The sequence below is a fragment of the Perognathus longimembris genome, chromosome 14 (genome assembly GCF_023159225.1).
Source record: "Perognathus longimembris pacificus isolate PPM17 chromosome 14, ASM2315922v1, whole genome shotgun sequence".
NCBI lineage: Eukaryota > Metazoa > Chordata > Mammalia > Rodentia > Heteromyidae > Perognathus > Perognathus longimembris.
The window spans coordinates 48,724,639-48,796,727 of NC_063174.1; positions in this window are offsets into that span (position 1 = coordinate 48,724,639).

Genomic DNA, 72,089 nt, shown 5'->3' on the forward strand with positions numbered 1-72,089 from the left:
CTGGTGTTAATCATGGATATATCTGAGAAGTATACTTGAATATGCTCTACATTTCTGAACATACCAGAGTTATTAAAAATAAGCTTAGGGGTTGGGGATATAGCCTAGTGGCAAGAGTGCTTGCCTTGTACACATGAGGCCCTGGGTTCGATTCCCCAGCACCACATATACAGAAAACGGCCAGAAGTGGCGCTGTGGCTCAAGTGGCAGAGTGCTAGCCTTGAGCAAGAAGAAGCCAGGGACAGTGCTCAGGCCCTGAGTCCGAGGCCCAGGACTGGCCAAAAAACAAATTAAATAAAAAAAAATAAAAAATAAGCTTAATTGCTACCATCACTAATGTTTAGTGACTAAAATCATAAAAGTTCCACTCTTCCCATCCTTTCCAGACTTTCACTCTCAGCAAAGTCAGTAACTAATTAACATCCTTCCATGTAACATTCTGTAATACGTTTTTTCATGTTCAATACTCAAAAGTCTCACTGAGTTCCAAAATAATACTCTGCTTATATCACCCTTCTTTTTAACTCAGTGACTGCAGCACCCCTGCTCTTACAATTCTTTCATGTAATCTAGGTAAGGTAGCAGCCAATATTTTTCTTTAAAGGTCACATTAAAAATGCTTTAATCATTATAGCTATGTAATTTCTGTCACAATTATTAAACATCATTGTACTATGAAACCTGTGCATGTGTTTAGAACAAAAATGTGATACATTAGTGAACCATTCTGATTTCCAAGGGAAACTTTCAGCTCTTAATTTCCCGGAGACAAGGGAACATATCTGCCTTGTTTGCAAATCCATTCAGTTTAACATTGGCTATATGCAAGGATGATATTGAGTCAGGGCTATAAGAGTTGAGAATATTGGTTAATTAAAAAAATAGTCATGATACACAAAATCTACTAATTGGCTAAATTTTATTGTAACAGAACTTGTATCTTTGGATAAAAAAAACCTGTTATTTTTCTTAATTTTTTTCTGAATCATTTTATTTATGAAGTAATGATAAAAGGTTATGAATGAAAATGTGTGGGAATGAGTATATTTAAAATAACTTACCTGAAATCATTAGGACAAATTATATTTCATAATCAAGTTGTCTTTTTTTACAAAACAGAAATATAATATTGTATGTTGAATATTACAATATAATAAGGCTAGAATAGCTCTGACAATTAAATATACTCCTATTTCTGCAGCAAGGTACATGAGTATCCATAAATGGTGACATGAACATACATCTCATATAGGCTTATCAATCCCATATCATTTTAGGCTACTTTTGGAGAAAACATGTAATATGTGCAGATCTGGTAGATTATTTTTAATCTATGATTTTTTTCAAATCTTTATTTTAAGAGCTATTCTGATTTTTAAATTAGAAATTAGATTATAGTTTTGGTTCTAAAGATTCAACAGAAAATAGGTAATGTGTTCAAATCGGGAGTAACAGAGGAAAATAAATGTAAAGAACTCATTAATTATTTTACAAAGTATTCTCTCTCTCTCTCTCTCTCTCTCTCTCTCTCTCAAACACACACACACAAACACACCAAACATTGTTAATAACCATAAACATTTGGTGGCCTTTTTGCACTACAACCAATATAAAAAATTTCATCTTCTAGGTTGTCACATGCCAAAACACAAAATATAATAGTAAAGTAAAGCAAAGTTGTCTCAAGCTCTTTTTTATCCTACATCAGAAAATTATCAAATGCATCCAATTTTTCATTGCTGCAGGAAGTGTGTCACAGAATCCTAAAACCAGTCTAGACCTGCCTTTCTCTTGTCACACTTTGGTATATACAGTCACATTTTTAGAGTGAATTATTTGTGAACATAATGCCTGACATATAATAATGACTTATGCTACAGCTTTCTCATACGTTTCTTGCAAAATGCATAGTATAGAGGCCCTAAAATTCAAAGCTTTTTTTAAAAACTAAACTCTCTAAACTATAAAATCTACTCAGTAACTCTATGTACCAAATTAATAGAGTAATAACATTAACTTTGCATAATTAGAAAAGTAACTTTATTTTACTCCCCATCAAAAGCATCACTGTGCCACATATTTTAGGATTTAGATGTTTTCTTACATTAAAGATAATAAATCAGCACAATTGTCATTTACTTGCTGAATTATACCCAGCTTCTATTAATTAGATCCTTGATGATGTACACACTGAAACTAAAAAACTAAAAAAGTAAAATAAAGTCTATAGTTTCATGCCATAGTAAGTAAATATAGTTAAAGGAAAACATTATTATCACAGTAATTTGCCACATAATTACATTTTAGTCTGTTATAGATTGCATGTAACACTGTTTTTGCTTAAGCATTCTTAGTCACTGAATGATATAGCTGTCTTAGTGTGGGTAGATACAATTTATGTTACTTACTACAATTTTAATATTACTTAAGAAGACATTTCTCAAATCAACTTCTATTATTAATTAATGAATAGGCATTTTGTATATAATTTAATTAAAGTCCTCTTCATAAATATGATAACTCAGAAAATAGTGGAAAAAAAATCAACTCAATTTCTTCAACTCAAAAACAAAATATATTCTCAGGCAAGGGTCAATAGAAAATTATGTAGTGAAATGGAGCTGGGAATGTGGCCTAGTGGTCGAGTGCTTTCCTCAAATACATGAAGCCCTAGGCTTGATTTCCTAGTATCACATATATAGAAAAAGCCAGAAGTAGTGCTGTGGCTTAAGAGCTAGAGTGCTAGCCTTGAGCAAAAAGAAGCCAGGGACAGTGCTCAGGCCCTGAGTCCCAAACCCCAACAAACAAACAAAAACAAAGAAACCAAAAACAAGATAATTATATGGTGACAATTTATTTTAATTACATGATTATTTTCTATCTACTCATTTATTGAACATATATGCATAACAGTTCTCTTGTTGGCATATTACATTTTGAATCCATTTCTTTTCAAATTCTCTTTGTACTGGTCTACAATATAATCATGCTAAACCATCTTCATCAATGCCTAAAAAGCTCCTATGAACTGCTTCACATATCCAAGAATTTGTGTGTGTATGTGTTAATTTATGATTTATTAATTTCAGCCTCAACTATCTATGTTTTTTAGCAGTCTACTTTCTCAAAGGAATTTTTTTTTATAACTAGCTTTAAAGAATTTAAATGACAGAAAGGATCTCTATACGACCAATAAAATTTGTGTTTTATAATTACTTTGATGAACTGAATATTAAATCAGTTCTATATGACCTTTCTAAGTGACAAATACTGACAATGGGTAACATCATTGCTACCTGGGATAGTCATTGATTGTTTTTCAAGTGCTCCATTATGCTAATGTGGTGTGTTCCTTGCACTCTCAAGTTATTCCAAGCATCACTTGAAACAGTGATGAGAAATATCAGGCTTCTATCAAATATTCTGTATTGGAATTTAGAGAAAGGTAGCGAAGGCAAAAAGATTGGTGATTTTATGATTAAAAAAAAAAGCCATAGTCTCCATCAAAATTGAGAGAAATTCATTATTGAAACTTAATGATAATGAAATCTTGCACTGAAAATCTGTGAGTTAAAAAGGCAATTAGCTTGTCTATCTTACTCACCTACAAGGGCAGAAACAATTCAGTTCTCACAGTTAAAAATGATTGCAGTCATATTGTATTTTAAAATCTAACTTCTTAAATATTTATGAATATCTACATTGCAAAAGAGAAAAGAAGAGGGCACATTTCATTTAGAAAACATTCATTCAGCTAAATGACTCAATGTACAATTTTTGTTTCATTTGATACACAGATTGAAATATAGTGTTTACAACCTCTGTGATGGAAAATCAAAATTAAATACTTGAAATGAAAATGTTACAGTGTGTCATTGTTTTTGAAAATGGAATACCAGAAATTTTCTTCAAATACGCTTTTTGTCAGAAAATTCAAATTTAGAGGAAATAATTTAGATGGTGCATTCTTAAGCCCACCCTGACTAAATTTGGGTAGTGGAGAAGTTAGCTTTTATATGAGCTCAAAATCAACCACTGGGGAAATGTGATTTGATTAATGTCAATAAAATATTAAAATATTTAAGCATATTGATAACATGCCAAAATACATTTAAAAATAATTGTAAATGCACACTTGCAAAACTTGATTATTTAGAGGCGAATTATGTGACCATTAATGTTTGGCCTAACAATGACCAATCTCATGTCTTTATTAACTAGTAGAATTATTTTATATAGTTAATATTGTATCATCTTTTGAAAATAATGTTGCTAATTTTAAATAGGATTTACACAAGGTGTCAGCAAACTGTCCCTAGTGCCAGATGCATAAATAAATTTTGCTTTTTAGAACATGAGGTCTCTATGGTAGCTGATAGATTCCTCTAGTAAAGACCACAGGCAACATACAAGCAAATGAGAGGTTTTAATTCAACTTTAGATTCAAATTTTTTGTGAATTTATCCTGTTCAGGATACCAGCACTACTTATTTTTAAAACATACTTATTTTTGTAAGAATTGCAAAAAATATATAGAAAATTTTATAATCAGCTATCAACGTAAGTTGGCTCTTATTTCTAGGTAGAAGAAGAAAACAGAGTTATGAAAAGATAAAACTCATGTTTTTAAAGGAGTGTCAGAGTCAGTTGACTGATTATGCCTTTCAAAACTTGATTTTGAGACTCTGTTCTTGAAGATAATAATCTCAGTTTGGTGTGAATATCTCAAACAGTGGAGAACATAGTGCCTAGTGAGGCCTGTAGAAACTGTAAAAGTTTTGAAGAGTTTTAATTATCAATAATTATATAAGTGATAAAAGCTAATAATAGTTACATTAATAATGATTAACTACTTAACATTGTTCATTTTTTTTAAAGTTTTTATTATCAAACTGAATTACAGAGAGGTTACAGTTTCATAAGTTAGGCATTGGATACATTTCTTGTACCATTTGTTACCTCGTCTCTCATTTCCCCTCCCCCCTCCCCATTCCCCTTCCCCTTCCCCATGTGTTGTTCAGTTCATTCACACCAAACAGTTTTTCAAGTATTGCTTACGTAGTTGTTTGTCTTTTTTTACCCTGTGTCTCTTGATTTTGGTATTCTCTTTCAATTTCCTAGTTCTAATACCAGTATAAGTGGTTTCCAATATACTCAGATAAGATACAGAAATAGGGTAGGAACAACCACAGGAAGGTGATACAAGAAGATCATCAATAATAGAAGCTACAGTTACACATGGCACGTTGAAAGTAGTTACAACTGTGATATAACAATCATTTCCATAACATGGAGTTCATTTTACTTAGCATCATCTTATGTGGTCATAAGGGTATAGCTACTGGGCTGTTGTGATCCTCTTCTGTGACTTACCTAAACCAGTGCTAATTATTCCCTATAATGGAGACCATAAAGTCCATGTTTCTTTGGGTCTGGCTCACTTCACTTAGTATAACTTTTTTCAAGTCCTTCCGTTTCCTTACAAATGGGGCAATGTCATTCTTTCTGATAGAGGCTTTTATGCCTCTATCAGAAAGAATAACATTCGTTTTTATAATTTATTTATTTTTTCTTTGGCAGTAATTTACAGCAGTTGAAAAGTGTTTCAATATGAACTTGCATAGGATATTAACCTTGTTTTATGGATAAAATAAATTTATTTTGTGTCCTTAAACTAATGAGTATTTTTTAGTGTATAAAGAATTTTAGACATATGTTTGAATTGGAATGTCTGTTATTTGTGTAGTAATATGTTATTACATGTCAGACGCTGTTCTAGACGTCATATAAAAACTCATGAGTAGATAGAAATAACTCCTTGTGCCATCATCAGTTCAATTTAAGACCCCAAACCATATAACTTCTACAGGAAAGGGTAGAGGAAACCCTATGAAAGTTTCTAGAAAGGTCCAGAAACACAAAAAATGTAATAAATACTTAATAATTTGAATTGCATTAAACTTGAAAGTTTCTGCATAGCAAAGACATAGTTAACAAGCTAAAAGGAAAGCCTACAGAATAGAAGATTGATTTTTGCCAGCTGTACATCTAACAAGGGCCTCATGTCCAAAATACACTTAAAGCTTAAAAAATTAAATCCTCAAAAATTAAATGCTCAATAAACAACAATCTGAATAACAAAAGGACTAATTAGTTAAAGAAAGACTTCTCAGAGAATGAAAGTAAAGTAGCCCATAAAAACAGGAAGAAATGTTCAACACCATTGGCCATAAACTATGCAAATCAGAACAGCATTGAGATTCCACATCACCCCTGTTAGAAAGGCCATTATCAAGAAACTAACAATAACAAATGCCAGTGAGGATGTAGCCAAAGGGGAATACTACAAACACTGTTGGTGAGAATGAAATTGGCCAACCACATTGAAAAGTTCTACGCAGGTTGCTAAAAAAACTAAACATAAAACTATCTTATGACTCAAGAATTCTACTCCTCCACTCCTGAGTATTTATCCCAGACTGCAAATGAGATTACAATAAAGCAACTAGCATAATCACATTCATTGCAGCACTATTTACCACAGTCAAGATACAAAATCAGTCCCAATGCCCCTCAATGACAAAAGGATGAAAAATGTGACACACACATACAGACACACACAGACACACACACATCACTTATATATGCATGCATATGTATGTAATGGAATTTTACACACACATATATATATGCATATGTATCTATTTAATGGAATTGTACATAATCATCAGAGAAAATGATATTGTGATATTGTAACATTCCTAAGGAAACGGAAAGAATCTTAAAAAAGTGTGTTAAGTGAAATAAGCCAGACCCAGAGAAATACAGTTTGCATGGTTTCCCTCATTTGTGGTAGCTAAAGTGGCTATAAATTTATAAATAAACAAACTGGGTAGTCAGCATGGTGGTACAAATTAATTAACTAAAGTACAATAGACTCTGTGGAGATATAAAATAGTATAATTCTTTAGGAAATATAAATCAAAGCCAACAAAATAAACACCAGAAAATGTGTACTTGCAAGGGGGTAGAGTGAGAGAGAGAGAGATGAATGAAAGGTGAAAGGGAGAAGAATGCAGTTGAGATTTTTCTTATATAAACCATATTTTTTAAAGGAAGGGTTAAGTCTAAGGAAGATGAAAATGTTGAAGGAATGCCACAGACCAAGATGCATTATGTGCATACATTGCTTTATTAAATGGCAAAAGAAATCAGAACATAACCTAAAATTAAGAAAAGTGAGAGAGGGGTTGATTTAGAAGGGGTGGGGATAGTATTGAAAGGGACGATATTGACCAAGGTACATTGTATTCATAAAGTGATTTATTGAGTGACATTTCCTTTGTACAACTCCCCAAAGATATTAAACTATTTATAAAGCTAAGATGTCCCTAGATGCTAACTTTCTAAGATAATTTTCCAACTTACTGCCAAGTCTTCTAAGTTTTAACATCAGCTAAGTTTTTGTAACTGCTATCCTCAGTGAAGATGTTTAATTGCTTCATAGTGATGAGCACAGATTTTTTTACACAGATGAATTCACAAAGATAGCTCGCTCATTTCTTTACCACTGTTTCTCTAGCTCCATCTTGTCATAAAAATATTTACCCCGCCATTATCACTTTCAGCTACTACAGAAACTGGACTCCTTACTTGAGATAGGCCTTTTACTGCCTTGTTCACATTGCATGAGATTCATTTTCAGTAAATTCAGCAGAATAAAATATGTTGGAGAAATATCCTGCTCCTTTCTCAATTAATTTTGAAACTTCTTAACTTCTGCCAGCATCAAAAGGGTACAGGGTTGGAAATGAATTAAAGATTGATATTGGTTGGGTAGATATTTTTCCTTTCTCCTTTTAGTGACTTTCTAGGTATCTTTTCAACACAGGAAGCTGTCCAATACAACTCATATTTTTTATATTTCACTGATTCATTTTTTTAAATCTCATTTTTCGAATGATACCATTTGATTAATTTACCATGATTTTCAGTTATCTGTCCAGTTACCACACAGTGTCTTGTTAGTGGCCAAGTTGAAGCTTGATATATTATGGAAACGATTGTTATATCACAGTTGTAAGTACTCTCAACGTGCCATATGTAACTGTAGCCTCTATTATTGATATTCCTGTATCACCTTCCTGTGGTTGTACCTACACTATCTCTTTATCTTATCTGAGAATATTGGAAACCATGTATACTGGTATTAGAACCAGGAAATTGGAAGGGAATACCAAAATCGAGAGACACAGGGTTAAAAAAAGACAAACAACTACAAAAACAATACTCACAAACTGTTTGATGAAAATTAACTGAACAACTGAACAACTCGTGAGGGGGGAGGGGGAAGGGGGAAGGGAAAGAGGGAGGGGGAGGGGGAAATGAGGGAAGAGGAAATGTATCCAATGCCTAATGTATGAAACTGTAACCTACCTGTAATCCAGATTGATTATATATATATATATATATATATATATATATATATATATATATATATAATTTAACCAGTTCGAACTTGAGGAGGATATTCTTTGTCTATGTATTTCTAAATGGGATAGCAATGATCCTTAGATTACAAATCAGAAGTTAGAAGGCAATACATGGGCAAGTATAAGCTACTGTGGAAGGAAATTTGATATTTATCTTAATGCTCAGTCAGTATTTACTCATCAGTGAAAGTATATTCATCTTCAGAGATGTGGAAGATTGGGTAAAATTTACATACCTAACTAGATTGTTTCTTTTATCAGAAGAAATAGATCAGCCAACCACTTTTAGTTATGTAATTTGTTGTTACCACTAGAGTCTCATTGTCCCCCTCAGCTTGGTAAATGTGCATAGAGTAAAATTATTTTCCTGTAATCAAGTGTACTTTTTTCTATCTTGTTACTCTCAGTCCTTAGTATGTAAAAGGTTTTATGTTTCTCCTAAAAGCAGTACAAAGATCAAGTATTTAAGCAAGGATAACACCTATTACTTTGTTTTCACTTTCTAAGATGACTATGGGGTGTTAAATTCATACTGGAGAAAGAATTTTTTTTTATAAAATTTGTATTTAAAAGAAACAATCACTCCCATCTTGCATTTGCTTGCCCTTTTATCTACTCATTTGCATTTTATTGTTTAATTTATTTTTATTTTATTGTAAAGTTGATGTACAAAGGGGTTACTGGTACATAAGTAAGGTGATGAACACATTTCTTGTCAAACAAATGACCTTTCTTAACCTCAACCCAAACTTAGTGTTGACACTTAAGACAGGAACTTCATTTGCAAAGCAGTAGCATTGTAAACACTCCATTCTCTTGTCTGAAGGTAACCAAAAAATTATATACATCAATTATGGTTCTGACAGTTAATAATCAGAAGACAAAATCTGTGCTGTGAGTATGTGTGTGTATGTGTATATATGTGTGTGTCTCACAAATTCAAAGCGAAAACATGATCTTTCTCTGAAATTGTCACTGCTACGCAGATGAACAAATTTTGGTTAATTTCTACTCTGCAGACACTGTTTTCTTTTTCTGTTTTAAGGGAATCTACAGCAAGTCATCATTAGAGTAAACAGTAAGGAATGAGAGAGGAGCTTAGTGAAAGGGATAATGGGAGACAGATAAGGCTGTGGGATCAGTGGTAAAAGTACCCTGTTAGCAGAAGAAAGTAAGTTGCAACTTCTACATTAAGACTAAACAATTTTACTATTATTGTAGTTATTAGTAGCAGTTTGATCCTTAAAGTAGTTTCATAAAGGATCTTCTACACAACATGTCAGTTTGCCAGCGGATATCTAGTCTTCAAAGATGGCCCTGTAATGAACAGTAACTCTCAGTACCCCCATGTGTAAGAACTACCTTTCCCTTCTGTTGCCAATAAAGATCATCAGTGTGTAATGTAACCCACTGAAGTTTTTGTGCGGACTTGGTGAGTTATGCTAACTCTCAAATTATTTTCTGTTAATACATTTTCACATGACTTTCCCTTTCTCATTAAATGCAAGTTGCCCATTAGTTGTTCAATCCCAGCTTGTTCTGTATTTCTCTTCCATATGTTGAGAAAAGTACAAAGACATCAACAAACAATACAAGAAATGTACCCAATGGCTAAGGTATGAAACTGCAACCTCTCTGTACATCACTTTGACAATGAATAAGAAAAAAAGAAATAATAAAAAAAGAATAGTACGCAGACATCAAGAGAAAGTGGTGCAGGAGCTACAAAGATTGTGCCCACAAGAACTGTGTGGGCTAGAGTCTCAACAGTTTTCAGAGAAGATACAGTTATTCAACTCCATTTCAAACTCAAAAGAACTAGAATTGTAATTACAGACAAAGTTAAGATGTTTTCATAAATTCCTGGAGGATTGCAACAATTTTCATGGAATCCTTAGAAACACAACACTACAGAAACATTTCAGTCTTTCAAGTTTCTTGATCTTATTTTCGGTTGTTTTACTTTAATTTGACCAATTTATATTTAATGACTCAAAATGCATTATGACTGGAGGTATAGCTCAGTAATAGAGTCCTGAGTTCAAACGCTGATACGGGAAATAAAAATAATCTTGCAGTTGGGAATAAGGTGAGATATTTGTGTGATTTTATGTTTCAACTCAAATAAGGTGGACTAATAGGGATTGTTATTTGATCACAATACATGCTGAGATAGTTTCAACAAATCCAGTTTGTGGAATATCTCTCTGTGGTGCTGCCTTTTATGTAACTATTTCTCATTGTCAAATGCACTTAGTGTAAAATAGCTTACCTGAAAATGGAGAGATCTTACACCACAGATAGTATAGCAAATGAGGGGATTGGTGTTACGTATTTGTTCTAGAGGCCTTGTTGGGGATTACCACAAAAACTAGAAAAGAAAAGAAAAGAAAATCAGGTTGTATGATCTATCTATGGTGTTTTGTATATTAATAGTATTTTAACAAACTGGTTTTAGAAAGAAATTTTTAAGTTGGTAATTGTTACAGAAAGAGGAAAGAGGTAACTCAGACAATGCTAGAAAAAAATGAGATAACATGTATCCTGATTCAAAGGCATGAAATATTTATGGTGGAGATCTCTTAGGATGATAGGATGGAGAAAGTGAACTTCTTACCCAGACTCTGCTCTGAGAAATCAAGAAGCCACTTCTTATGGAAACACCCTTACACTGAGCTCTTGTGATAATCTACAATGTCTGTAAATAAACTACAAAATTAAATAACTCGCATGTACAAAAGTTTTTTTAATTGTAAGTTACCAAATGGTGTTTGAGTTGTTAAGAGGCTGCTGGGAATCGATATTGCTCAGTGCTCTGCAGTTTCTAAGCTGTTGCTAATTAGAACTAAGCGAAGTGGAAATTACTAAGCAGTGAATGAGATCCTTGGAGGTATCAGAGAATGAGTAGGATATTCTAAGACAGAAAACAAGTGTGTTTATGATCAAACTTAAATAGTAGGTGAGAGATACAGGGCTTGAAAGCAGATTTGGAGGGTCTGACATTTTCTTTAGTAGAAGAGTCTGGTATTTTCTTCCACAATAAAGACTGTAATTACGTATAGAGTAGGGGATTCCACTTTTCATTGTTAGTGTTAACATTAAATTACCTTGCACCTTGGTTGTTCACCAGATGTTGAAAATCAGAAGACATACAAAAACTTTTGAACCTGTCAAAACACTCAGCAAGACAACACATAGTGGAAAACAACAGCTCGATCTTGTGCATGTACTTGACTTCTCAAAATAGATCAGAGACCCACATACAAATCTAAGGAAAAGCACATCAAATTACAACACAGAACCTGCTCGTCAACTTGTCATGGGCTACTTTAATAGACTCATCATGTCCTTTGCCTGGGAGATCGCATCAACCTGTAGCAGATTGTCCTTGGACTCACCTCAGCACAATACTCACCTGAAAACATTGGTAATAATTTCTTTAACAGAATTATTTGTGATTGCTTTGCAAAGCAAACTATCTGACTGACTACTTCAACTGTTGATTCACTTCACAAACATAAATTTTTAGGGGATTTAAATTAAGATACTATACAATGGATTTGGAAAATAAACATTGTTCATGGAGGCAGACCTTAAATCTGCTAAACACCCAGTTTCAGAATGAGTAGTATGTTTCATTGTTTTGTGGTTTTACAGTATTGTCAATGGAAGATTAGTGCTTGCAGTAATTACAGCATAACAAATGAACCTACATTTCTCTTTTGACAATAAAAATCACAAATGTAGCCTTTGTAAAGGCTTTGACGAGAGTATGAATGTAGGGAAATGTGTGTGTGTTTGTGTGTGAAAAATTATCTTCATGTTTTCAATTTTTTTATAAAGGTGATATACAGAAGGGTTATAGTTACATAAGTCAGGTAATGAGGACACTTCTTTTTGAACTATGTCAGTCCTCCCTCATCTTCTCCATTTTTTCCCTCCAAATCCCCTCTGCTCAAGCTGAATAGTTCATTTCAAATATAGTGTCCAGTGAGTGTCACTGCCAAATTAGTGCACCCTTTGTCCCCCCATTTCTGTGCTTTCCCTTCCCCTCCCCAAACCAGGTAAAATTACATACAAGAAAAAGTGTGAAGAAATCAAAAAGTGTACAAAATGGAGGGAGGAGGAAAAAAAGAACCACAAATATTACAAAAAGCCCTCTTGTTTTCATTTTTTGGAGTTCATTTAAATAAGAATAATTTTATATGATCACATGCATGTGGCTATTAAGCCCTCTCTTCTCGTCTCCCTAGTAAACGTTCAGAGTCCCATTTAAATTATCGTGTCTTTTAATATCCACTGGGCATAATTGTAGATCTATCAGCACACTATAATCATTACAGATGTCTCCTTTTTTTAACAGAAATTTGGACAAATATAACATATAATACATATTGTGTTAAAATATTTGAATAAATTTTTCTCCACTTTTCTTTTATGGAGCAAATCAATACAATTAAGGTAATTGAAACATTAATCCAAAATATTTCCGTAAGCTGATGACCAAATGTCTGAATTCTTTTTTTTTTTTTTTTTTTTTGGCCAGTACTAGGCCTTGGACTCAGGGCCTGGGCACTGTCCCTGGCTTCCTTTTGCTCAAGGCTAGCACTCTACCACTTGAGCCACAGCGCCCCTTCTGGCCGTTTTCTGTATATGTGGTGCTGGGGAATTGAACCCAGGGCCTCATGTACACGAGGCAAGCTCTCTTGCCACTAGGCCATATCCCCAGCCCCAAATGTCTGAATTCTGAGAAACATTTGATGAAGTAAAAATTATTTTCAGACTTGTCAAGAAGAAAGAAGGAAGGAAGGAAGGAAGGAAGGAGAAAAGAAAAGAAAGAAAGAAAGAAAGAAAGAAAGAAAGAAAGAAAGAAAGAAAGAAAGAAAGAAAGAAAGAAAGAAAGAAAGAAAGAAAGAAAGAAAGGTAAAAGAAACATTTCACTTCCAAACTAATTTAATGAGGACCCTAGTATTCCAATATCAAGACCATACAAGAATACAAGCAAAGAAAATTAAATGCCAATATCTTTCATAGATATGAGTGCAAAAATATCTGAAAAATAAATCTAACAGCAAGGTAAAATGACCATAGAGCTGAATGTGAACTTTTCATGTCTAAGATACAACAATGTTTCAACAGATGCAAATCAGTAAATGTGCTGTACCATGTTGACAGAACGATGAAAACAATAATATGACAATCTCAAACAAATCAAAAAGTACCTGACTCCATATACATTCATAAGAAAAGCTCTTAGCAAATTGGCTTCAGAAAGAAAGCACTTCAGTGCTACAAAGCTCACCTTTGAGAAGCCCAAAGCAATTATCATCCTAGTGTTGAAAAGTTGAGAGCTCTTCCTTTAAAACCAGCATGAAAACATTATGTTCACTTCCGTTGTTTATATTTGTTCTCTTCATCATTACATGCATTCTCTTCATCATGGAATCTTCTAATAATTAGGCAAAATAAAGTAACATAAATAGCATCCATGATTCTAATGGTGTTGATGGTTCTGTGGAATAATGCCATAATGCCAAATCTTTATGCATGACATAAGAATAGGTTTGTACAGGTCATCAACACCTTCATAAAGGGATTTAATTTTTTCCCCGAATAATTATTTATTTATTGTCAAAGTGAGGTACAGAGGGGTTACAGTTTCAGAAGTAAGTAGATTTCTTGTACAATTTGTTAGCTCCTCCCTCATTTCGCCCTCCCCCATCCCCTCCCCCTTTCCTTGTCCCCACCCCGGTGAGTTGTTCAGTTGGTTTACACCAAATGGTTTTGTATATCCTTTGTCTCTTGAATTTGATATTCCCTTTCACTTCCCTAGTTTCTTTTTTTTTTCTTATTTATTGTCAAAGTGATTTACAGAGAAGTTAGAGTTTTATACTTTAGGCCTTGGGTACATTTCTTATAATGTTTGTTACCTCCTCCTTCATTCCCCCCTCCCCTTTCCCTCTTTCCCTCTCCCCCCATGAGTTGTTCACTTGGTTTACACCAAATGGTTTTGCAAGTATGGCTTTTGGAGTCATTTGTCTTTTTATCCTTTGTCTCTCGATTTTGATATTCCCTTTCACTTTTCTACTTCTAATACCGCTATATACAGTATCCAGTGTACTCAGATGAGATACAGTGATAGTGCAGTACAGCCACAGGAGGGGATACAAGAGGAACATCAACACGAGAAGCTACGGTTTCACATGGCATGTTGAAAGTGATTACAACAGTGATATAACAGTCGTTTTCATAACATGGAGTTCATTTCACTTACCATCATCTTTTCCGTTCATAGAGGCATAGCTATTAGGCTCTTGTGATCTTCTGCTGGGACTAGCCTAAACCTGTGCTAATTACTCCCTAAGAGGAAGACCATAAAGTCCATATTTCTTTAGGTCTGGCTCACTTCACTTAGTATAATTTTTTCCATATTTTTTAACATTCTAAAACTCAATGTCAGCTTCAAAAACACATAGCCACAGCTTGATGCTGGTGGCTCACATCTGTAATACTAGCTAATCAGGAACCTGAGTTCTGAGAATCATGGTTCAAAGACAGCCCAGGAAGCAAAAGTCTGTAAGACTCTTATCTCAAATTAACCACCAGAAAGCCAGACATGGCACTGTGGCTCAAGTGGTAGAGCTCTAGCCTTGAGGTGAAGCATTTAGGGACAGCTCCCAGGTACAGAGTTCATGCACCATGACTGAAAAGCAAACAAACACACAAAATCATAGCCACAATAGCATCAGCACCATTAGGCAAAAATAATCCTGGATGTCTTGTGCTCCAGCATGAGGGTTTGGAGTGTTATCTAATTTAAGAGTTTAATATTTTGTTAGTTGTACAGGAAGTTTGGTTCTATCATATCTGTTGGGGCATTAAGCTTTTCACTGCTTTAAATTCTTGCATGGTACTTGTTAACTTATTCATTTATTAAAAGCTCTTTATATGTTCTATGTATTAATGTGCAGTTCTATATTTTTACATATTTTAAAATATATTTTGTTATGTTTAAGTAATTTTACAAAGGAGTTACCATTCAACATAGCAGCTTAAAAATATAATGTATTTTCTTCAGGGTGACCTTTATCATATTTTTCTCCATTCTTTACAAAACTAGCACTTCTCTCAATTTTCTTAATATTGTAGGATATGCATTGAATTTTATGAGTTGTATAGCTTAAACATGTAGTAACAAACTTTTGCTATTTACTCCAATTTATCAGTGTTACTATATTCATATATCAGTAGCATAAAATATCCCTTTATTAATTTCATAAAGACCTTACTCTAGTCTATCTTTACTTGTGACATATTCAAATACTTGCCTTCTAAATATATATATATATATATATATTTGTATGTATATATATTTAATTTCTCCTTAAGACAACTTGCCTCAACATTTGGCTAAATATTTACTTACCTATTTTCTCATAACTTGTAACATCAAACATTAAATGTTGCCAATTTGTGTGTGACTTCGTTTCTTTATCTTTTTCAAATTATGCATTTAACCACTGGCCAGATTGTATAAAAGGAAGAATCAAAATCACAAAGAAAAGAGGAGAAATTCCAACTGAAACAGCACAAAAAGTATCATAAGCAGTGCAAATGACTGTATATGACTATACATATGACTATATATTTGATCACCTGGAAAGAAGAAATGCATTTCTAACATAAGCTACCAAATGAGGTTGGAGGAAGCACAAAGTGTGAGCAAATCATAAATAATAATATACTTGATACAGTAATTTATTTTTTTCATTTCTATTGTCAAAGTGAAGTCTAGAGAGCAGTCAGAGTTTCATACATAAGACATTGATTACATTTCTGATCCAACTCATTACCTCCTCCCTCATTTCCCTCTGACTCCCCCCTTCCCAGTTCCCTCTTCCCAATAGTTTTCTAAGTATTGCTCTTGCATTCATCTCTTTATCCTTTGTTGATTTTGATATTCACTTTCACTTTCTTGTTCTCATACAGGTACATACAATATCCAGGGTACTAAAATCAGTTATAGTGATATCAGGAGTAGAACCACAGGAAGGGAATATGGATAAAAAAGAAAAAAGAAGGGCAAGGTTTCATATGGCATGTTGAAAATAACAACAACAGTAATATGCCACTTGTCTTCCTAACTTGAAGTTCATTTCACTTAGGGTTATCTTATGTGTTCATAAGGGCATAGCTCTTGAGCTATTGTGATCTTCTGCTAGGACTATCCTAGACATGTATTAATTATTCCTTATGAGGGGAACCATAGTTTCAAAAGAAAATTTCTGACTGAAGAAGAGATAAGGATCTGCTGATTTCTCTTCTAAGTTTTACCAAATAGTAATAGTTGAATTAAAAAAAAATCCTTCTTAAATTCTTCTTAAATTGAATAGGAGAAAATATTACCAAACTTAATGTCATGAACATTATTCTGATACTAAAATCAAATAAAGACACTGTAAGAGAAGAGAAATGTGTAACACTATTTCTGTTAAGCACAAACGTAGACCTCTCAAAGAAATACTAGCAAACTGAATTAAACATCAGAGCAAAAAGTATTTTCACCCTAATTAGGGAGGATTTATCCCACAGATGTAAGGAAGTCATAACACATATAGATCAATAAACATAATATTCCATATTAGCAAAATGATAGGAATAATCCTAAAATCTTTATTGCTTGTTCTGTCCCATTTAATCATATTCATTGTAAATTATCATCACCTTATTTTCTGCCTTTTCCATACATATCTCGTTTTTAGTTTTAAATTAGTTTTGTTTTCAATGGGTCAATGAAATTACAAAAGGAATTATTATGACAGAATTTTCTACTTCAAAGGGAATACTTTAAATATTTTATCAATAATGTATGAATGTTTCAGTTTTTTATACATGTCATGCATTCTGATATTAGCTTGCTCCAAACCTTGGTTATGAAAGATTAGCATTGAACTTAACAACTACCTTTTGATTCATACATTTATATCTTCTTTTATGTTTCTAAAGTATAGGATTTGGCTATTAAATATCATTATGTTAAGCTATATTCATACATTGTATTCTTAGGATCAGCCTACTTTTACAGAATGCATAATTATTTTAAAATCCTACTGGATTATGTTCAGTCATTTAGGCTAGATTTGTCTGCACATTCATTTTTATTGGAAATTTTTAAAATATTTTTATTAAATTTATTTTGTCAAACTGAGGTACAGAGAGGATATACTTTCATACATTAGGCATTGGACACATTTCTTGTACTGTTTGGTACCTCCTCCCTCATTCTCCCCTCCCCCCATTCCTTTCCCCCCCCCCCCCCCATGAGTTGTTCAGTTCATTTACACCAAACAGTTTTGCAAGTATTGCTTTTTTAGTCATTTGTCTTTTTTTACCCTGTGTCTCTCGATTTTGGTATTCCCTTTCTATTTCCTAGTTCTAATACCAGTATACACGGTTTCCGATGTACTCAGCTAAGATACAGAGATTGTGCAGGTACAACCATAGGAAGGGGATACAAGAGGATCATCAATAAAAGAAGCTACGGTTTCACGAGTCCATGTTTCTTTGGGTCTGGCTCACTTCACTTAGTATAATTTTTTCCAAGTCCTTCCATGCACATTCATTTTTGACTAACGTGATTACCCTGTTTTGGAATTGATGTTCACCAAGTTTTTTCAGTTTAGTGGTTTCCCCTTTTTCTATTCTATTTAACATGTTTTTATACATTTGCAGTATCATTTACTGTAAGTTGAAAATTATCCATACCTTGTTCCCAGCCCTTCTTAGGCTGTAGTTAATTTTTGAATAGTATTCTAGTTTCGGATGGGGACAACCTTTCGCCACAATCCTCCTGCCTATGCCTCTTGTGTAGGTGGAATAATAGGTGTCTACCACAACATCTGTCTTGTTAATTGAGGTGGGGTTCTTCAAATTTTCTCATAGCCTACCCTGAAAACATAATCTTTTTCTTCCCAAGCAGGTGAGATTATAAGCATGTATCAGCATTATGTTTAGTTTTGATTTTCAAATAGAGTATAAAATAAAGTCAAATCTCTTTTTTATTATATATATTATATATAATGTGTATATATACATATATATACTTATATACACATTATATATATATATATATATATATAGAATGATAGATTGGTAAATCTTTCACTTTTTCTTTGTCATGACATTTACTATGCAATAGGATTTTTCATGTGTTTTCTTTTACAATTAGACTAATCTTATGACTTTTAGTAAGAATATCATGAAAGGAAAGCTCATTTCTGTAGATACATGATGATAACTGACCAATGATTTTAAACTTGACCAACTCAGTAAGGTACATTTCAGCTATTTTAATAAACATTTTTTTTCTCTATTGTTGGAAAGTGTGTCAATAAGTCCAGCTCAGACTCACAGAGTGTGGAATTGTGCTATCCTGATTGAGAGGAGGTAACTTGTCTATAAAAATTTTGAATTCTTTCACATAGAGGATTTGTTGCTTCACCTTCAATTACTGATGCAATCAATGATTCATGTATATCACTGTGACTCACAGATGTAAATTTCATAACACAATTCTATTTTCATTCCTTTTGATGTTACATTTTACAGGTCATTATCAATATTTTGGAATACTCCTTGAAAAATGCACAGCAAGTATTTCCCTGTGCAAAGAAATGGTGAAAATGGAATTTGAAATTCTCCTGGAGGCATTTCAAAATGAACCAATGCAATTATCTTGACATTTGTAATTTGTAGAATATTTTTAATGTGGTCAGTTTCTTTGCTTTATCTCTAACTTTCAATTTGCTTCATTTCTCTCTGGTCAGGAAGGCATATTGCACTAACACATTGGAACAATTTGGCTGTGTTAGTATTTGCGAAAACGAGAGTTTTAATATGAGGATATGTAGGTAGGGTAATAGTTGTAGTCCCATTGCTAAACAAGGTATCTGATCCTCAAGTTAGTTGACTTCCTGAATTTGTATTCACACACTGTCTCTAAGAAGATATCATATCAAAGTGTTTTATTCTGCTTTAATATCACCTGCCAGACACAATTGTCTTCCCTTGAAAGTAATTTCTCTTTGGGTATTTTAATGTTTCCTACTTTAGTATTCTTTTCACCTGTCATGATACCCATATTTTTTCTTTGATTAGATTTTTTTTCAAGTTTGAACAATATTGTGAATTATTTCTCACTGAAGTATTCAAATTATCCTCCCCACTCCTCATTCTTTTCCTATACATTCCTACTAGACTTCTCAAAACTAAGTAGATGATTTCAAGTTGCTTTCTTCATCCTCAGTGAAATTTATATGGATCTGTACCATGGGGAATTAGAATATTCACTGTGATTCACTATAACAGGGTTCTTTTGTGAGACCTTTCCTTGCTTGTCCCTCTTTGTAAGTTCAATAAAAAACGTGTACATATCTTCTGATAGATAAATATGTTATAAACAGCCAGTAAAATTTCAATTGTGTAAAGTTCTAGCAGATGAAATCCTAGTTACTCAGGAGGCTGAGATCTGAGCACATGGTTTGAAGCTAGCTGGGCAGGAAAGTCTTTGATACTCTTATCTCCAGTTAATGAACAAAATGCTGGGGTTCAGATGTGTCTCAAGCAGTAGTATGCTAGTCTTGAGTGAAAAATTTAAGCAAGACCAAAAGACCCTGAGCTCAAGCATAGTATCAGAACACACACACACACACACACACACACACACACACACACACACACACACACACACACTTTAAAGAAAAATAAGACAACCTTGTTTCAAAAGTTAAAGGAAGATAGAGATGATGATCCTTCTTATGTTTAGAGATATAGCCATCCAGGTAAGACATGCTAATACACTTCATCACTAGGACTTACATATTCAATCAAAAGTATATGTTAAAGTGTGATTTTTCTCAGCAGTTTAATAAGTACATAAACAAATATTATGATGAAATTTTATTCTCACATGGTTGGTTGTTGAAAATTGCATTTATAGACATTTTTGAATGGTTGTAGAGTTTACAGATACAGATCAGTTTACAGCTGATCATCTTTCAAATTTTGTCAGATAGGAATGTAATTATGTAGTTTACATCATTTGTAAGCATTTTTGCAAGATAAACCAAATTACGTGATGCTATATCTGATATTGCACATTGAAAATCTAATGTCAAATATGAGAAGAAGGCGTGTATTTACTAATCTAGTTTTCCATGATGATTAAAAAATTTAAGTTTACATACAAGAAGAGAAAAAGTGGTAAAGACTCTCCAGGTAATTTTTGGAGCATGGAGATGAGATATACTGGTTATAAGTTATTTATGGCCAGATAATAAATCAAACACACAGGAAAAGTTCTTCTGAGAGACATATTTCTCTAGATATATAGACATGAAAACTGGATGAAGTTTGTGAGGTGCTTTCCATAAAGGAACACTTTGATCAGTCCACCTAAAGCAAGGTGGATCGTGGTGGTTGTCCCCATTGTGATATTTGTTCTTTGTCCTCATGGTAGTGTCTCTAAAGTGCAGTGCTCACTTTGACCCTGTGAGAACTACCAAGGCTGAAAGCCGTCTTACAGAAGCCTTGACAAGCATCACTTGTTTGCATTATTCCAGTGAAGCTCTGCACAGCCCTTGTAGACTAGTACTTCTGTTGTATAGCTGTGGCAGTTTCTTGGTCCCCAAATGCAGCAAAGTGATTTTAATGGTACCTAGTGTCACATTGTACACTATGTAATATTTCCAGAGCTCTGGCACTACACCAGTCCTTGTAAGGAAAAGGCACTACTCTAACAATACTCACTTCCTGGTCCTACAAGAAGAGCTCAGTTCTCACAAAGGACTTTCCCTTGCCAGTTATAAATAGAAATGTTAGTATACCTTTGGAATGTTAAAAATAAATATAATGGAGAGGAAAGATAATTTACTATGAGAACAAACCAAGAGCAAACTAAAATTATAATAGCTTCCAGAAGCCAAAGGGAGTCGAATATTGAGGAAGAGACTTAACAATGACATAATAAAATCAGCACACCTACTACCAAGTGGAAAGCTATAATCAGATTCATCAGTGATTTCCAACCATGTTTCCTGCAGTAATGTTTCTATAATAAAGCTGTTCATTCAACCAATGCCAGCAGAGTTTAATTTTTAGCTTCTATAATAATATCAGAAATCTTTAAGGGCGCTGATGATAATACCAAATTACATTTGCTCTACAGAATATACCATTACTCTCATGGCAGAGACAAAGTAAACTTAATTCAGTTCATGGGGGAAGTAATGAATTAATGAATGTATTGTATCATAATATGTGTAATTAAATTTTGCCAAATACAAAAAATATTGAGACTTTGCTCCAGTTATTCAAAGAAGATAATTTTATTATGTCTTTCTAAATTAGTCCTTGGAACACAAAGCTTTATGAAAATGAATGTAGGTATAAAATTTAAATATTTTCAATGGAAAAGAGTTGCTTCTGTCAAGTGTAAAGTGTGCTTTCAGCATACATAGAGGAAATCAATCCTCATGGCTCCTATTGTTGACAAAAAGAGATGCTTAAAAAAAGTTTTAATTAAACACATAAGCAAAGACAAATTTGCAGAAAAGTCCTTAGGCCACTGATGGAAAGTAATGACATGTTTAGCAGAAGGGCTGAATTGAGGAGGGCACAAATGAAGGAAAACATAATTAGAAACGGAAGTGTGGGTAAAAGATGTAAAAAAAAATAAGCAGTTTAAAAACACTTTGTAAGAGACATTATCATATTAATATCAGAACATTATGCACTGCCGAAATGTGTATAAAATTACAATTATAACCATGTGACTCAATTATGCCATAATTCTATGATAATCATCATTTGATGTGGTTTCAGACATTCCTTACTAATATGCACTTATGTGTATCATTCTACAAAACCGTTACAATTGTATGAGATCAAAGGGTGGCTCTCATTTGACAATTATAGATAATAGTTTACTGCCAGTAGGCAGTAGCTAGGAACCACTGGAAGTAATACTTAGTTACCTCCTGAGGCTCATTTCTGATGGTTCTTTCTACATAGTCTGTCGTATGCCCTATTTGGAGAATTTGAATTCCACTATAGAGATATAGTCAGAATATCAAGAAAATACCTTACTGCTAGATAGAACCATATGCTATAAGCTCTGGCTCAGAGTTTAATAAATTGTGTATGGAACAGCTGGTACTTTTCTAAGTGTACCTTATGCCACATTTCCTCTATATATGAATATTATTTATTTCTGGAAAACGTTGTACAAGTCAGCAGTATTATTATCCCCTTTATGTGGTGGTAAATTATGAGAAAATATTGCTTAACTGAATTGCCTGAGAACACAAGGAAAGTGTCAAACACATATCATTCACTGCATGTATAAAGGTATGGCACACTTGTGTCCTATAACTCACTTCCTTTCATTTACTTTATTCCATAACATGGACATTAATTAATGTAGAAATTTTTTTACACATGCGCCATAATCACAATGTTTTATCATTGTTGTTACTTTCAACATTCTGTGAGAAATAATGCCCTTTTTTTCCCCCGTGGTTTTACCCCTGATATCACTGTAACTGATTTTGGTACCTGGATATTTTATATATGTGTATTGGAACTAGGGAAGGGAAATCAAGAGAAAAATGATAAAAAACATCAACTGAAGATATTAAAGTATGTTATTCATAGTACAGTAAACAATGAAAAATAGACTGTACCCAGTAGAGTTAAGAAAAGAATAGGCCAAAGTGTTCATTTTTTACGTTATGTATTCCTAGGAATCAAATCAAACGAAATAAAATTTCAGAATACATTAAGATAATTTTTGGTCTTTGGTTCATCTTAACAAGAACATGATTTATTGCCTAGGAAATGATTTACTTATTCCAAAGGTATGGGGTTTGGGGCTCAGAAGAGCTCATTTTGCTTCATGTATTTAGGGAAGTAAACTTCATTACTGTTCAGCAGCCCAAACCCCTCTCAATTTGTGTACTAAGGCTGCAAACGATTCTGTTGCCTTTTAGTTTAGGCTCTTCAGATTAGGCAACACAACACAGGATCAACATTTATTTATGCACTTTAGAGAATGAATTTTTTCTTTAGTTAAGCATGTATCACATGATATTTTAAATATGTACATGTAATTAAAAATCTTTAATTTAGAAGCATTACACTAAATTCACATTTAACTAGGCATCCATAATTAACCAAAGCAATCAAATAACCCATAACATTTTTGAAGAATGGTATGTCAAAAGTGAATCTTGTTAAGTGGTGAAAATCAGCTTTTGATTAAATTAAAATAAGAGGGGTAAACCTTTGTACTCTTTGGTAGTCAATTTCATATGCAGTTTAATTGGCTCAACTGTTTCATAAGGACCTCTTTTTTAATGCTTATCTTTAAAAATCACTTTTTTCTCCTTTTGGATTTCCATGCTAAATGTGGACAGAGTGGGACATTTTACTTCATATTTCTGAAGGGAAGTTGTTAAACAAAAGGCATGGAACATTTTTAGAACAACATTATCTCTACTATGACTTATTCCAGACTTGGTTTTCAAATAGACAGCTGATGTCCTTCTCAAATTCTGAGTAGATAATTTAAAGCAAAGACCAATCAAACATCTCTATGTTGTTCACTACAGAAAATTCTTCTTTCAGAAACATCAAATTCTGTCTTTATTTTTCTTTCTTAGCCTAAGAAATAGATCAAATTAAAAAATCCTGTCTGAGACATAGGGCAAGTGACAAGAATGGAGGCAGGTTTTACCCTCTGCGTATCTAACAACACAGTCCTATGCAATGTTCTGAAATGTTAAGTTGATAGCAATTCAACAACTAGAATCAAAGAAATAAAAAAATCACATTTTATATCTCTCTCAACATGCAAAATGCCCAGCTTTGGGTTATGTAGATAATAAAGTTTATTTATTGTGTTTTTATTTTATATCAATCTTTTCAGTGTTCATTACTTCATAAGATTATTTTCTTAAAATTACTGGTCCTAGGAAGAATTTTACGGATTAAAATATTTGCTTGAAATTCTATAGAAAATAAGTGGGAGCACTATTACAAGCTATGACTCCAAAGGGGCAGAACTATCTGATGGTACAATTGATAGGAGACAGCTTCACTAAGCTGGCATATCTCTTTCATATTATTTTCATTGATTAGGACTCATCTTAATAAATATAAAAATAAAATACCTTCTCAAATTTCAATTCAAGAAATTGCTCCTTGGAAATAAAAAAAAAAGATCATGGAAGTTTTATGTTTCCAACCAGATATTCTGCTTTGTTTATAATTGATGGAATATCATTAAATCACTCTACTGCTGTCCTCAACTGTTTTTGGAAACTGCTGAACAGAGTCTGCAGACCAAGATTTTAAACCCTTTTAAAGGTTGAAAAACAAGAGATCTGTCTATGTGTGGATTGTTTTAGTGATGTATCTTAATACATTCATTTGTACTCACTTTTGAATTGATCCCTGCAGCATTTCTCACTAGTATGTATGAGCTAATTCCTAAAACTCCAGTACTTTTAATAGACATGTAACTCACCTTCTCATCTGAATACAGAAGGTCTTCTATTTTCCCAGAGGAGGGTCACAGGAAGAAATGGAATTGTAAAATATATGAAGGTGCATAGAGACTGGTTATGCCCACAACGTTGACAATAATGAACTGGGAAGGCATATATCAAAAGCTAACATTTCATCAGAATGGGTTCTCCATTTCTGAGGGCAGAATGTGGTAATCCTAGTCCCTGGCCTCTAATTCCCTAGGTTCAGCTTCTCAAAGCAATTTTCTTTCTTCTGAGAAAAGCAAACACACTCGCACATAAGGGCTTTGGCCTATTGAGGGTCAAACAAAGCATATAAATCAACCTTTCAGATTAGAAATTAAAAATAAAGGAAAGTGGGGATAATGTGACTTTCAGAGGGAGCTGGGGTAGATTGTTGATGATTTAAGAATGTGTAAGTAGCTTTTGGCAAGGGGGTTAGACTGTGAGCTTTGAGTCCCTCTGGGACTGTAGACTGTGGGAGTTCTAATTATGAACATAATAGACAAACCTATCCTGGCCACAAGCTATTTAATGGGGTCCCGCTAGTAACAGCCAATTAAGTTTGCATTACGACATGATTTCTTGAATTGGAAGTAGGTGGACTCTTAATTAAGGATGTTTGAAAACATTAAAGATTTTGAATAAAGGGCCTGAAACATTATCTATGATATGTAGTAATAACCCTGATATCTTCAAAATTGTAGTAAGCAGAGACCAATTGTAGTATAATTTGGATACATTAGTTTTCTCTATGGTTTCTTTATGATTTCTATTATGATTTCTCTAGACAATTCCATTATATCTGTTTAACTTTGAGACAGTAAATGCCTCATTATTTTATTTGATTTTATCACTGGTTATGACTGCCTTATACTCACTTGAACTGGGATCCAATAAATTTCTTCTTAATATAACTGAAGATAAAATTTAAACTAGTCCTTTGGTAAAAAAGAGATTTGAAGTTAAACAAAGTTTCACTGTTTGTATTGTATTAGCAGAGTCCAAAGGTAACCATAATACTTTGATTTCATACAAGTGCCACTGGAATTCTACAATGAACAAATATTAAATGATTTAAATCTTCTGAGTTCCTGATGAAGGATTTATAATTTAGCCACAGGCCTTGAACTTTAAAGAATTATTACTGCCAAACATACAGTTTTAATCCCTTTCTTTAGTTCCGTCTATTTGTTTGCATCATGAGGTTTGCTCTATGTTTCCATCTTTTGAACGATGTGGAGAAGCATGCTCATGGTTCAATAGGAAGTTTCTAGTAATTTTTATCTGTGAAGTGGATGTAGGCAGACATCTTGGTGTTAATTTACAGGCCTGAACCTCAAAACTCTCAAAAAAAAAAAAAAAAAACAGTCCTGGAGGGTTTATGTAAATATAAGTAGCCTGGACCCTTCTACACTTTCTGATTCACTTGCTCTATCATGACTTATGTCTCTCACAGATTGTCAGGTGACCCACCTGTTATTTTATCATGGATAACTTTCTACAGCTGATTATCACTAATAGGAGAATAACAATAGTAATAAAATCCAACGACTATAGTGTCTGAGAGTACATTTCCATATAAGTATTCTCAGTAGAGATGTCAGATTTAGAAACTTTCTCGTCAACAGACCCATCAAATTCACATATATTTTGTAATCAACCCAATCTCAATCATTCTGTCTGAATTTTAGTGACTATACATATATATGGCTATATATGTATGTACATATACTCATACATTATTATTAACATTAGTGTTGTTATTACTGCTATATAACCATGAGAAACAACTAAGGCAACGTTGTTTTACTAGAATCTAGAAAATCAAACAATATTCTTTTCCACAACCACTTCCAACATATATAAATCCAAGCCTACTAAATCATCTTAAATGTCTCTAAACCTGAAAAACTTCCATAAAACCTGGCATACCAATTTTTTTTCAAAAATCATAGTCACATTTTGGAAGAAATTCTAAGTTATTGATCAAAGGTATTTCTTTTAATGAAAGAAGATATATAAGTGGTTAGAAATGCCATGGCCTGATCTGAATCTTAAGCAGAAATCCAGTGTCATAAATTTTTATATTTCCAACAGTGGCTGGATCATCAAGGAAGCTAGAACTGAACTATCAAACCAAACAATAAACTATGATTTAAAATAGTGGATATGTAATTCCATTACATTTGGTAGATGGGTAACAGGGCTTCTATTGCGTACTTCACTCACTTCAGTGAATCAATGAAATCTTTTTTTCAAATACATAGGTGATTTTTTTTCTACCTCTTTCTTTTTTTTTATTGTCAAAGTGAAGTAGAGAGGGTTTACAGTTTCATATGTAAGGCAGTGAGTACATTTCTTTTCCAACTTGTTACCTTCTCCTTCACTCCCCCCCTGCCCCCCATGAGTTGTACAACTGTTAACACCAAATGATTTTGTAAGTATTGCTGTTGCAATGGTTTGTATTTTTATCCTTTGTCTCTCAATTTTGGTACTCCCTTTCCCTTCCCTAGTTCTACTACATGTATATAAAGTATCCAGGGCACTAAGATCAGATACAGTGATAGCAGGGGTAAAACTAAGGGAAGAGAATATAAGAGAAAAAAAAAGAAAAAAAAAGGTACTGTTTCCCATGGCATGTTGAAAATAAAAATAACAATGATATACCACTTGTTTCCATAACGTGGAGTTAATTCACTTAGCATCACCTTATGTGTTCACATGAGTATAGCTATTGCACTATTGTGAGCTTCTGCTATGACGAACCTAAACATGTACTAATTATTCCCTATGAAGGATACCATAGCGTCCATGTTTCTTTGTGTCTGGCTCACTTCATTTAGTATGAATTTTTCCAAGTCCTTCCATTTCCTTATGAATGGGGCAATGTCATTCCTTCTGATAGAAGCATAGCATTCCATTGTGTATATGTACCACATTTTATTGATCCACTCATCTACTGAGGGGCATCTGGGTTGGTTCATATTTAGCAATGTCAAATTGTGCTGCCATGAACATTGTTTTGCTGGTGGCTTTAGTGTGTCTTGCTTGTAATCTTTTGGGTACATGCCCAAAAGTGGGGCTGCTGGATCATAGGGGAGCTCTATGTTTAGCCTTCTGAGGAACCTCCATACCACTTTCCAGAGTGGTTGAACACGTTTACATTCCCACGAACAATGTAGTAGGGTTCCCTTTTGGCCACATCCCTTCCAGCATTTGTTATTATTAGTTTTCCTGATAATGGACATTCTTACTGGGTTGTGATGGAATCGCAGTCTTGGTTTGATTGGCATTTCTTTTATGGCCAGTGATATAGAGCACTTCTTCATGTGTCTCTTGGCCATTCTTATTTCCTCTTCAGAGAAGTCTCTTTTTACTTCTTTAGCCCATTTTTTGATGGGGCAGTTGGTTCTTTGAGAATTTGTTTTAGAGGAATTTAATTTTTTTAGTTCTATGTATATTTTAGATATGAGGTATTTGTCCATTTTACGGTTGGTAAAGATCTTCTCCCAGTCTGTGGGCTTTCTGTTTATCTTGCAAGTTACGTACTTTGCCATACAGAAGCTATGCAGTGTGATGCAGTCCCGTTTTTCCCACCTTTCTTAGTCTTCTTGGGTTTCTGGGCCTTTATTAAGGAAGTTTCATCCTGTGCCAGGTAGCCTAAGTGTTACTTCTATTCCTTCTTGAAGTGTTTTCAGATTATCTGATTTTACTTTGAGATTTTTGATGCATTTGGAATTGATTTTGGTACAGGATGATATATAAGGATCTAGTTTTTAAATTTGTTACAGGTGTTGATACAGGTTTGCCAGCACCATTTGTACATAGGTGACATTCATTCACATAGACTTCATTTTTCTTGCTAATTCTTTCTCTTTTTTGTATATTTGAAACACTCTTCTACTAAACCCAATTCTTTTCTATACCATCCACCTATTATCAGAAGAGAGTTTCTGTATATCATAGTCCTTCTAGAGACAGTAACTAAGAGAGAGGGAACAGGGAAATTATAGCACTAGTGAAGGAAGTTTCTAGAGAGATGATTGGTGTCTTTAATTTATGGATGAAATGATTGAAATTCACACAGCTACTCATTACAAAGGTATGAGAACTGAGCAGTGAATTCCTACAAGGTGCATTTTCCTGCTCAATACACCTCACAAGGAGTTCATTTGTTTAAACGAAATCAAGTCTTAATTCAAAGGCTGGGTATTGAAAACTTAATGTACTCATTACATGTATTTATTTCACATTAAATCTCTCTATTTCAGATAGATAGACAAATGATAGATCTATGTATGTCTGTATGTTTATTTATCTATCAAATATAGGGATTTTTTCTTAAGGAAAATGGCTCACACAATTATCACTAGCAAGTTGGAATCCCTACAATAGCCAAGAAAAGTGGGACTTCAAGAGTTGATGTTGGGGGCTGGGGATATGGCCTAGTGGCAAGAGCGCTTGCCTCGTATACATGAGGCCCTGGGTTCAATTCCCCAGCACCACATATACAGAAAATGGCCAGAAGTGGAGCTGTGGCTCAAGCGGCTGAGTGCTAGCCTTGAGCAAAAAGAAGCCTGAGACAGTGTTCAGGCCCTGAGTCCAAAGCCCCAGGACTGGCCAAAAAAAAAAAAAAAGAGTTGATGTTGCTATCTTTAGTTGATAATCAACACCACTAGCATGATACCTAGAATTTTGCAGGTAAGATTTCTGGCAGTACTCTCAAGTTAATATTCTTCCTTCCTTCCATCTTTCCTTCCTACATTTTTTAAATTTTCTCCAGCAATTTCAATTTCTACTTTTACAGCATTCAACGGATTGAACAATGCCCGTCAAAAATATATCGCATTATCTGTTTTGCTCAAAATCTATTTAAAAACTCACTTGCTCAGATACACTTGTATTTGCCCTAAAACCAAGATACAATCATCTAGTAATATTGACACATATAAATAACCACCAGTATTTACTTATATTGATCCTAAATGAGTATTGTAGTTTATATACATAATGGAATTCTATGATTCCATCAGAAAAAAAAAATGGCATTTCCTCATTTGTAAGGAAATGGAAAGACTTGGAAAAAAACATATTGAGTGAAGTTTGTCAGACTAAAAAAACAGGGATTTCATGGTTTCCCTCAATGGTAATAATTAGTTTGTGTCTGGGATAGTTCTAGCAGAGGACCAAAATAGCTCAAAAGCTATGTACATATGATCATATAAGATGATTTTTATGAACTCCAAGATATGGAAACAGGATTTTTTTCATTGTTGTTAATTTTTATGTTCTATGTAAAATTGTTACTTTTTTCTTTCAATTTTCTTTCCTATGGTTTATCCACTATATTACTATATTTGATTTTGGTACCCTGGGTATTGTATATCTGTTTATCTGAATCAGCGACGAAAAGGGCAACATCAACATGGTGAGACAAATGATAGAGGGCAAACCGAACAATGGTGATATTCACAATAAAATATGTTGGAAATTAACTGTACAACTTGGAGGAGGAGGGGATGGAAGAGGGAAGGAGGGTGAAAAATATGGGAAAGTTTACCAAGTATGAAAAAAATGTATTTACTATTGCATGTAATTAATTATAACCCCTCTGTACATTGCCATGACAATAAAATTAAATTTAAAAAATAAAAGTAAAAAAAATGTGTTTAAAATGTACAAAGAATCCTCTTCATGTAAGGCTCAGTAATCTTTAATACAGCTTCCTTTTGTCTCTTTTTTCAGTTTTCTGACCTTCAAGATTTTTAACATGATTGATCTCTTTGCCTTAAACAAGTTTTCCCTGATGGCCACTGTCCTACAGATAGTGAGATGGTTTTGGCTTGCCTGTCTCCAATGTTCTGTTTCCACATGGATACTGCAGATAACCTGTTATCCCTTGGAAATTGTGTTTGCTTGTTTAAGTCCCCCCAGGTAAAACTTGCATGGAATTTTGTTTGGATATCACTGAACTGAATATATCGGGGCTGATCCATTTGTTTCTTTCTCTTCTTACTAGTGTGTCCAAATATCTGTGTTGGTGTCCTTTATGTGTATTGTGCTTTGCCTGTGATCTGTATGAAAAACACACACATTCCCTCAGTGGTTGACTGATGCCATCTGCAACCTGACACTGGTGGAGCTACAGATGGAAAGGCTCTGTCTGGCCTTTGCAATTCTGCTGACAACAGTAGCTCCTACCTAAAGTCATAGAGTAATGTGAATAGGTACTCAACAAAACCCCACCTCACCCTCACATTCATACATAGCCATGCATAATTAACCTTTATAAAACCCATAAAAAGTTCACAGATGAGATAAGACGACTAATGCACATCTTAATCATTTATAATAGGTTGTCATTGGTAACCCTGAACACACAAACAACATTCTGAATGTCATATCTAGGTACTTGAACACAAGATATATATGTGTATGTGTGTGTTAGTGTGTGTATATATAAGTATATGTATAAATTTATATGAATATATGCAAATAGGCATATATGCATTTATGTGCCTAAATATGCGTACATGCACACATAAGTGTGCCTATATATTTACATTCAGATATAAATGTATGCACATATATGAGGATATGTATATATACATGAATATACATATATGTATATATTATATTCAGGTAGCTATATATATATGCACACACATATACTTGTATAATTATGACTCAAATGAGTACATATCTTTGGGAATATAATAAATTGGGAGCCTAAAATTTAAAGAACTGTACTCTGTCAGATTTTCAAATGAATAATAATAAAATAATTGATTGATCCTTAAAGAATTATATGTTAATTTAAGATTAAAATCTCTTAAGTGATAAGCTCCTAAACTGGTATCATTTCAGAAAGAAACATTTATATGTAAAAAATATGTTGCATTCTACATATTTATTAATGTCAACTGAAATTCTCCCTAATATAAGCAGTGACAAAATTTCTTTGACAATTTTTGGCTTCCCCAGAGGTTTTCCCAGATGTTGAAGTCATTATTCAAAGGCTTCCTTTGGAGGAAATTAAAATATTTTATGAGAAATAAAATTTATTGGATAGACTTAAAATTTTTAGGTAATGTCCTGATTTTGCAAAAAATAAGAAATCAATGTGAGACAGTGATTTGATTAAATTATTAACTAATGAGAAAAACAGTGAAATCTCAAGAGTCTTTAGGGTGGTGGTAATTAAAAACCCACACATATACACACAAACAAAAATATTTTTTATTATTATTAATAATAATTAAATGAGTTTATTATTTGATGTGTGTATGTATAGGTATAAATTTATATGCAAATATACATGTATGTATTTATGTGCATAAATATGCATACATATACATATAGATATAAATGTATGCAAATATATGATTTTATGTATATATACTTGAATATACGTATATATTATATTCAATTAGCTAGATATATATGCACACACTTGTTTAATAATGACTCAAATGCATACATATCTTTGGAAATATCATAAATTTGTTAAAAATTATTTGATATCTATAAGTAATGATTTAGTAAAATCCACCAAAGATTAGTGCATTTTTATAGACTATAATCACATTGTTGTATGATCTCAATAATCTAAAGAACTGTCAGTAGAGATTAAAGACAATAATTAACAAAAGTGAAAAACAAAAACTTTAGCATTAATAGATTTTAACCCATTTAAAAATCTTTGTAATACACCTCGTTACATGAACCACAGACTTTGTAGCAGTTAAAACTTGAGAAACATTTTTGTTTGTAGTTTTGTCTTTGTGATATCGAGAGGGCAAATTGCATGTGGTTCTAGGGAAGGAAGGCTTCTGAAATAGAGTACATATTGTAATGGGAAATATCACAAAATGAGAATGGCTGCAGTGCCCATTGTGAATCCTCCACTCAATTTTCCTGAAATCTAATCATGTGGATATTTGAATATACAAATAACACTTCACTTTGTATAGATACAGTGTTTTTCCTTGCACATACATATACAATGTAAACCTTATTATGCATGGTAAAGGACTGGCAATAATAACTAATAATGAAATTAAGCAATTAGAACAATCTACAGCAATAAAATTTATGGACTCTTGATTTACTTTCAAAGTATTATTTTTATTTTTCTTTGTTGATATAATTGATTGTCTATGTGACTAGATAGACGTAAAGTGAATGATGTAGTGATTCATTTGTCTTTTTTTTGCATAGTCAACATAGATTTTATGTAGAATAAGTAGTCAAAATACAGTTTTCTGTCTATCTCTTTTAAAAGAACCATTTATAAATAATGTGGTAATAATAATTTTCTAATTAACCTCTCAGAATTTTTAAGAAAAGATAAATTCAAATAAGCACTCTGATTAATGACATTATAAAATAAAACACACACACACACACACACACACACACTTTTTGTGTTGGAGTCAGAAAGGTTTCCTGAAAAAATAGGAAAAAAATTTTCAGTAGCCAGTGTTACTATGTACGTTTTAGTTTCTTTTTCTCTGTTCCTTTTCCAAGTGATATTTTGGGCATATTGAAAATAAAATGAAAAATAAAACTTCTGAACTTTAAGTAACTTGAATTGTATGTTACAGTTTAATTCAATATAAAAATTCTATTATTTTAAAGATAGTTTTAAATTAAACCAGAAATTTCATCTGTAGTATATCCTATTACCTGACTATATGTGTAATGTATGGATGCTATTATGAAGATAACAGACATAGTTTGGAGACCAAAAAGGTATTCAGTTAAGGGAAATTATCAATATTTTACAAGATAGAGATCTTGAAATATTTGATTTCAGGAGTGAAAGGCTAATCGAGTGTTTTGTTTGGTTGTTTTTTTTTTTTTTTTTTTTTTTTTTTTTTTTTTTTGGCCAGTCCTGGGCCTTGGACTCAGGGCCTGAGCACTGTCCCTGGCTTCTTCCCGCTCAAGGCTAGCACTCCGCCATTTTCTGTATATGTGGTGCTGGGGAATCGAACCTAGGGCCTCGTGTATCCGAGGCAGGCACTCTTGCCACTAGGCTATATCCCCAGCCCATGTTTGGTTGGTTTTATTGGGAGTGTCGAATATATTTATGAGTTTGCAAAAGTACTTATACACAGTCATCAACAGTAATTTCTAATGATTTATTTATTTATTTATTTTTTTGGCCAGTCCTGGGCCTTGGACTCAGGGCCTGAGCACTGTCCCTGGCTCCTTCCCGCTCAAGGCTAGCACTCTGCCACTTGAGCCACAGGGCCGCTTCTGGCCGTTTTCTGTATATGTGGTGCTGGAGAATCGAACCTAGGGCCTCGTGTATCCGAGGCAGGCACTCTTGCCACTAGGCTATATCCCCAGCCCTAATGATTTATTTTTAATTCATAAAGCTAAGACTACTAATAGTTAGACTTATTTTTAAAAGAACTATCCTGCTACATTTTATAGGCTGTTAGCAGATGTTTGTGGGCTAAATGTTGAATTCTGGGTTCAAAGCATGGAATAAGGACTTACAAGCTTGGAAATAAGGGTCTATGTGGTTAACTGGAAATTTTTACCTTATCATAAGACACGTAAAGCTTTTCTGCCATGACCAGGAACAAGTCCATATTTATTCGTTCATAGGCAGGTCTCAGTTTTCCCCATAGTATCATGTGCTGTACTTATACCATTTCTTTTCTTAAAAAAGAATTTCAATTTCCCCTCAAAGGAAGCATTTTCAATGCTTATTGGAATGTACCTATTGCCAGCATCATTCCTTTAAACATATTCAGAAAAGTATGGATTACTTGAACATAGGCCCTGCAATATGACAGTAGCTCTCTAACGGATTGGAGTCTATGATCAGTGTGAAGGTAGGACATAAAGTGTGAAAACTCTGGACATGGCGATGGCACACATTGCTATCAAGGGAGAGTTGCAAAATTTTTAATCACACTAGTCAGAATTTTGAACAATGTGAGTCAAAGAAGCTGTTTAACGTGTGCATATTATTGAAACTGTCAATAGTAAAAGTGCAAATAGTGTGGGTGAGTACTCTATATATTTGATTTTAAACAGATTGATTACCATAATATAGTTTTCCCTGAAGGAAATCAAAGGAAATCAGTATTCTTAGCTGGTTCATCTGTCACTGACAAAAATTAAATTTCCATTTAGTAGTCAATAGATTATTTTTGATAGTTTGATACATTTGTGACATATTTAACATAAGTGCATCAAACTGACCATATCTCCAGATGTATCTGTTGCTATGTGTCTAACCATATGTCTATCAGCCTGTGTGTCTACCTATCTGTCTGTCTATCAATATCTACAGACCTATCAATGGAAATTTTCCTATTTGCACTGTTTCCTTTGCCTCTTTTACTGGGTCTGCCATTGGCCACTGGAGTTTGTTAACTCCCTGTTGTCATTCGTCTTAAAATGTTTAGATAATGATCTAAATTAAATTATCCTTTGGGCTGTCTCAACTCCTTAAGTTTTGAATGAGTCTTTGGAGGGTTTCACTTGGATGTATTCATTTTGTTGACTTTTCTCCCTCCATTGTCATGAGAATCTTCTCCTTCTTCACAATTAGAAGATAATTGCATGTTAACTGATGCCTAAGGTAGAAAAGCTCTTCACATCCAGAAAGATGCCTGGGTAATGGATGTAGAGAGAACTGACAAGTAAAGTCTTTATATCAGTTTGAGTCTTAACATTTCTGTAAAACTTTAAAAGTTTACTGCAAAGAACAAGGACTGAAAACACACAGCAAAAGCCAACTCAAACACAAGTATCTGCGTCTTATTTTCCAAGCAGAAACAGTTTTCCTAACACAGAAGCCTGTTGCTGTAATGAGAAGCTGTTTTGATATACCAATCAACCATGTAATCAGTCTACAATTCAAAATAAATCACTATAAGAGACACACAGCATTTGCAGTAAGTCAAACTTGATTGTTTTCTAACCCTGTCAACTGTAAGTTGTAAGATTTCATGGAAGTTAAGTTAGCTTTTTTTTTTTTTTTTCTGGTACCCATTTCTTCATCTGTCAAATGTGAGAGGCACAGGGAACTGGTGGTTTTTCAGTTGTAGATTTGCATGCTGTGCTAAGTTGTCAGCTATGAATGAATGAATGGACAATGCCCCATAGTCTCCATCTCAGTTATTTTACTGTGGAGTGGTGTGATGCTCCTCTCCTTCGTGTCCCCTCAGAATTCCCATCTATGTTTTTCTGCTTTGTCCATTTGGAAATGTTCTATTATTTTCTCTTTTACTCTAATCACAATCCCTCTAAGTACTGTTTTTAACTCCATATTTTTGTTCAAATATTTGTTAGCCAACACATTCATAATGAAAAATGTTTTCTTGGTTTTGTAAATGTGGTTGTGTATACATATGCTTTCCAACAAAAAAAATAACCATTTTATTATAACACTTACAGTACACACAACATTTCTTTCGAGGCCTTAGACCAGTCAGTTCAAAATACACTTTAGAGAATTATTAGGTTTTCAGCTATATATCACAAGGTACCAAAAGTTCAGCAGCATATGGCTTCCCATGGCATCAGGTCAAAATGCAGGCCTAGTTTGTTTTGTTCCTCTGCAATGGCACATTCACAAGAAACAGTCAAGATCAGCTTCCATGCTCATCAGGTAGGTTCTAGGCAGAATTCAGTTTTCTCCAGACTGGATTATGAATCTCTCTCTCTCTCTCTCTCTCTCTCTCTCTCTCTCTCTCTCTCTCTCTCTCTCTCTCTCTGTGTGTGTGTGTGTGTGTGCGTTGGCTAGCTATGAGATTGAAGACATGTTCATTCTCTTTTCTTGAGGCGCAAGGACAACATGACAGACTTTTCCTTGAAATAAGCAAAACTGAGACTCTTCTAATAAAATAAGTATTGGTCATTTCATACAACATAATCGCACCTATATACATTCATTCACCTTTGTTATATTCTATTTATGAAAAATAATTACTGGGGCTGGAAATGTAGCTTAGTGGTAGAGTGCTTGCCTAGCCTGCATGAAGCCCTGGTTTTGATTCCTCAACACCACATAAACAGAAAAAGCCAGAAGTGGAACTGTGGTACAAGTGGTAGAGTGCTAACCTTGAGCAAAAAGAAGCCAGAAACAGTGCACAGGCCCTGAGTTCAAGCCCCAGGACAGGCAAAAAAAAAATTACAATTTACCCATATGAAGTGGAAGAGATTATAAAAGACAGCTAGAAAAAAATAGAATATGAACCACATAGTAAGATAAGACAGAATACATGGCAGTTATTCACCCCATTCCTTTTTCATTGTGATTGATAACATTGTAAACCCCATGAAATAGCATGATCTTATTAAAAAGATAATGACACCTCATTAGTGGACTTAAGCAGTGGGGTGGCAAGATCTAGCCTTGAAGGAAGATCACTTATAACTCTTGGTAGAAGTTAATTGACGAGGAATAAAACTGATAAAAGAAAAATCAATCATGTTGCCCATCAATCCATATGAGGGACAATGTCAATTGGATCAGGGAAGTGCTTGCATAACTGACAAGCAGTAGATGAATTTGTAATGTTCTTCTGAGAGTAGAATTTATGGGCTTATTAAAGATCAGAGAACTTTATCAATGAGGTCTCTGAAATGGATGTTGATGGTGCTCATTCACTGAGCTTGAAACCATAGGAGGAGAAGTGGCTAGCTGTAAAACACATTAGTTGCAAGGTTTTGATGCCATTGAAGGTGAATGAAATTCTGAAAATTTTAAAATCAGAAAACAAAACTAGTAGTGAGAGAAGTAAGGGAAATTAAGTCAAGAAAAAGGACTAATCTTCTGATGGCTGGAGCAAATAGATTTGTTGGCTGTTAAAGCAGAAATGTATTTCTCACATTTCTGAAGGCTAGCATATGAGACCTAACACAACACTTTTACAGGTGCCACTGTTCTTCTGAATGTGTACTTACATGGTAGAAAAAGGTCATATAAACTCTACGGGGCCCTTTTCTAGACCACCAACACACTCCTGAGAATCCAGCATCATCTAGCTACCTTATAACATCTCCACCCCCTAAAACTAGATACTGAGATATCCATAAGAATTGTTGGAGGCATACAAACATTCAGACCATACCCGAGATTGATTAAGGAGATGTCAGAAGGAGGAATAAGATTATAGAAAATGAAACCAATGAATGATAGTATTTTGAAAAAGAGAAAATGCCAAAAGTGCTTCTATGACCCAGATATAAATATGATAAAAATGTTGAGTTCATGTTTTATTAATAAACAATAAACCATCAATCTGCCTAGAGCTGATGATTTTTGAAGTTGCAGATCGCTCAGCCTACAGGCTTTCTGAAGTTATTTCTTGGCATACAAAGCATATCTCAAATTAGTTTGTTCAAAGTGCTGTCTATATTCTCCTACTTGAGGTAAAATTCCATTTGAGGACAATTCCATCTGCTTTGAATCCTGAAGAAATATAGTCTGCACTGGCACCTTAAGAAATTGTAAATGCTGCCCAGCATTTTAGAGAACAGAACAATTGAAACACAAATTATTTGTCCCTCTGGAGATTTATTTGGGATCGAAACTGCCATTTGTTCTGCGATGACTGGTACACGTCTAGCATTTCTCTTCCAATTCCATTTCAAGCTTCTATTTAAGCAAGTGCAATTGCATTTAAAGGCATTCCTGGAGATTAATGACTGCCTGGGAGGGTGGCTCCTTGGTCCATTAACTCCAACCAGTCATTAATTCCCATGCAAAGTCCTGCATGAAAGTTATTATTACTCATATTCATATGTACTGAAAATAAAAGAAACATACAGTGGATCTATGGATTTTTACCAGTTCTCTCAAAATGATGACAGTAAATTTATTCTTTCAGCAAAATTAAAGTCAACTCATTTGTATAAGATCATTTAGCAGAAAAAAAAAATGGAGCCTCTGAATATAAACCAGTCATTTGCTTCGTCTTATATTTGGCAATCTAGTGTTATTCATATTGACACAATTAAGGAGATGTCAAAAAGAATCTAAGATCCTGACCTAATATGAACACCTTCACCCAACCCATGTTCTGGTCTTATATGTTATTTGTAATCTGCTGTAGAAGTTTCTTTTTATGTTGTTTTTTCCCCCTCATTTGTAAAGGAATCTTTCCTAGCTTGATAGTAAATATTCTATGATATAAAAGAACCGGGCTAATTTTTGCTTAGCTAAAATATATCATACATCAAGTTGATCTGTAAAAATGGACTTGGGCCCAAATATTTCAGTACATTTGATCTGTTCTTCCACAGTACTCATTACCAGCAAGCATTTATTAGGACATTTGGGTTGCATTAGCAGTCTTGTGGACTGGAGAGTTTAAATAATAGAACAGAAAGTAAACTACTCTCAGTTGTGAGGTTGGAACTTACTGTTCAAAGTGCTGGGGGTTCAGTATGGAGCAGCCTGGCTCTTCCCATTTTGTACATGTCCACCCTGCAGCCTCATCAGCTCCACAGGGCACAGGGCACAGAGAAGCCAGCTATTGCTTTCATTTCTTTTTGTAAGGGGACAAATACCACTCATAAAGGTGTCCCCATCATGGTCTAATTAACTCCCCAAAGTCTCATCATTGAATACCATCATATTGGGGGTTAGAATTCCTTCATATGAATTTCATGAGTGAGGTGTGAACAAATAATCCATTCTAGATAAGCATGAGCAGTAAGGTCCTTTTAAAAATGTAACCATTAACCACCTGTGAAGGTATTTAAATATTCCTTGATGATGTAGCTAATTACCAATATCTGAAGACTCTCTGTGTAAAAATTCATGTGCAAAACCTGTGTATGACCTCTTCTAAATATGTGGATAAATACATATGATTGTGAAATTTTGTCATCTACTTCAACTCATAAGCTTTTTTACACTTTTCAGCTTCTCTTTCCAAAGACTGCACACTACACTAGCTCTGTTAGCTGTGAGAGTAATGTTTTTGCAGTATATATTTTCTGTTTTCTTCAATACACTAAAATATGTGATGTATGCATAGTATATAAGTGGAGAGAAAGGCTGCATCCACATATATGCATGTAAACATACATGTAAATATGCTTGCCTGACATGTAAATGTGTAGATAACCATGCCTTTGTCATCATGAATACTATATATGGGAGTATCCATATATACCCTTATATGTTTTTATATGTGCATGTGAACACATACATATTTGCATGCATATTGTTGGCACACAGGTGCAACATGCATGTGACATATACACTCACTGGAGGGATATCATGGTACATCACATTCTTATCTTTTTAAATTTACTTTTATCGTCATGGTGATATACACATAGATTACTATCACATACATAAGGTAGTGAATATGTTTCTTGTCAACTTGTTACCTCCTCCCTCATTTTTCTCCCACTTTCCTTTCCCCCAATCCCCCATCCCCAAGTTTTACAGTTAGTTACCAACATATTGTCTTGTGAGTATTGTTGTTGAATTGGTTAGCCCATTATTCTTTGTCCCACCATTTTATGTTTCCTTCCCATCCATAATTCAGATAAATGTATATACAATACCCAGGGTAACAAAATCAAATACAGTGACAGCAGGTGATAAACCACAGGAAAGAAAAGTAAAAGAAAAAGGGAATAATTTTACACAGCACATTAAAAATAACAACAATATAAACCTCTTGTTTCACATTCTATATGCCATCAATAACTTCAAATATATATTGGAAGTTGTTTTAACATAGTTACATTTGCATTGATTTATAAATCAATACTTTTATGTTCTTTTATTTTTTCCCTTTCCAGAATGTCATATAATTTGAACTATGCAATGTGTAATGTTTACAGTGCTTTTTTATTCACCTAGAAAAATTATGTAATATGTACTTAATTGTATTAAATATGTTTTATAGTTTTGAAATTATTCAGTAGAGTTTAATTGTAGGGTAAACTACAGTTTTTGTATACATAATTAAAGATATCTTTGTAAATTCCTGTTTGGGAAACTATTAATTAAGCAACAATAAACATCTGCACACATTTTATTTCTTCAGGCATACATTTTCAAGTCAGTTGGCATGCAATTGCTGGATTGTAGGGGAAGACTGCATTTGGTTTATAAGAAATTGGAAAACTGTCTTCCAAAATTAATGTGCCATTTTACATTCCCAGCAGCAACAAATGAGTTCCAGTTGCTCTGACTCCTCCCTGGATGGTTTAGAAAACCTTATCCATTTTAAATGTTATGTGTGACAGATGTAAGATCACACTAGCCTTCATGCTGAGTTTTAAAGCTGGAGACTAAGTTCTCATGTGAAATACACAGCAATATCATCATCAAAAATCAGAAATTGAGATCTAGAAAACTCTTTACACTACCTGTTAATCTAATTATTAACCTATAGATTTCTCCTCAGTGAAGTAGAGTGGGGGTTGGCTACAATGAAACAGGGTCCCCCCCCCCCCCCAAGGGAGGGGATTCCTGGTTCCCCCAAGAGTCCACCACACAGTCTCCAGCTACAAGGTGACAAAAAAACAGTTTTATTGGGGAAGTAAAAAGTGAACAAAAAGTGAACCGACCGGCCTTGGTTGCAGCCCAGACTCAGGAGCCGAAACTGCCGACCACGAGTGCAGGATCAGGGCCCAGACTCGGGAGCTGGGACCGCCCGCACGTCTGCAGCCCAGACTCGGGAGCTGGGACTGTGCACACCTGTGCAGCCCAGACTCGGGAGCTGGGACCGCGTGTACGTGTGGCCTTCCAGTTTGGTTATAAGGCAAACATCACAGACAAACTTGTCACATGCAGGTGACCAATGAAGATACAATACTTACAGAGCATGCTAGGCCGCACACAGGTGGCTAATAGAGTTACAGTCTGTCTCATAATATCTATTTGAACTAACCTATCATTCTATTCCTACTCATAGCAGGTTCCCTTGAAGCTCCCAGGCCTCAGGTGGTTAATCTACATAACTTATCATAATAAAGAGGAGGACACAGGTTCCCTTGAAGCGCCCAGGCCTCAGGTAGTCAATCTACATAGTAAAGGAGAGCTTCCCTGAATAGGGTGGGGGAGGGCTTAGTGGAGATGGAGTTGGCTTCTGCTCTAATCGGGGCTGGAGTCAACCTGAAGTCCCTCCACAGCTATTGATGGCACTGGGCAGATCTGGCCTCCCAATTACACTCAGAACATATTTGCTTTTCACCATTTACTGTTCTTTGTACAAATTATTATATAAGTGATTGTATCTAACTGATACTCTTCAAAGTCTTTTCTTTAGTTCTCATTCTAATTTACTAATAAAAAAGAAAAACAAAACACAGGGACCACAAAATAATCAAAGTGAAGATTTCTTCTAGTTAATATATCTCTTTTTGAGTTTAGTTCATGGGCCTAGCCAGGACTCTACAGTTGGAAATAGAATGCAGTTTCTACTAGAGTAGTGTTCAATTTGACTTTTATTTCACGAATTCAAAATATTGTTACCATCTATGTGTGTGACAAAAAGACATATATATATTTTTTCTCAAATATTACCAATTTTAATTATGGAGATTTTTATTGTTGAGATTTAAAGATCTTTGAATACTTTGAATGCAAGCCTTTATCAGATTCATATTTGAAAACAATGGTAAAAAGTAGTATTTAAATTTAGTGTATTCCTATGAAAACTGTTGGATAGTGACATTTTGAGTGTCATATTTTAAAAGAAGATACATTACGCTTTTCATAATTTTAATATTTTATGGATATCTACTAGTCAATTGAAGTCAGAAAACAAAACATGACAACGAGAGAGGGAAAGAGAAGAAAGGGATGGAGAAATAGAATGGTATGAGAGAAAAGAGATTGCTTTACATATTAGTGTGAAGGCTCAGCTCAGGAAAACGTGTAGCCCAGTTCTGAAGAACTGATAATTGGGGAAGAAATGCATGAAATCCCAGTCCACTAACAGTCAGGTAGGGAGAGAACTAATTCTTTTTCTCTGCACCTTGTAAAATCGATTCGCTCTTTCCTCATCAGAGAAGTCTCTTTTTAAATCATTAGCCCACTTGCTGAGGGGGCTGTTGGTTCTCTGAGGTTTTGTTTTGGAGGAATTTAATTTTTTTTTTTAGTTCTTCATATATTTTAGATATGAAGCCTTTGTCCATGGTATGGCTGGTAAAGATCTTTTCCCAATCTGTGGGCTTTCTGTTTATCTTCTGAGCTATGTCCTTTGCCCTGCAGAAGCTCTGTAGTTTGATGCAGTCCCATTTGTCCATCCTTTCTTTGACTTGTCGCATTTCTGGGTTTTTATTAAGGAAGTTTCATCCTGAGCCAAGGAGCCCAAGTGTTTCTCCTACTCCTTCTTTTAGTGTTTTCAGGCTATCTGTTTTTATTTTGAAGTCTTTGATCCATTTGGAATTGATTTTGGTGCAGGGTGATATATAAGGATCTAGTTTTAGTTTGTTGCATGTGTTGAACCAGTTTTTCCAGCACCATTTGTTAAAAGAGGCTATTTTCATCCATCCTATTTTTTTAGCTCCTTTATCAAAGATTAAGTAGGCATAGTTCTGTGGGTTCATTTCTAGGTCTTCATTTCTATTCCACTGGTCTTCAGGTCTGTTCCGGTGCCAATACCAAGCTGTTTTTATTACTATAGCTTTATAATACAGCTTGAAGTTTGGTATTATAATTCCTCCAGCACTATTCTTTCTCCTTAGGATTGTTTTTGCTATTTTGGGTCTTTTATTGTTCCATATGAATTTCTGGATTGCTTCCTCTATTTCATTAAAAAATGGTGTTGGGATATTAATGGGTATTGCGTTGAATTTGTAGATTGCCTTTGGCAAAATTGCCATTTTGACTATATTGTTCCTCCCAATCCAGGAGCATGGGAGGTTTTTCCATTTCCTTAGTTCTTCCTTAATTTTGTTTTTAATGTTTTTAAAGTTCTCCTCATAGAGGTTTTTCACTTCTTTGGTTAAGGTTATTCTTAGGTATTTTATGTTTTTTGAGGCTAATGCAAAAATAGTTGCTTTCCTGATTTTGGCCTTGGTTTTCTGGTCATTGGCATATAGAAAGGCTGTTGATTTTTGAGGGTTTATTTTATATCCTGCTATTTTGCCAAAGTTTTGGATCAGCTCTAGTAGCTTGGGAGTAGAGTCAATGGGGTTCTTTAGGTATAGGATCATGTAATCTGCGAAGAGAGAAAGTTTAACTTCATCTTCTCCTATTTGGATCCCTTTTATGTTTTCTTCTTGCCTAATTGCTCTGGCTAGGAATTATAGTACTATGTTGACAAGGAGAGGAGAGAGCAGACATCCCTGTCTTGCTCCTGATTTTAAAGGGAATGGCTTCAGCTTTTCACCATTTAGATTTATGCTTGCTGTTGGTTTGTCATAGACTACCTTTATTATATTCAGGAATGTTTCCTGGAATCCCAGTTTTTCCAGGGTTTTTATCATAAATGGGTGCTGGATTTTATCGAACGCCTTTTCCTCATCTAGAGATATAACCATGTGACTCTTGACCTTGCTCCAGTTGATGTGGTAGATTACAATAACTGACTACCGTATATTGAAACAGCTTTGTATCCCTGGGATGAATCCAGTTTGATCATGGTGAATGATTTTTCTTTTGATGACCTGTTGAAGTTGATAGGCCAGAATTTTGTTGAGAATTTTTGCATCAATATTCAATAGGGAAATTGGTCAATAGTTCTCTTTCTGTGATGTGTCCCGGCCTGGTTTTGGGAAGAGGGTTATACTGGATTCATAGAATGTATTTGGTAGTGAACTATTTCTTTCAATTTCATTGAAGAGTTTGAGAAAAAAGTGCTCTGTGTCATTGTCCATAAAAGAAATGCAAATCAAACAACATTGTGATTCTACCTCAAACCAGTTAGAATGTCCTTTATCAAGAAAACTAACAATAACAAAAGTTGGAAAGGATGTGGCCAAAAGGGAACCCTACTTCATTGTTGGTGGGAATGTAAACTGGCTCAGCCACTCTGGAAAGCGGTATGGAGATTACTCAGAAGGCTAAAGATTTCAGAAGGCTAAACACCGAGATCCCCTATGATCTAGCAGACCGACTTTTGGCCATCTACCCAAAGACCACAAAAAAGAACACACTAAAGCCACTAGCACAACCATGTTCATTGCAGCACAATTTGTTATAGCTAGAATATGGAATCAACCCAGATGCCCCTCAGTAGATGAATGGATCAGGAAAATGTGGTATATATACACAATGGAATTTTATGCCTTTATCAGAAAGAATGACATTGCCCCATTCATATGGAAATGGAAGAACTTGGAAAAATTATACTAAGTGAAGTGAGCCAGACCCAAAGAAACATGGACTTTATGGTTTTCCTCATAGGGAATAATTAGCACAGGTTTAGGCTAGTCACAGCAGAGGATCACAAGAGCCTAATAGCTATGCCCCTATGAACACATAAGATGATGCTAAGTGAAATGAACTCCATGTTATGGAAATGACTGTTATATCACTGTTGTAATCACTTTCTACATGCCATGTGAAATCGTAGCTATTTTGTTGATGATCCTCTTGTAACCCCTTCCTGTGGTTGTACCCACACTATCCCTGTATCTCCTCTGAGTACAGTGGATACTATATATTCTGGTGTTAGAACTAGGGAAGTGAAAGGAATATCAAAATCTAGAGACAAAGGATAAAAAGACAAATGACTCCAAAAGCAATACTCCCAAAACCATTTGGTGTAAAACAACTGAACAACTCATGGGGGAGAGGGAAAGAAGGAGGGGGGACAAGGAAATGAGGGAGGAGGTAACAGACAGTACAAGAAATGTACCCAAGGTCTAACACATGGAACTGTAACCTCTGTGTACATCACTTTGACAATAAATAAGTATTAAAAAAAATGTATTCCCTCTTAATGACCATTTAAAGGTGTGCTGAATAGCCTTTTCTGATGGATATTTACCATAAGGTAAAGGATTTTGACATCTGTGACTGGTAATGCTGAAAAGGGGTACCATGTTTAACGAGTTAAGTTTTGGTTTAGTAATGGATCTGAGATAAAAAAAAAAAAAAAAAACCAAAACAAAACAAAACAAAAAAACAAAAAAAAACAGGCAGTGTCAGATTTCTATCCAGAGAATTTTCCATGGACACGTATTTATTCATAGAGATCCATTTGTCATCATATTCATTCATTATTTATTTATTCTCTCTTCTTAGGTTTGCTTCTTTTGTTCTCTCTTTTCTCTCTGTCTTACTTTTTTAAATTTGTTAGCCCTGATTAACAAGTGAATGTTAACAATGAACTGAAATTGAAAATGAAATATTAAAATGGTAAATAGAAAAAAGTACACACACATGCACAGACACAGACACAGACACAGACACACACACACACACACACACACACACACACACACACACATTGTTTCACAGGAAAGCTTTGTCCCTTGAAGAAAAGTTTAGGAAAATTCTAGAAATCCTAGAAATCCTTTATTACTGTCTGCCTTTATCTAACTTTCTATAGGAAACCATAGTTAATTCAGAGAAAAACATAATGGTTTATGTATCAAGCGAAGTATAGTATCATCAGGCCTCTAGTAATTAATATATATCTTCAAAGTACAATACTTAGAATTCTATGGTGAGGACAACGTACCACATTTGCCTTTACATGTCATTGAGCTTTTTATCTGTAAAAATGTGATGAGGATAAAGAAAGCAGGATAGAAAATAGAAAAATAAATGTAAGTTTAAATAAAATCCAGAGAATTTAAAACTATGCATGTCAATGCCAACTTAAGCCCCTTTAGCATTTTTGCAGATGTCCCTTGTGCTTCATAGTAATACTGCCTTTCACAGGAAGTGTTTATACTAATGCATTGATTTAATCCATGACACATCCACACAGGCATGGGAATATGGTAACTTCATATAAAGGGAATTTGTGCCCAATATTTATATTGAATTTTCAGGTTATTTCCCCTCAGCAGTTCTACAAGATGGGCTCATTTATTCTTAGCCAGGAAAGGAGCATTTCTTGTAGCATCTCACATATGTTTTTGTTTATGCAGCAGTAAAATGCCATTCTTTGACAGTTACCCATACATCCTACAACCAGCTAGTCTGAAAGTCACTCATAAAGCAATATTAACTACTTGTTTTCTGGTTCTAAAAATGACACTTTCTTTCTTGACAAACAGTCTATAATCAGGGAGAAAAGTAGTACATTAATTGTTTGTGTCCCATAACAGATTACTATGAACTTACAAATTTTTAAAAAAGGATTAGTTATCTGACATTGCTTATGCATCATAGGTTTTCTACCTAGCATGTCAGAAGCCTGCACTTTTGGTGGCAAGCTGACTGGTTTCTAACCCCAGGCTTGGCTGGATAATATTTTGCTTTGCATTTTCCTCAGGTTTGTTTGCAGAATTATTTTCTTTATGGCTGTTGGTTTTTGACAGGCTTATAGAGGGGCAAAAGAGAAAGCAGGACTAGAGAAAGTTTGCTAACAAGACAGAGTCATGTGCAATATATTATCAGTATAGTAAATATTCTTTCACTTCAAACATTTTTAATGTATTATTACATGACAGTAGTTGAAGTACTGCTAGAAGGCACCACTGGGGTTTGATCTCTAGATAATACACACACACACACACACAAACACACACACACAAACACACACATACACACTATCAGGGATTTTTAAAGGACCCTTTATTGTAATCATAAATTGACATTGAATTGAAATTTCTCTGGACAACTACTTAAATATGATAATAAAATATGATCTACTTGCCACAAAAGTTATTTAAAAACTGTCTTTTTTTTTTGGGGGGGGGGGAGCCAGTCCTGGGGCTTGGACTCAGGGCCTGAGCACTGTCCCTGGCTTCTTTTTGCTCAAGGCTAGCACTCTGCCACTTGAGCCACAGCGCCATTTCTGGCCATTTTCTGTATATGTGGTGCTGGGGAATTGAACCCAGAGCTTCATGTATAGGAGGCAAGCACTCTTGCCACGAGGCCATATCCAGCCCCTTATTTAAAAACTGGATTCCAGAATTTCCTAGAAAATATTTCTGGCTTATATCACTATTATATCTTCATAATAGAAGATAATGATCAAACTTGAATTAGTTCACATCACTGTGCAGGTCAGTTTAACACAGGGTGGTTCAGTAAGGACAAAGGGACATGAAAATATTGAAACATTCCATAAACACAAGGCACAGAAAAAGTTCATGACAATGATTTTCAGAAACTAATTGATTTATTCTACATTAGAATGTACAATGAGCTTAGTTTAAACACATATATACACATACTGGTATAGGCAAAAGTGTTTACAGCTATAATACAGCAGCTTAGGAGGTGCGATCAGGAGGGTCATAGTGCAAAGCATAAAATTAACAAGGGTCCATCTCAACAATAAAAAGCAATACCACAAGACAACATATTGGTAATTAACTGTACAACTTGTGGGGTGGTGGTGTTGGGAGGGAAGGTGGAAGAAAATGAGAGAGGAGGAAACAAGTATGACAAGAAATATACTTACTACTTTATGTATGTAACTCTAATCCCTCTGTACATCACCTTGAAAATAAAAATAAAATGTAAATAAATTAACTGTATGCCTTTTGTCCCTGGCTCTGTATGAGGCATTGTTATAAAGATTGTCCAGTGAGATCCTGTCTATAAAACAAACTAAAATGGTTGAATGTGTGACTCAATTGTTAGACCAAGTATGTAGCATATATTGTCATTAAATCAAATTCCAATGCCATTGAAAACATGACAAATAAATAAATAAAAAATAAATGAACTTTTTAGAAAATATACTTCAAAAGCAAAAGGTTAGGATAAAGAACTCACATTTCAGTAATGACTAAAACTTTTGAAAAGTTTGAAGCAATTAGTCCAACAAAGCAACATTTTCAGCTTGGCTAATGGTTTTGTATGGTGAATTCAGAAATCCATTTTATTTGTTTTTATTCAATTACATCAACTAAAAATCAAGTGAGGAATTTAGTCATTTTTTAAATTTTTAAATGTTTATAGGTAGCATTTCACTGTTTAAGTAAGATTTTATTTACATTTCCTGCTTTCACAAATGTGTTTAAGGACACCTCAAAGGCAGAGTAGGAGAGTAATTTCACATCTTGCTTTATTTTCTGTATCCTGCTCCATATTTAGTACCAGTATCACTGGTGACATAGCTGTGGTTGAAATTTAGCCACTGGGGAGGAATAAATCTGTGATTTAAACAGATATTTTTAGAAGGAAACTTGCAGAGATTTTGTAAATTTATTGGAAAGGCAGAAAGTTAAAACTTAAAGTACATGAGAAATGACCAAGTTAAATTACACAAAGTGAAAAATTGGACAAAAGGAAACCTTCTAAGATACTTATAAAACAATCTTATAATGCTCTGAACAAAAAGTATGCCATATATGATAGCTCTGTGCTTTAATCTTTATTGTGCTATTGTCAGTGTGTTCAGCATTTGGGTTATATTGACTCAGTGTGAATCTTCCACTAATTGATTTGTCTCAGTCATCTAAACCAAGTAAAAAATTAAAGCTAACATGCTGACAATATTTTCTAGACTGTGTATTTATCTGCTTATTTATTTTATTAAATTCATATGTTCTATCTCATTGCACTTAGGCAACAGGAGGGCCAGAGGACTTATTTTATCCAATAAACTACCAGTAACTATGCCCCTACATTTTTTTTTCTTTCCCTTCATTCTTTTCTTCTTTCCTAGACCTTTAAAGAATGCTCAAAATGCCCAGCATGGAACAAGTAATTCCTTGAAGAGGAAATGAAACAATGTATTTTAGATAATTAGTCTCTTGTGCTCCTATTAATTCATATTTTATCTGTAATCTTCAAATTATAACTAATTTTTGTCTAAATCAACTATCTGTGTTAAAGGCTCTAAAATAGCTGTTGTAAGATCACAAGTGGATATCTAACTTTTCTAGAGCAGTCAGAGGCAGGTCTTCTGCTTATTGTCCTGCACAACTGCAGTTGTGACTTCAAAAGTGGAGATTCACTGGCCCAACACCCTGTCTTTTATGTAATGAAATATATATATATATATATATATATATGCAGAAATATGATTCCTTATTCTGTCTGAGTATGTTTTAGTTTATGTTTAGTTTAGAGTATGTTTAGTATGTTTTTCTGCTTGGACTATACATGGAAGAATACCACTAACTGAAAGATAATTAGGAATTCATCTACACACAGGATCTGGCTGAGAATAAGCAAGTTTGCTTATGAACTTGAGGTTCAATTACAGCTTCTATCTATCTACCTATCTATCTATCTATCTATCTATCTATCTATCTATCTATCAATACACATATAGATAAAAATCTCTTTCTGTAGTCTCTATTCTTGATATATTTTCTTTTGAATGGCTAACAAGAACTCATTCAGAGTGCTAAGCTACATGCACAATGTAATGTTGCCTACAGAAAACTCCTATATTCTTGTCACACGATTTCACTTTTCATCCCTTGGGCTTGAATATTTATAAAACTATAGAGTGTTTTAGATCCTTCTCTCCTCCTCTCTCAACATTCAGTTTTGTTATTGTACTACTTCCATTCTGCCTTTTATATTCTATCACTTTATATTGCTCAGATATTTTACTACAAATCTTTAAGCCCTATGGTTTGGGCCAATATATATATACCCTTTCTGTTTACACATAATACAAGGGAATGTCTAATATTACAAAAAGACCTAAAAGTGATTATTTTAGAAAATTTAAAAATTTATTCATCATTCTTCTGCTAAAATGAACCTGATAATAGGAAAGAATTTTAAAAACACCTGAAACAATTATAAATACCCACAAATTCATTTAATTTCCCTAAACTTCTTGCATTTTTTTTATTTTTATGAATGAGTCCATGTGAATGGGTAGTTTATTACTTTGTGATAAGAAACATTTGCTATAAGAACTCCAAATGTTTAAAGTACCTGAAGAAGGAGAGTTTCCAGAAGTAAATTTTGGGGAAAAATGTATGCGGGCTACAAGTTATTTTTATTTAATTCATGTAATCTTTTTTTTAAAATTCATGAGTTTTAAAAAATTCATGTGAGTTTGAACACATTGAATAAGTGGCCCTTGTGGATGCTGAAATGTTTCTCTTATTTCATTTTCCAATTTGCCAAATTGAAATACATTTCATGTAAGAAAATAGGTTTCTAAAAAGCCCTTCGCAAGAATAACTATGGAAGGGTTGTGAACAGAGAGAAGTTAATTTAACTTTTATTTAATTGCCACATGATATTGTACATAATTATATATAAATTATCTTACAGTGTTATTTATAATTATGTACTATATATGTATACATATATGTACATGCACATATATATGTTTCAGTAATCTAGACAATGATTAATGAAGTCAAATTACTTTTGTTTGTTTTTTGGGTTTTTTTTTGGCCAGTCCTGGGGCTTGGACTCAGGGCCTGAGCAATGTCCCTGGCTTCTTTTGGCTCAAGGCTAGCACTCTGCCACTTGAGCCACAGCGCCACTTCTGGCCGTTTTTTGTATCTGTGGTGCTGGGGAATCGAACCCAGGGCCTCATGTATACGAGGCAAGCACTCTTGCCACGAGGCCATATCCCCAGCTCCAGTCAAATTACTTTATCTGAGTAAAAATGCCAAAAATTACCTCCATGGAACTAAAAAAACCTTTATCTACCCTAGTGTACTTTACCTGTACTGTCTACATCTAAGGTACTTTATCAGTTTTATTACACTAGAGTTTATATCCAACATGTGAGTTCTTTCTTCAGGTTATATGGAGTAAAGGAAAAATATCTGAATCCAGTATTTTAAATTTCTCAAATCTTTCTGGTACATTCTGTTTTGAAATATAAACGAGGGTCAACCTCATGTATTTTCATTTCTATATCAAAAAGCATTTTTAAAGTGTAGCATGTAATAGTTGAATATGATGACAGATATCAGTAATTCCAGCTACTTGAGTGGAGGACATCTGGAAGGTAAGGGTCTGAAGCCACCCCAGACAATGAGAGTAAGATATATGCCTACAACATCAATTTTGTGTGAAGTTTATAAAAGAATATTTTAGTCCAAGTTTAACCCAGGCAAAATTGTGAGACCCTATTTAAACAATAACTAGATATGGGAGAGGGTTTCACATAATAAAGTACTTAGACAGCAAGCATTAGGTCCCAAGTATTCACATAAAAAAGACATTACTAAGTGAAGTCTAATTCCAAAAATAATCATAGAGAGAATGCCACTTAATGTAGATAGAAAATCAATTCTAGTTATGAAAAAAATAAATAAAAGGATTGTATTTTAATAGCATAGTTCAGGAATAAACCCTGACTCAAACATACTAGTTTCTAAGTATTAAGTGAAATTAATGAAAATAATTATTTGTTATAAATATTTCATGGACTAGCTAAGCCAGGACTCTAATGGTGACCAATTTCCCTGGAACCTAAATTGTTTGTCTAGGACTGCAAGCAGTGTGATTCCATTTGTAAGTTCAAGTATAGCAGGTAATCTAAGTAAAGATGATTAATGAATGTTGCTGGGTACAATGGCTCACATCTGTAATCCTAGCTACTCAGAAGGCTGACATCATAGGACAGAAGTTTGAAGCTAGCTAAGGTAATCCACACAACTCTCATCTCTACTAAAGTACTCCAGTGGTAGAGCAGTAGCCTTGAGCAGAAGTTCAGAAATAGCACTCAGTCCTGAGTTCAAGCACCAGGACTCAAAAAAATGTGAAAAGATTAAAAGATTAATAAATGTTAGAATGAACACAACTCATTCCAGACAAAATGAACTTTTTTTCTCATTCAAATTTTGCTGAAAATTTAAAACAAATGGTAACAAAATTGCATATTACTTGAATTTCAAGTGATACAATGGGAAATCTACAGAGGTCTCCAAATGTTTGTTTGTTTGTTTTTTTATAATTGACCTACACTTTCATTAATTGATTTTCATTAATGTAAGATTAGAGAAAGGCTATATTTCATTTTCCCTTTCAACACAATTGGAGATTTACATATTTCTATTTAATTGCAATGCTATGTAATTAGTTGCTGATTAATTCAAAGACTGAAATTATTGCAAGTGGTCTTTAATAATAGTCTACCAAAATTTATTAACCTTAAGAAACCTTTTAAAATAATAATTTATTCTCTATGCTTTGTGTATAAAATTACTAAAGATCAGTACAAAAATGAGAATTTAAAAACTGGATGCTTAGCCTAACATTTATTTGTGTGTGGTGTGGTAATCATCAAGTATAATGAATTCTAGTTACTATTTTATTATTATTTTATATTAAATTCCATTTCTATGAGAAAGTACATTAAATTATATTTTTTATTTCTAAATTAGATGACTTATATATGTAGCAAATCCTGACTTGCTGGTAACTGATTTTCTTCATGCTTCATACTGGGCACAGCAAGACTATATTTCTCTGTGTTTCTTGAAGTCAGTAGTAATCAAATAATGAATTATGGCCAAAGTTGCCCTAAGTTATTTTAATCAATTCTATTCTCTGCCTTCAAATTTTATATGAACACATATTCTTTATCAATATCTGTGATTACTTTGTTAAAAAATTAAAAATGGTTTAACCCTAGGATTTCTAATCTTATGCTATAAGGGATTCATGTAGATGGAAAAATTCCCAATTTATTTTATTATGTATTTTATATAGTGACTACTTTTATGTTATTATTTTGTTTTAATCTGCTTCAGCAGCCCTTATTTCAACTAAACTAATTATGCTGATGTTGGAATGAAGCAATGCTTTCATTTTGTCATTCTCTACCGGAATAGAAGATGTAAAGTTGATAGTCACTGGTGTAGAAGTGAAAAGTAATTTGCTTCTTATTTATAATCTATGTACTTGTAAATAACTAAATATCTGAGTAAAGTATACTGGTTTCATTGAGTCAGAATATAAAAGAATGTTTTAAATTTTATGTTCTTAGTGCCCATCATATCTATCTATCTATCTATCTATCTATCTATCTATCTATCTATCTATTATCTATCTATCATCTATACATACATATATTTCAGATGCGAGAGGATTGGTTAGATACCAGTTATTTATTAGGATGTAAGAGATTAGGTCAACATTGAACCACTTGAAATAGCACCTACTAGTTACACCACACACTTTCTGAGGTCCAAGAAGCTGAATATAAATCAACCAGGGCTCTCCTTTACAGCTTCTCAGAAATCTTTAAGCAAAGTGTCTACAGAGTCTAGAGTCTCCTAGAAAGGCTGAATTATGCAAAGATTCACTTGCAAGCTAACTCAAATGGCTATTTGTAGGGCCACCGTTCATGGAAAATTGAGAGAGATGAATTCGGATCTGCTTCTACAAATCCTTCAAAGAGAGCTGCTCCCAAATGTAGTTTCATTGGTCAAAACTGGCAAAACAGAGACTACTAGCAAGACATAAGTCTCCATCTCTGACAACAATAGTGTAAAAGTAGAGCTCTTTTAATGCTGAAACATACTTTTAATTTAATAGCATACTATGTATGGGAGAGAATTACACTAACTATAGACACAAAGAGTCAAGACCACTGATAGACATTTTAGAAGATTGAAAAGGGTCATGTATAATGTCATTCAAGATAATAAATCACAAATAATGCTATAGGCTATCTTTGTTAGACTTTGGCAGGGTTTCTCCTTCTAGGTAATTTTCCTTCTCCTGTTGCTAGTCATTTCTGTGCAGAAGAGACAAGAACAGTATAGGAAAAAAATACAAAACAGAAGAGTTTTAGAAGAAAAGGCATTTGAAGGAAAATTAATGCAAAAATTACTTTATATGTGTTCAATCTTTCAAATTATATGATCGTATCTATCCTAGTATATAATAAAGTAGGTGCTATTTTTGCCCTTTAAGTCCAAACTATAAATCCTTGTGAAAGGGAGCCTATTTGGTGGCTGATTTAGAAGAGCAAATGTGAGTGTAGACACTATGAGTCAGAAATATTAATGTGTAGGAAGGTAATATGCAACACTTAAGTAGAAATCAGATTGTGACTGAGCTACCTAGAGTGACAGTGCTAATGTTAATGCATTAGTTCAGTGGTAGATGACCTTACAAAATCACTGTATGACTTTTCAGTGCTGTAGTTACCTTGGTAATGCCAACCTACTTTAACAATGAGGCTGTTTCCTGTGAAGTAGGCATTGATATGCCTTGATTGTATATAGAATATATATGGCTTTAGTGGGCATTTTATTATTTGGTTCACCTACGTCATCCCATTTTGAAATATAAAGAACTCTTTCATGGGCTTTACTGTTAAAAATCCTTCCTTGGTTCCTTATTTCTTGGAAAACACAGTACAGATTCTCCATTCCAAAGTGGCATCCAGCTGTTTTGGCCATCTCTTTCTCACCTACCTCCTGTTGCTAACTTTTGTTAAAGCTATCTGAAATCAAACATGAGCCATTACACCTGATTATGTTTACTTCTCAACTTAAACATTACACTTTTTAGGCAAATGTGTGAGCAAATGTGTATGTGTGTAAGCAATCACACAATCATGAAATCTGATGTGTACATTGAGGGATACCTTGTGCATTATAGTATATGTGCAAGCATCTCTGCTCTCTACGCACATACCAATAACAGCAACCTCTTGTATTTGTGACAAGCAAAAATAGCCTCCAACATTACCAAATTCCTAAGGGAAGAGTCAATCTGTCTTTCCTTAAGAAATATTACATGTCTTTTATTTTTAATTTGGGGGGTTATTTTAGCAGTCTTCTTTTTTTCCCTTGGACTCAGAAATTTTACTCCAATATCTACTTGTGACTGAACTCCATACAATCTTTAGATGTTGAAGTCCAGTAAAAAGCATGAGCAACATAAAATTTGCCTCCACAAATTCCAATTTTCAAAACTTGATATTCAGTAGGAGGTTATAGAAAGTACAGACATTTAGGAGATAATTAGATAAGGAGATTTGAGACCTTATAAAAGGCATTTGTGATGCTATAAGAAGAGATGCCTTTAGTATATGAGGATGCAACTAAAAGATACCCCTCCAGTATAACAGGAGTATACCCTCACCAGATGAATCTACTGATGCAGATCTTGGCCTTTATCTTGACCTCTCCATTCTTAGAACAGTGAGAAATATAATTTTGTCATTTTTACCATAAATGATGTTGCATATTTTAAGTCTATCCAAATTTACCAAAACCGAAATTCTATTTTTACCCTATGTAAACTGAAAAGATTGCTGCCATATTTCATGTATGTATGAATATTAGGCAGATGGTTCAAAAGGACTGTTTAAATATTAATTCATCAGTACACTGGCTACATTACACACATATTTAACTTAATCTTTCTCCACCATTTCCCTTTATGTAAAAAATAGGATGACATTGTAGAATAATTCACAATGTCCAACACATGTTTTGAGCTCAGAATATGTTAGTTATTATATTTGCGAACTTATTTTTGAGCCAAAATATTGCTTTGTGATTCATTAGATGAATAAGCTTGCACATACAAACTTGTTATAAAATTATTTATTATATTGAGGAATCTATATGCATATATACATATACATATATACACATATATATGCACACACATGTCCATGTACTGTATATCACCTATCATTTATCCAATAATCATAATTGGGGCAAATTTGGCCAGTAAAGTTAAAGCACTGTAAAGGAGCACATAATTTATTTATATAAATATATATATATATATATATATATATATACATATATATATATATTTTTTTTTGGTCAACAATCTATAATCCAAAAAGAGTTCCAAAGGCACAAAAAATGCAGACAAGCATACCAATATCTATGTATCAATCCCCAAATTAACATTTTAAGGATATTAATAAAATGGACACATATTCAGTAGGAAATTTCTTTACACATTTTATTCACACAAATTCCTCAAAAATATGAGTAATTAAAGCACATACTTCTTTAAATGAGGTTAAAGGCACAGAATACTTTACTGAGAAATCAATAAAGAGGATCCTTTAACAACAGTTAGTCCACAGTTCATTTTAATGCACTCACAATATCTGAAGGACTCATAAGTGGAAAAAGAGACAGAGGATAGATAGATAGAGATGGAAAAATAATGACCTCCGAAGTTGTTTTAATGTCTTAATCCCTAGAAGCTGTGAATACATTATTTTTTTGTGACAAAGGGGATCTTGAAGATGTCATTAACTGAAGAGTCTTAAACTGAAGAGATTACTATGCACTGTTATGGTTCAAATATTATTACAGGGGGCCTTAAAGGATAGACATTGGAGGTATGGCTTCAATTGAAGAGTTCCCACCTAGCAGGTATGAGGCCCTAAACACCAGAACATTAAAACAAAATGAAACAAGAAAGACATAGATTCTGTAAATGAGATATGACAAAGTAAGTATGAGTCATAGTGAAAAAGAGAATCGAAGAGGCATAAAGGCAGATTTTATGATAGAGGAAAAATCTACATTTCAACCAATGCAAGGCCAGTGAAAGCAAAGAAATGGGTATTGAAATGATTTGAAAGGAATGTAGGCTTTCCAGAATTGTTGAAAGCCATTTTGGGTTTTTGAACCCCAGAAATGCAAGATAATAAATTTCTGTGGGTTTACATCATTGTGTTTGTGGTTATTTGCTATAGGAATGATAGGAAACTTACACATATTTAGATGCTAAACATAGTTAACTATTAACTGTAGAATAAATAATACGTACCTGGATGTACAGAGTCCATTCCTTCCATGTTGCTGTATTTTTGAAATTTATTTTAGAATATCCAGAAAATAAATAAAATTGAGATCAAATTTAAAGCTAATCCAGTGAAACATAGTATAGGCATGCATGTACTATGTGACTAAGGATAGAAAAGCACACCTTGACTCAATTCAAGTTAAATGTGATTAAGATGAATGATATTTTGATCTTCAAAATTCAATATGACTCTCTTCTTCAAATAATGGAATGAACTTGTAATGAAGAAAAGAATGTCTTATTTTTTCTGTCATTAAAATATGATTAATATGATTTCCAGTATAAAATTTCCATTTGGAAAAATGAGTCAAAATGTTTCTTCTTTATGTCAAAATATACTTACTCTAATAGTTATATTGGCTTTCCCAAGATACAATTAGTTACACACACCTACAGGTAAAAAGAAACATGTTGGAACAAATGTATGTGTAAGCATATACATATTAATGTATGAAATTTCAGGGAATTTTTTAAAAGGCTAATGGACATTAAAATATTTAAATACAATAAAAATGCTTTGTAGTATAATGATCTTTGACTATTTCACAACAAAGAATTCAATAAAATCATACATCCTCCTGATAGTGCTATGCACTAAATTCAAAGTCCAATGAACTATAATAGTATTGAGCAAATTAATTGGGGTTATGATTTCTTTGAGATTATTCTGACCACCAACATATTTCAAAAATGGTCGTTTCTTCTCTTTATATTATATTCTAAAAGTGGGATTCTATTAATACTATCACTTTTGTTCTTTTTTGGTATTTTTTATGGAAGTAAATTAGTATTTATCAGAACTAACTTCTGCAGCCTGGTTTCTGAATGATGTTACTATTCAACAGACTAAAATTATACAATCTTTTGTGGTTTCGTTGAGCCCATTGAAATGGAGTTTCTAATATGTAAGTCAATACTGGCTACTTCTGATTCAAGAATTTAAATGCTACAATACTTACTTCTTTTTAACTATTAATTTTCCCCCAATGCGAGTGCTGAAATGTCCAAGAAGAATTTCCTAGGTTATGAGCTTCATGGTCAGAGTTTATTCTGAATCATGTTATAAGTTCTTTTAAAAAGAGCTTCCCTTGGGCTGGGGATATAGCCTCGTGGCAAGAGTGCCTGCCTCGGATACACGAGGCCCTAGGTTCGATTCCCCAGCACCACATATGCAGAAAACGGCCAGAAGCGGCGCTGTGGCTCAAGTGGCAGAGTGCTAGCCTTGAGCGGGAAGAAGCCAGGGACAGTGCTCAGGCCCTGAGTCCAAGGCCCAGGACTGGCCAAAAAAAAAAGAGCTTCCCTTGATACTGCATCCTAACAACCTTAAAATAGGAACAGTTCTATGAAAAATGTTTAGAACTCTATTAAAAGGGAACAATTTCTATGTTGTGAGCTCTTCTTCACTTTTGAACGGACTCTACAAATACGGCCATATTCGTTCTTAAAAAGGGGGAAGTGTATTAACAAATAGGAATTTCACTAAAATAGTAATTTTAGAAATCCCCATTTGTGTTAGCTAATTAACCTACTTACTCTGTATGAAGAAAAAGAGGTAGAAGAAGCTGAAATCTGGTTGAAGTCAAAATTCCCCATGTTAAATAAAGCACATCAAGAATAAAGGATAAAAACTCTGACCTTGAATTTTTCTGCAGAGACATTGACTCCACTGCTATGCATATATTATGCTTCTCATGGTACTGCTAGTGATGCGATGGAGTTCAGCCATGTTAACCTCAATATGCACCCTGCCAGAAATTATTTTCCTTTGTTTGGAAGCAGCAGAACTTGTCTTGCATGTTATTTCCTTGATGAACTTTTCTTGCTTCCTTTTGTTTGAAGTCCTCCAATATGATGTCTATCAGAAAAAGGAAACCTGCAAATACCCTTTGCCTCTCTCAAGTCTCCATGAGCTGTGAAGTCATGATTTTCATTCCTAGGACACTGAGATATGAAACTCACTTCTCAGTCAAGAGATCAAGGAAAACTTTTCATTGTAAGTGGGATTCATCACAAATGAAAAGTCAGAGCTTGAAATGAGTCACCTAGGCATTATTACCCATTTGGTACAGAATGAGATTAAATGAATATGCAATCACTGTTGGATAAAAACAGAAAATGCAAGCTGAATGAACAAAAGTGGCAAATGTTCTTACTTTCGACAACTGACTTTGCTCAGTTTATTCCTATTCGCCTGAACTTAATGTCATGTCATGCTAAGGAAATCTACTATTAATTTAAAAGGTGGTTTTCTGGAATTTTGGATACCTGATATTTTTCTCTTTTTTAACTTTTAAGAAGTTTTACAATGGGATTTCAATTCAATATGTCAGTTTCTGAGTACAATGCAATGTGCTCAGATCATAGCCTTACACTGTGAACTGCATTTAATGGTAATTATTTCTTTGTAGGCTAAGGTACAAATATAGCCACATTAATGACAATTAAGTGTGAACCCTAAATACAAAACCAGAATATTAGATCAATAAATGGCAAGACACAGCTTTTAACAAGATAGATATAATGAAAGGAACAAATAATCATCTCTCAATCCTAACTCTCAACATTAATGGATTTAATACTCCAATCAAACCACATAGGCTCATAAGTTGGATCAAAAATCAAGATCCATTCTTCTGCTGCCTCAAAGAGACACATCTATCCAGCAAAAGTAAACATCTTCTGAAAGTGAAAGGCTGGAATCAAATCTATCAAGCAAATGGCCCCCATAAGCAGGCTGGCGTTGCAATCCTAGTATCAGATAAAATTGACTTCAAATAAAAAAGAAAAGAAGAGACAAAAAAGGTTACTACATTCTAATAAAGAGATCTCTCCTACAGGAGGATATAACCATCCTAAATATCTACACACCAAATACAGGAGCACCCAACTTCATCAAACAAACACTATTGACTCTAAAAACACTAATCAACCCAAACACAATGAGAGTGGGGTACCTTAACACTGTACTATCACCTCTGGACAGATCAACACACTGAAAACTGAATAAAGAGTACACAGAAGTAAACAACTACATAGACCAACTAGACTTAATTGACATCTACAGAATATTCCATCCAGCAACAACTGAATACACATTCTTCTCAGTAGCACATGGAACATTCTCCAAAATAGATCACTTCCTAGGGCACAAAGAAAATCTGTACAAATTCAGAAGTATCAAAACCACTCCCTGCATTCTCTCAGACCACAATGGAATAAAATTAGAGCTCAACTCCAACAGCCACCACAGAAAATCCTACAATACATGGAGACTAAACAACACACTGCTAAACCATCAGTGGGTCATTGAAGAAATTAGAACAGAAATTCAAATGTTTATGAACTCAACTAAGATGAGTACACAAAGTACCAGCTCCTTTGGGACAGAGCAAAGGCAGTACTCAGAGGGAAATTTAAATCTCTGCGTGCCTACATCAACAAACTGGAGAAACAGAAACTCAGCAACATAAGGAAGCATCTTAATCTCCTCAAAAGAGAACAATAAGCCAAACCCAAAGTCAATAGACGGAAGCAAATAATTAAAATCAAATCAGAATTAAAAGAATTAGAGACCAAAAAAACCATGGAAAGAATCAACAAAACAAAACGTTGGTTCGTTGAAAAATTTAACAAGATAGACAGACTCCTAGAAAACCTGACCAAAAAATGAAAGCAGCAAACCCAGATAAACAAGATCAGAGATGAAAGTTATAACATCACCACAGAAACAACCAAAATTCAGAACACAATAAGGGGCTATTTTGCAAACCTTTATGCCAACAAATTCGAGAAACTGGAAGAAATGGATGATTTCCTAGAAAAAATGCATATCCCCAAACTCAACCATGAAAACTTAAACCTTCCAAACAGACCCATATCCAGTATTAAAATAGAAATGGCAATAAGTGATCTCCCATCCAAGAAAAGCCCAGATCCAGATGGATTCACAGAAGAATTCTACAAGGCCTTCAAAACAGAACTCAAACCAATATTTCTCAAACTCTTCAATGAAATTGAAAGAGAAAGTTCACTACCAGACACATTCTATGAAGCCAGTATGACCCTCATCCCAAAACCAGGCAAGGACTCATCACAGAAAGAGAACTATAGACCGATTTCCCTAGTGAACATTGATGCAAAAATTCTCAACAAAATTCTGGCCAATAGACTTCAACAGGTCATCAAAAAAAGTATACACCATGATCACACTGGATTCATCCCAGGGATGCAAAATTGATGTGTAATCCACCACATCACCAGAGCAAGGTAAAGAAGCACATACTTTTATCTCTGTATGCAGAAAAGGCATTCAATAAAATCCAGCACCCATTTATGATAAAAGACCTGGAAAAACTGGGATTCCAGGGAACACTCCTGAATATATTAAAGGCAGTCTATGACAAACCAACAGCAAGCATAAATCTAAATGGTGAAAAACTAAAGCCATTCCCTTTAAAATCAGGAGCAAGACAGGGATGTCTGCTCTCTTCCCTTCTCTTCAACATAATACTTTAATTCATAGTCAGAACAATTAGGCAAGAAGAAAATATAAAGGGGATCCAAATAGGAAAAGAAGTTAAACTTTCTCTCTTCGCAGATGACATAATCCTATACCTAAAGAACCCCATTGACTCTACTCCCAAGCTACTAGAGCTGATCCAAAACTTAGCCAAAGTAGCAGGAAGTAAAATAAACCCTCAAAAATCAATGGCATTTCTATATGCTAATGATCTGAACGCTGAGGCTGAAATCAGGAAAGCAACTCCTTTTGCAATAGCCTCAAAAAACATAAAATACCTAGGAATAACCTTAACCAAAGAAGTGAAAAACCTCTATGAGAAGAACTTTAAAAACATGAAAAATGAAATTAAGGCAGAACTAAGGACATGGAAAAACCTCCCATGCTCCTGGAATGGGAGGATTAATATAATCAAAATGGCAATATTGCCAAAGTCTATCTACAAATTCAATGAAATACCCATTAATATCCCAACACAATTTTTAATGAAATAGAGGAAGCAATCCAGAAATTTATATGGAACAATAAAAAACCCAGAATAGCAAAAACAATTCTAAGCAGAAAGAACAGTGCTGGAGGAATTACAATACCCAACTTCAAGCTGTATTATAAAGCTATAGTAATAAAAACAGCTTGGTATTGGCACCGGAAAAGACCTAAAGACCAATGGAATAGAATTGAAGACCCATGGAATAGAATTGAAGACCCAGAAATGAACCCAAAGTACTATGCCTACTTAATCTTTGATAAAGGAGCTAAAAAAATAGGATGGAAGAAAGACAGCCGCTTTAACAAATGGTGCTGGAAAAACTGGTTCAACACAGGCAACAAACTAAAACTAGATCCTTATATATCACCCTGCACCAACATCAATTCCAAATGAATCAAAGATTTCGAAATTAAAAAGATACCCTGAAAACACTAAAGGAAGGACTAGGAGAAACACTTGGGCTCCATGGCACAGGATGGAATTTCCTTAACAAAGACCCAGAAATGCTACAAATCAAAGATAGGAAGAAGAAATGGGACTGCATCAAGCTGCAGTGCGTTTGCAGGGCTAGGGACATAGCTCGCAAGATAAACAGAAAGCCCACAGATTGGGAAAGGATCTTTACCTGCCATACAATTGACAAAGGACTCATATGTAAATATATGCAGAACTAAAAAAATTACATTCCTCCAAAACAAAACCTCAAAGAACCAATAGCCCCCTCAAGACTTAAAAAGAGCCTTCTCTGATGAGGAAATGAGAATGGCCAAGAGACATATGAAAAAGTGCTCTACATCACTGGTCATACAAGAAATGTAAATTGAAACAACATTGAGATTCCATCTCACCCCAGTAAGAATGTCCTATATCAAGAAAACTAACAATGACAAATGTTGGAAGGGATGTGACCAAAAGGGAACCCTACTTCATTGTTGGTGGGAATGTAAACTGGTTCAGCCACTCTGGAAAACAGTATGGAGATTCCTCAGAAGGCTAAAAATAGAGCTTCCCTATGATCCAGCATCACCACTTTTGGGCATCTACCCAAAAGACCACAAACAAGTACACACTAAAGCCACCAGCACAACAATGTTCATCGCAGTACAATTTGTCATAGCTAGAATATCGAATCAACCCAGATGCCGCTCAGTAGATGAATGGATCAGGAAAATGTAGTACATATATACAATGGAATTTCATGCCTCTATCAGAAAGAATGACATTGCCCCATTTGTAAGGAAATCGAAGGACTTGGAAAAAAATTATACTACGTGAAGTGAGCCAGACCCAAAGAAACATGGACTCTATGGTCTCCCTCATAGGGAATAATTAGCACAGGTTTTGGCTAGTCACAGGAGAGGATCACAAGATCCCAATAGCTATACCCTTATGAACATAAAAGATGATGCTAAGGGAAATGAACTCCATGTTATGGAAACGACTGTTATATCACTGTTGTAATTACTTTCAACATGCAATGTGTAACTGTAGCTTCTATTATTGATGATCCTCTTGTATGACCTTCCTGTGGTTGTACCTGCACTATCTCTATTTCTTATCTGAGTACATTGAAAACCGTGTATATAGGTATTAGCACTAGGAAATTGAAAGGGAATACCAAAATCAAGAGACACAGGGTAAAAAAGAAAAATGATTACAAAAGCAATACTTGCAAAACTGTTTAGTGTAAATCTACTGAACAACTCATGGGTGGAAAGGGAAAGGGAGAAGAGGGAGGGGGCAATGAGGGAGGAGGTAACAAACAGTGCAAGAAATTTATCCAATGCCTAACGTATGAAACTGTAACCGCTCTGTATATCATTTTGACAATAAAAATTTTTAAAAAGAAAAATAAAAGAAGTTTTACAATGGGATTTCAATTCAATATGTCAGTTTCTGAGTACTATGCAACTTGGTCAGATCATAGCCTTACACTTTGAACTGCATTTAATGGTAATTATTTCTTTGTAGGCTAATGTACAAATATAGTCGCATTAATGACAATTAAGTATTCGGTTTAATAGGTAGGTCTTCAAGGGCTAAAATATTCAGTCACCAGCATCTGTAATGCACATCTCTTTCATATAAGTATTATGCAGGCAGGCATAGGAATATGGCCTATTGGTAGAGTATTTGCCTTACGTACATGACGCCCTGGGTTCGATTCCTCAGTATCACAAACATTAGAGAAAGCCATAAGTGGTGTTGTGGCTCACGTGGCATAGTACAAGCCTTGAGGAAAAAAACAAACAAACAAACAAACAAAAAAAAAAAACAGGGACAGTGGTTAGGCCCTGAGTTTAAGCCCCAGGACTGACAAAAAAGAAAAAAAAAATATATATATCCAGGTGATTGGAGACATGTCTAAAGTTGTAGAACACCTGTTTAGCAAGTGCCAGGCTTTGAATTCATGCCCAGTACTGCCTCATCCCACCAAAAGGAGAATCATGTATTTGTGGATTCGACCACCAGCTCCAAGTACACATGTGCAATGAATCAGTCTTCTCCAGGATGCGTGCAAAACTGATGTTGAGACATGTGTCAGCCTCTTGATAGTTTACTGCCAAAGCTACCTTTGTAATCTTAGCCTCGACATGGACTCTTAGGGATCCTGAGCAGTGGTTTCTGTCTCTGTGACTCTGTGGAGATGTGGACAGTAACATTTGTCCTTTAAAGACAAGAATATAAATGAACATAGCTTTCTTTTCCAAGAGTGTTTATAGCACAGATGCTTCTAATGAAGAGGCTGATGTTTGCACTTGGACCAATGGCAAGAAAAGATTTGGTATAATCAAGAAACAACCCCCCCAAAAAAATGGCTCAATGATTGAGCATGAGAAAACTTCTAGATTAATGATGGGAGGCATTTTTCCTAAGTAATTTCAACTTAGTTGGATGTATAAAGATGTATTTAATTTTTCTTTTTAATAAAGATTTATTTAGTTTTTTCTGATTCCTCTTCAAAATGCTCTCCGCATTGCAGCCAAAGATATCCATTAAAAGTGTGCATCAGCTTCATTTATCTGCTCCGAATTACAGTGTTCCACCACTAGTCCAACTCTAATTTGGTTTCTTCAGTCTCTCAATCATGAATCCACTGCCGTTTATTAAATTTGCTGTAGAAACACTGGCTTTTCTTCCTTTGACCTGTGAAATTTTCACACTTCTTTTTATCTCTCTTTTGTCTAGATTGTCCATTTGCATGTAAACTGACTTTTGATGCCTAGAATTGTGTTTTCGATCTGGAGACCTGTGATAGCATGTGGTAAAGGGAATATTTAATTAGAAGCATTATGAATATAAAGTATCAGAAGGGAAAAGAATAGCCAACTGCGAGTTACAGTCACTCATCTTTTTATTAGAAAATTTCAAGTGAGTATATATAATTCCTTAATAATATTCCATTGAAATATGTCTCTTAAAGTAGAATATTTCATTGTTTTAGATACATTAAGTGAAATATAGTTGAGAAAACATATGAATATATTATACATTCTGTTTACATAAATAATCTTTTATTTTAACCTTATAAAATCTGAGTGGTTGTACTTGGTTTGAATTAGGATCAATATTCACTCCATAGATTCTACTAAAATTAGAGATTGACTCATAGTTCCTGAGCCGTCCACATAATAATTCATCATTGACCAATTTTTTCACCCTAGTTCTAAGAGGAATAAATCAGTATTCAAAAGTGTGGAACTGAGACTAAAATTTTGATATTATAATTTATACACTGAACTACATCTATCAATATGTTGACAATAGTTTTGTATGTTGAAGCTATGATAGCATAAAAGGTTTACACAAAAAGGCATAAAATTATAATTAAGTTTAGAAAATAGAAACTGTAGGAGTCATTACCATATCTGCAAATTTTGAAAACAGAGATCGGAATCAAGAAATCATGTATCTGTCATCCCAAAACCTCTTAAGAGGAATTTGAAAATAGCATTACTCTTTGTCTACATTTTCAGTATTATATTATTAGTATATTCTCCAAGTAACTATATCTTCAGAAAATATTGTATGCTTACTGTCATTTTACTTATTGATCACTCATATGTATAAATAAAAAGGTGTTTCATCTTTCTGGATGATTTAGGTGATGTTCCATAAAGTGAGTAAGTTTTCCTACATATTGATTTGATTGAATCTCTGTCTTCTAGGATTGATTTTCAGAAAAATTTCCCATTTATCATAAATGATAAATGACCTTGTCACTTTTTGTATAGCTTCTCATGCGGCATATTTTTATCTTTTTGTTTCACACAGTTTTTCCCTTAGACAAATTTAAACTGCTCTATCAGTTTCTTTTCTTGCTGTTGGAAACCAAGACAATGTTGCCAACAGCAGGAACATCTGTGATTCATATCAAAATATCTAGTCTCAATCTATAGGTTATCCAAATCTTTCTGAAGTATATATCGTTGTGAATTTACAAGACATGAGCGGTGCTATTTTTCAATAAACTTGTTCTAGACTGGAATTAATGTTTGAATTTGGAATGGAAGATTGCTCAAGAGGGCATGATTCAGAGGGACTCTGCTATAGAGATAGAGAGAGATAGGGAAATAGAGATGCGGGGAGGAATGGATAGATGGATGTCATGTAATCCAGTCATATATTTATTGACATCATAATGATAGAAGTATACATAGATAAGTTAGCATCAGTCTTCTATTTTCCTCTCCACCATCTAGAGTCTGTTATATTTGCCACCTATACACATGAAATGCGTATACTCACAACCAGGCACATATATACAAACTACATTAATAATTTTAAGTGGTGATTATGCTTAATAGCTTAACTTAATATTGCCAGCCAAAAACATCATAAGAAAACCATTCACATGTTGAAAAAATTATGTCCTTCGTCTTATTGTGTTTCACAGAACAGCTGGATGAAGCTTTCACATCTGCTGCTTCCCAATGCAGGATTCACTGTTGAATAAAAATATCTCCTATGGGCAGAGTCCTTTGGGTATCTTTTAGGAAGAAAATACCATTCATTATCTTTACCATTAAAATGAATCCTGGTGGGAGTTGCATACATCTCACAGAAAACAAATCTTGCATGAAAACATCAGTTGTATTACTTTTATTGGTAGGAAATTTTGATAGTGTATGTATTGCAGTAAATTGTTTCTAAGTTTGGCAAGCCTTAAAATGTCTGTTTCATTATAAACCTATCTATTTTGAAGAACATGAACAATCTTGTTCTCAAAATTAAATCCCCTTCTAATTATTTATCTATCAAGGTTGACATGACCTTGACTTATTAAGTGAGTATAATAAACAGAAGAAATTCTGGAGCTTCCCTTTCTCATCACTATAGTCACTAGGGGTTCTAATTCTTTCTCAAAGCTCTTTGACTTATTGATAAAAATCACTGATAAATCTACAGATATTCAAAGACAAGTCTCTTAATTCCACTAACTCAAATACCATTATAGGATTACATGAATGTGGGGCAAGCCAGCCCAGATGCCTTGCATCATTAAGAGGTGGTTCTAGATGGCCCGGCCTCTTTTCCCATCCTCAGACCACATGTGAGCCAAGATGGCCACTGGTGGTGAACCCAGAGGCAGTCTTGTGGGTCATGATATAGATGTATGCTGCCCCTTAGGGAGGTCCCTCGGAGCTCCACCCTGATGGACAGCTCAGGCATCCAATCACAGCCCCTACATAGGTGCACGTACCCCTCCCCTTCCGCCACTCTCCGACCCCTTTAAAAGAACAGCTCATTGCCACCATTAAACAAGTCTTAGTGCTGACTGGCTCTCGGACTGTCTGTGTGTCCTCCATCAAGAGGAGGGCTGGGTGGCAGTCTGTCAGCCCTCTTATCCTCTTCCTGTACCCGTCTGCGTGGGGTGTGCTATCCCATCTCTCCTGCAGGACAGGAGAGCGTGGGAGGCTAAAAACCCCCGGCACATAAATATAGTTTTCTGTTTATTTTCATGCATGTTGATAGGAACAAAGTGTATTATATTTAAAGAGTGACAAGTTCATGAATGTTCAAAGTAATTATCTTTCTAAGATTGGGACAATGTATTTTGGTAGCATTACTAATGACGTGGCTATTTTGACATGTTCTACGGACCCATTAAGCTGAATGACAACATTTTTTGATTGAATAGAGGTGTTAAAGAGCTGAAAATATTATATTATATCTGTTAAGTGAGTTTCTGAATAGCTATACTCTACCCATTTTACTCATTGACAATTTAAATGATGACATTGAATATATAATTATTTTTATAAATGCATAGAATACATATATTTGTGTTCAAAAGCATATTATAGTTCAAAAGCATGTGGTGGGAAGAAAATCAAAACTCAATGATTAATTTAAATTAAGTATGTGGATTCTTCATTTTTCCTCTTTATTTCACCTATTTGAAAAAAAAGGAAGAAATTTCAGAAATCCTGAAAAGACATATACAATTTTTCCACATTTAAAACATTCTAAAATCTGCTTCAGAAAATAAAAGGAAATTTATGTTTAAGATAAGATTAAACTACACTATGAAGTGATATTGCAAATCCTCTGTGTGATCCCTGGTAAATTACTTGAATTTATAAATTGAAGCTATTTATGAAATATTAAAGTATGCATATTAATCTTCTCCAGCCAGAAGACATTAGGAAACAGACACATATTACACCATTTCTGTATGCGTCTATGAGGAAATTTCTAGAGAAGATTATCATTTGGATCTGTAGATCTAGTAAAGTTCCATCCTCAACAATGTGCACCAGCATTGCATTATCAGTTGAGGGCTTGACAGGAATAAAATGACTGAGGGAAAAAGAAATCACACCACTCTTCTGAGATGTAGAGATCACTTGTATTCTGTCCTCGGAAATCAGAGTTCCATGTGTACTTGCCTTGGACTCTGAGGTATACATCACTCTCTTGGAACTTCAGATTCAGCCTTAAATAGCTTTCATGGTTCTTCAGTTTGTGAAGAACACACTGTTATCTACCAAAGCATTTATAAATGTATAAGCAGATTCCCATAATATGTTTCCATCAGTTTCTCATCTATCTATCTATCTATCTATCTATCTATCTATCTATCTATCTATCTATCTGTCTGTCTGTCTGTCTATCTATCTATATGCTTATCTATGTATTTATGTGTCTGTTTATCTATGTATTTACCTTTTTTTTTTTTTTTTTTTTTTTTTTTTTTGGCCAGTCCTGGGCCTTGGACTCAGGGCCTGAGCACCATCCCTGGCTTCTTCCCGCTCAAGGCTAGCACTCTGCCACCTGAGCCACAGTGCCCCTTCTGGCCGTTTTCCATATATGTGGTGCTGGGGGAATCGAACCTAGAGCTTCATATGTAGGAGGCAAGCACTCTTGCCACTAGGCCATATTCCCAGCCCCTTATTTACCTATTTTTGTATCTATCATCTATTTATCTACCTATCCTTATCTATTGATCTATTTATCTACCTGTCATTGATCAATCTAGTTATTACATTGATTCATTTTGCAAGGATCATCTTAATACAAAGTGTACTAAGAGCCTAACACAGTTCTTGACTATGTATTCAAAAAGGATATTTCCCTACTTTCTTTCTAAATTAGGAACAAGACAAGCAGAAAAAAAAATCAACCTGTAAAATATATTCTCTGAAAGCTGTCAATTACATTATTTACTAAACACATAGGCAAATATTTATCAGTGTTCATGAAAACTCACACTCTTAATTTATGCTTTCCATTGCAACAGAGATGAAGTCTTTTGTTCTCAATATGACAAGTAACAGGTCTTTTGAGATCTCTAGTTGAATAGAAATGTAGATCTGGTAATGAAAACTTCCCAAATGTAAACAAGATCCAGAAGTGCTCAAGTAACTGTGGGTTATGGAAATTTTCTTTTATTTTTTGATCCCAAACTATTTACAAAATCCTTACAACTTTTGCCTTTCTCCTCCATCTCTTGCCGTGTGTGTGTGTGTGTGTGTGTGTGTGTGTGTGTGTGTGTGTGTGTGTGTTGTTATTGGGTTATACTCTGTTTTTTGATGAAAATAACTGAGATAAAAAATCTAAATTCATGTCTGAAAGAGTGACAATTTTATTTGAAATAAGTAAGTCCTTGGTGGTCTCCAATCTTGATGAAAAATGTAGATTTGTAAGCAAGGAAAATCTGAAACAGATTAGAAACAAATCCATCAGAAAAATAAACACAGCATGTCTAGTATGACTTGAAGATGTGCATTGGTAGAACTGAACTGGAAAGTTGGTGGGGAATTGTTTGTTTTTTGTAACTTTACACAGTTGTGTATTTGTTTAACTGGTCAATACTAGTCTTGTTTCCCAGTTCCCTTTCCCTGCCTTCCCAGTGACTCATTGACCATATGGCTTCAACTTGCAGTATGACTGCTGAGTTGGGGAGAAAAACTCTAGACTTAATAAACATGCCGACATGTCAAATAGGAGGTCAGAGAGTCTCAACTGGGATAGTCTTTTATTAAAAGTCAAATGTATCCTCACTTCATCTATGTATTTAATGCATCTGTAGGATGTTTTGGGGCCAAACACAAATAGCTTACTATTTATATTACTTGTCTAAGTGCTCTTATGATTTGTTATACTGAGAGAAGATATTTGTCTGTCTAGGGCATCTAAGACTTTTTGTTTTACTATGGCCAATCATTTTTATGGACCTTAAACATTCTTATAAATATTTTTGTAATTTTTTTCTTGGAGATTTTGCAAACTAATTTGACTATATTTTATCATGTATTCCCTCTCATGGAGATGCTGACTTCCTTTAGCATTCCTTTCCAATGATTACATTTTTTATCTTACTACTAGGATGGACATTGAAAAGATACCTGCTTTTTAATTGGCAAGTTAAACATCATAAATACTCCAAAAACTACCTGTTTCTATATGAGATCTTTCTTCGTGTCATTTGTGGTATTTGAATTTTAATGAAATTTTAACAAGAAAAAAAAAAGATGATTATTTTAGCTGTGTTGTTTTTATTTTACCACAGTTATCAAATCTGTTCGAATGAAACTGTGGTCTCATAGAAGAAAACTACATTTTGATGTGTGCTGTTACTGATGCTTGAACTCAGAACCTTGCTCTCTCATTTGTCTTATTATAAAAATAAAATGAGAATTCCAAAACTTGTCTACCTCAAATTCAATAATCTTCTCAAGTTTTA